Source organism: Pyrus communis, chromosome 2 (genome assembly GCF_963583255.1).
Source record: "Pyrus communis chromosome 2, drPyrComm1.1, whole genome shotgun sequence".
In the NCBI taxonomy this organism is placed as follows: domain Eukaryota; kingdom Viridiplantae; phylum Streptophyta; class Magnoliopsida; order Rosales; family Rosaceae; genus Pyrus; species Pyrus communis.
Window position 1 is genome coordinate 9,269,790 of NC_084804.1, and position 60,948 is coordinate 9,330,737.

General features: G+C 36.6%; 4 protein-coding genes and 1 long non-coding RNA gene across 9 annotated transcripts; 3 read left to right on the forward strand and 2 right to left on the reverse strand.

The window, feature by feature from the left end:
- Positions 1-14,122: 14,122 nt before the first annotated feature.
- Positions 14,123-17,865, forward strand: LOC137725398 (elongation factor 2). Of its 2 annotated transcripts, none has more exons than XM_068464065.1 (4): positions 14,123-14,214; positions 14,816-14,862; positions 14,959-15,046; positions 15,237-17,865. In XM_068464065.1, the coding sequence occupies exons 2-4, from the start codon at positions 14,860-14,862 to the stop codon at positions 17,675-17,677; spliced, it is 2,532 nt and encodes an 843-aa protein (XP_068320166.1). In that variant the 5' UTR covers positions 14,123-14,214; positions 14,816-14,859; the 3' UTR covers positions 17,678-17,865. The 2 variants fall into 2 exon arrangements, with proteins under 2 accessions (XP_068320166.1, XP_068320165.1); XM_068464064.1 differs by having other exon boundaries at positions 14,161-14,214; positions 14,803-14,862.
- A 1,320-nt stretch (positions 17,866-19,185) lies between these two features.
- LOC137725458 (elongation factor 2-like) lies at positions 19,186-23,662 on the forward strand. Its single transcript, XM_068464145.1, has 4 exons — positions 19,186-19,275; positions 20,435-20,503; positions 20,605-20,692; positions 20,977-23,662. Exons 2-4 carry the CDS (start codon positions 20,501-20,503, stop codon positions 23,415-23,417), a joined length of 2,532 nt encoding a protein of 843 aa, XP_068320246.1. The 5' UTR covers positions 19,186-19,275; positions 20,435-20,500; the 3' UTR covers positions 23,418-23,662.
- A 3,306-nt stretch (positions 23,663-26,968) lies between these two features.
- On the forward strand, positions 26,969-28,309 carry LOC137726637 (protein WHAT'S THIS FACTOR 1 homolog, chloroplastic-like). Its single transcript, XM_068465576.1, has one exon. It carries the CDS (start codon positions 27,070-27,072, stop codon positions 28,285-28,287), a length of 1,218 nt encoding a protein of 405 aa, XP_068321677.1. The 5' UTR covers positions 26,969-27,069; the 3' UTR covers positions 28,288-28,309.
- A 14,088-nt stretch (positions 28,310-42,397) lies between these two features.
- Positions 42,398-44,055, reverse strand: LOC137725389 (probable BOI-related E3 ubiquitin-protein ligase 3). Its single transcript, XM_068464053.1, has 3 exons — positions 43,777-44,055; positions 43,282-43,657; positions 42,398-43,158 (listed from the first exon to the last, which is right to left on the reverse strand). The coding sequence occupies exons 1-3, from the start codon at positions 43,830-43,832 to the stop codon at positions 42,526-42,528; spliced, it is 1,065 nt and encodes a 354-aa protein (XP_068320154.1). The 5' UTR covers positions 43,833-44,055; the 3' UTR covers positions 42,398-42,525.
- Positions 44,056-53,059: 9,004 nt separating this feature from the next.
- On the reverse strand, positions 53,060-56,511 carry LOC137727057 (uncharacterized). Of its 4 annotated transcripts, XR_011067720.1 has the most exons (6): positions 56,103-56,511; positions 55,025-55,264; positions 54,292-54,370; positions 53,962-54,068; positions 53,622-53,684; positions 53,060-53,266 (listed from the first exon to the last, which is right to left on the reverse strand). It is a non-coding gene; the product is annotated as an uncharacterized lncRNA (long non-coding RNA). The 4 variants fall into 4 exon arrangements; XR_011067718.1 differs by having other exon boundaries at positions 53,068-53,266; positions 55,025-56,511; XR_011067719.1 differs by having other exon boundaries at positions 53,069-53,266; positions 54,292-54,358; positions 55,025-56,511.
- Between the last annotated feature and the right edge of the window lie 4,437 nt (positions 56,512-60,948).

Here is a 60,948-nt window from a genome sequence, read left to right on the forward strand (position 1 = left end):
ATGAATGGTCCTTCCCAATTCATCGTTGTCCCAAATAAGAGGAACATTGGTTGCCAAAGGAGTAAAGCGAAGAGCCGCACTATCCCCCACAACTCCAAAATACTATTTGGTATACAACTCTAAAAATTTCATTAAGTTTTAAACCACTACATGAAAGTTCAATAATTTCTTTGGAGATCAGCAAATAGAGGAGATTCGGAGACTTCTTCCAACAATGAAAGCCATAGATTATTAGCCACCAATGAGATTTTCTCCTAGACCAGGAGCTAGTTATTCAGTCGTTAGTACAACCGATAGAGCACATGACATTAGCCTGCATATATTTTTGGTAATTAAGCCTTTGTTTGTCATACTATTGTTGGTATTTTCATCAATCGAACATGCATGTATTAATACGCTAACCGGCAATCAGGTTTTTTTATTTTATTATTGTGACAAAAAGTTTAGGGGATACGAGGCTATACCATCCTAGGGTCTGGGTAGTACCACAAGCCGTTTTGAGGACTTATAGAATGGATCTTAGCTTATATTTTTTTTTTCTTTTTACAAATCGTCCATCAAGAGGATTGCCGGCACCGGCAGTAAGGTTTTGAACATTACTTTTAGTATGTTTTTGGACTAGTATTTAGGATATCTTTTTTCATCCCTTTGAAACGGGGGATTTTTACAAATAATGGCCGCTTGATAAGATGTAAGGGCTTCTACTTTTGTCATATGCAAATCACCTTTTACTCTTCTAGAATGCCTTTTCTATGTTTCTATTTGGTTATAATTTCACAAGAAAATGCAATATGCAAATCACCTTTTACTCTTCTAGAATGCCTTTTCTATGTTTCTATTTGGTTATAATTTCACAAGAAAATGCAATCATACTGCATGCGTTTATTTGAAAAGAAAAAAGGTCCATTCAATACCTTATGACAAGGGAAGTAATTATCATAGGTAGGTTTATTTGTTGACTTTAGATTAGCAATATATTATATTAGTAAAATATGACAATCTTTTTGTCCTATTCAAAAGCTGGTGAATTCATCAAACTTGATCAACCTTTAACGAGTAATTCTAATGTGGGTGGATTTGGTCACGGACATTCAGAAATAGTACACTTCGAGATCCATTACATGTTCAAAGGCTTTTGCTCTTCCTTGTTGGCTACTGTTGTTTTACCGTTCTGTCTGCCCCCAATAATTAATTCTTCCTGACCACACCTTATAAGAATCATCAAATCAATAGCAATAAGTTTTGTTTGAAGAGGCCTGTATACGGAACGTCTCAAAATAATACCAGGAGCGGGAGACTCAATTAATCGAGATTCATGAGATGAAATTTCACAATGTAGTGAGAATTTAAATATAATTTATATATTTTTTTCGTAAATATTCCTATTTATTTTGTAGAACATGTGTAAACTATCTTAAAATACAAGTAGGTTCCACTTTTATTAAAAAGATAATTTAGATATAATCTACAAAATGGTCTCCTACATTTTTCATTCCCACTTCCCAATTTAATTAAGGTGGAACAGAGTGCCAAACAAAGTTTCCTGTCGTTGAGTTTGATAAGAGTGATCTATTATTATCCTAAATATCATGCATCTAAAAGGAAATGAGGGTGTTTTATATATATATATATATATATATATATATATATATATATATATATATATATATATATATATATATATCTCTCTCTCTCTCGCCCAAGCAATAATCAGCTAGTAGATTAATAAAGTGTTTTATATTTTATTTTATTTTATTTGGGCATCATTCGAGGATTACCTATGCAAATGGTAAGAGAAATGAAAAATAATTAATATAGAAAATTGCGACGAAAACACCTTTTACGTTAAATGAAGAGAAACTTAGGAGTCCTCGCATACATTTGCCTCTTCCTTAGGCCAAACGTACCACTCTAATTCTGACGAATCTAATCTTGTCAACGGCAACTAGAGATTCCAGAAATCGTGGGCATACCCATATTTAGCGCACATTCAAACCTGTTATATATATTTACCTAAATACAAAGTTTATATAAGATGCTTTAGAGTGAAATTGTAAACTACACAAGTACTAAACATGTTAGGTATCGAACTTGTCATCTAAATAAGTAGACCTTTCATTTTTAAGTAAAAAAGGATACTGCTAGAGTTAAATCTATAGTTACCGTTACTAGTTAGCACCTATAGTTGGTTACGAACGACTACTTAGTTGCCACCCTTTTAGTTGTATTGTTTTATGGATCTCAAGTTCTCAATTGGTGTCCGTCTCAACTTGTTGACTGCTATTTTGTGCCTCCAGAAGTGATAATGCATTCCAAGTTCCAACTAGAATGAATCCAAACATTCCCCTCCAATTATGCACTTTCCCCACCATATATATACACATCTATTATATATTTATATATATCTGACCTGAAAGTGTGGTCGTCGTTTTTGCCCTTATGGACTGGGATCTCTTCCATTCATAATTAGTAGAAGGTTTGACATCATAAATATTGAATCAAAATATATAGTTTATTTCTTAGATAAGGAGAAAAGGAGAAAAAAAGCTGAATGTACTGTTAAGAGTATAATTCCACAATTATAAAAATAAAAAAAAATAAAAGAGATTTTGGATGTGCTTATAAGTAATTAAGTATTTTTCATATTGTCAGTTGATTTTATGATGGAATCTCAACTTTTTCATAGTATCAGAACATGTTGCCCCACATATGAATTTTAACGGTCACACGTGTTGTACAACACTCAATTAGTCTTGTCCACGTGTTATGTTTGAAAATTCGTTACACGTGAGGTGCCTGTTAATAATGAATCTCACATTAATTGAAAGAGGGACATTGCATATACTTCTAAGTAATTGAGTTACTCACCACATTAATAGGAGGAGTCATATTTCTTTATAGTATTAGAGCATGTTGTCCCATGCATGAAGCCCAACGGTCATACATGCTCAACATCACCTAATTTGTATTGTTCACGTGCTAGGCTTAAAAATTCATCACATGTGAAGGGACGGGCTGCGAGTATAAATCCCACCCCGAGAAAAAGAGAGACCTTGCATGCGATAACTACAAGACAATGAACAAGTAGATGCCAATACATTCGCACCTATTAATTAGAAATAGGGGCAAAAATTGAGGATTTTCGCACCTAATAGTTAGGAGGGCGGATATTAGAATTGCACCTAAAAAGAGCGTTGTTATATAAATAGGGGCAATTAAGCACTCATATCCACCCCTAATAGTTTTGCTGCCATGTAGGCAAGTCTGACGTGCAAACGATATTAAGTGCGGATGTTTAAAGTATTAGGGACGATTATTAAGGCCCATACTTTTTTATATATATTTAATGACATTTATATTTATTATTATTGCATTTTGGGAAATGTATTAATTGAAACGGTTTTCATTCTCCCATTAATTATTTGATTGTATTCTCATATTTCAGGGTCAAATAGATTTACGATTAGTTTTATTTTCCACCACCAACCTAGACGAAAAAATAAATTGTTAACAGAAAAATTAATATTAAAATAATTCTTACTTCAATTGATTATATACAAATGGTACAAGTATCATGAAGAAGTTTAAACCGTAGATACAAATGGTAGTCTAAAAAAAAATTTATATGTCTAATCAATCTTCTGCATCCCAAACATCAAAAAGATGCAAAGTTAAAGGCATGTGTCTTCCATGATTCATCCTGTAGATACACCACAGAAGGTAAAAGCAAATTAGGGTAACACTATTTTTAGAAACATAAGAAACAAAACAATCAGACTATGTAGAACTCACATCCATGAAAAGAAACGAACAAATTACGTAAAACAATGAAATTATGTTCAAACCCTTCACAAAACATCGAGAAAACAAAACCTACAAATTAGACAAAAAAACAAACCTAAAATAAGCCAATAGGGGTTTATGATGTAATTCATCATTTTGATAACACTAATATTATGCAAAAATAAAACGAAAAAAAATGTATGAAGAACACACCTAACGAATTTCACTTCAAATTTTTCACACCCCATCATCAAATTTACCTGCAAAACAACAGTTGAGAGAAAGAAAAAAAACTTTAATCAAACTAAATAAAGCTAGTTTTTTTTCTCTACTATGAACCTTTTTAAATCGCTCTTTCACTATCTTAGACTCATCAAAGGGACTATTGAAAGGTAGAAAATTAAGAAAAATAGAGATGAAGAGAAAACAATGTCAGATCCGAAATAAAAAAAAAGTGAAGAAGAAGGATAAAAATGGAGATGAGAAGAAGAACATGAAGGAACAAGAAAAATGGAGATGAGAAGAAGGATGTGAAGAAACAAGAAAAAGGGAGAGCTATGTATCAACTAAGAAAATAGAGATGAGGAGAAGAATAGGAAGGAACAAGAAAAATGGAGACGAGGAGTTTGTGCTGTGAAAGAAGATGAAGAGAGAAATATGGGGAATGTGTGTGTTGGTTATCCTAGAATATGATACTGTCTTATTTATTTGATTAATGATTAAGAAAAAAGTTAAATATAAGACGATAAATGCGAATGTAAACTATTAAATTAAAAAATGGAATAAGTATATATTAGAGGCTCATTTATCCACCCCTAATAACTAAATTTCGTAGATGTGGTTTTTTTCGCCCCTAAAAGTAGTAACATTAATAGGGGTGTTTATTGTTTCGCCTCTATTACAATTAATAGAGACAAATCTATATTTTTGCCATTAATAAAGATTAATAGGGACAAATCCTTGTATCCGCCCTTAATCCACCGCCCCTAATAATCACTATTCTTGTATGAGAGTATATGAATCCCACACATGAAGGGACCTGCTCACACTCCTCGTAAGCCTCATAATCAGATGATGATGATGTTAGAAGATACACCTATGTCAGATCCCAATTCTTACAAAAGTATAGTTGGTTCTTTGTAGTATTTGACCTTCACTAGGTCAAATATTGCTTTTGCAGTAAATTTTGTTTGTCAATTTATGATAACACCAACTGATATTCATTTGGGAGTAGTGAAGAGAAAACTTAGATACCTCCAAGGAACAATTCAGCATGGCATTGTCTATTATGCAGATACAAAATCAAACCTTAATGCTTTTTCAAACTTAGATTGGGCAACAAATCTTAATACTAGAAGATCAATGACAACTAATGAAGTGTTTCTTGCTAATAATCCAATATCCTAGTAGTCTAAGGAGCAAAATTTTGTTTCCAGAAGCTTTGCTAATATTGCTTAGGTGAGATACATATTGAAAGATTTGGATGGTATTTTGCCTAATCCTCATCTCGTTCACTACAATAACATGTCAATTATAGTCTTGAGTGCTAATCCAGTGTTTCACTTTCAGATTAAACACCTAGATACAAACTATCACTTTGTGAGGGAGAGAGTTCAAAGAGGTGATTTGGATGTGAACTATATATCTATTGATGATCAGACAAATGATTTGTTGACAAAAGGTCTTCATAGTCCTTCATTTGTAAAACATTGCTACAATTCCATGCTTGGAAATATCAACTAAGATTGAGGGAGACGTTGACTATTAGTGACTGAGCAGTTGGTTAGTTAACATTGTTATAACTATCTTAGCTAGTTGATAGTTTGTTAAGTTTGTTAAAACAAGTGAATTTGAACTAAATTATTACTAGCCCACTATGAGACTAAGTCAACCCCCTTCACCTTAGTGTAGATGATATCGTTTGTTCAAAAAAAGAAAAAAAAAATTGTTAAAACAGAATTGCTTAGTTTGTAAGAAAGCTCTCTGAGCTATATAAAGCCGTGTACAAACTATTAAGATTGATTTAATGAAATACAAAAGATTAATTTTCTCAACTCTCTCTACATTTTATGCACTTCATCTTTTTAGCTTTTTATCTGCATTTCTGCAACTCTGTTAACAAGTTAAACTACTATGTATATTGTCAATTAATTTTATGGTGAAACTTTAACTTCTTCATATGTACGGTATATATTTTGGAAACTAAGTCATGCAAATTAGAAAATACTGTGATGCATTAACTGGAAGTCTAGAATGACAGCTGCACAAGTAGTTCATGCAATACTAATGATTCAATCCCTCGTCTTATCAAATTATTTAGCAATTGTTTAAGTCTTGGTTTTAAGGTTGCTCTATACTTAGTTGGAGGAAGCCTATATTCCACTCACATAAATAGCTAAGACGATATATATTTGGGAATTGGATCCTCTCATGAGCAGGAGATCAGGATCCTCCTGACCCACTAACACAGACCGTTGGAATTTGATCTAACGGCTACAAACAGGGGACCCCTCTAAAAGTTATAATAATTGTAATTGTTGGATCAAAATCCAATGGCCCATGTTAGTGGATCAGGAAAATCCTGATCTCCTGCTCAAGAGAGGATCCATTTCCATATATTTGCACTTCACTACGGTGTCACAACTTTATTGTGATGTTGTAAATGTATTTTAATTAAAGTCCTTAAAATCTTGTAAAAAATAATATATCTCATCGAAATATCAGGGAATCCCTAATTTATGCGTTAAAAAAGACTGGTAATTAGTGTTTATGGGTCCCAGCCTCTACAACACATAGATCCAATTATTGCACTTCGATTACCTACAAGGAAAGGGATCTTCTCCGGATCCCTTCCTCAAAATCCTAGGGATCCACTAATCCAAGTCATTGAAATTTAATCCAACGACTACAAACATGGACCTACTTTAAAAGTTATAATAACTTTAGCCGTTGGATCAAATTTCAATAGCCTAGATTGGTGGATCCCTATGATTAGGAGGAAGGGATCCGGAAAGGATCCCTTTCCTACCTACAAAATGTTTTATGCCTAACAAAGAAAAAACATTGTAGATCGATGCATGTAGTATTGGCTAATGCTAGGAGACCATCTATATAAATAAAATTTTATAAATTATACGACGTGCTTGTTAGTAATTAAATTATAATTTGTAAGTGTTGATTAACATGATTTTTCTTATTAGTAACACGTCACATAATTTGTAAATTTAGTCTATGTAACGTTATCCATGTAGCAATAATAAGTACTACTGGCTATGATGTTTCAATTTTTCTCTATGCCGGCCTTGTAATGATCATTCCATGATAAAATTTTATATTTCCAAATGAGGGTGAGAGGAGTGGATGCATTCATGAATACCACTGACTATATACATTCCTCATATGAGGATTTAGTTTAAATGATGACCCTAAAACAAAATATTGCAAAACTTTTGGCTAAGCTAGAGTGAAACTTCAAGACTTGACCTAAAGAAAACCGTTTGCGATGACTTTCTTCACCTTATAAATATCAGAAAGCTAGGTCCATGACTCTTCATCATGAACCATCGAAGCTTCTTAAGCACCATACTTTAAACTGTTATATCACCGTTCAATTATGCCACTGGGAAAGAGAGAAAAATACACAGCTTATTAACTACGGATCGATTGAGATTGAGGTAGTGCTAGATCGAACTTGAAGAAAATCGATGTATCCACTTGGATAACACATATTATAGTCCTAGCAGTAAGGATGATCACCAGTATACTGATGATGAAGATGATGTTCGACTACCAGGATTTCGGTTTCACCCAACAGATGAAGAACCTGTAGACTTCTATCTTTGTCGAACGATTCAGAAGAAACCGATCAGCTTAGAGCTCATTAAATCAATTGACATCTACAAACATGATCCTTGGTCTTAACAAAAGTAACCAGAGTTGCAGAGAGAAGAAAAAGAAGGAAGCAGTACAGAGAATATTGAAAGATTAGAGAGAAGATGTGAGATATTACATTGATAGAATGATTTCTTAATACAAACATTAAGCCGCAATCAGCCTTTTATACCTTTCTAGTAGCCTAACAACCTTTCTTACTGTGTAAGCTACTTATAACCATCATAACTAACTTTCAACAGTAATATTGATGACATGGCAGATATGTGGCATTTCCTTGAGTCAATATCAGTCAACATCCCCCCTCAATCTCAACTAGGGTAACCAAGTTTGAGATTGAAACAATGTCGAGTGAACATTGAACTGTGTAGGCCTTTAGTAAGAACATTGATTGTCTATTCATCGGTAGGTAGATACTCAACCAACAGATCACCATTATGCACCTTTTCTCGAACAAAATGATAATCCGTATCAAGGTGTTTAATTCTCGAATGATACACCAGATTAGCACTAAGGGCTATTGCTGACATATTGTCATAGAATATTGTTGGTTGAATAGGTAATGCAACCCCCAAATCTTTCATAAGCAACCAAATCCATGCCACATCTGTTGCAGTATGTGCAAGTGCCTTGTATTCTGCCTCTGTAGAACTTCGAGAGACTGAGGATTGTTTCTTTGATTGCCAAGAGATTGGATTTCCCCCAAGATATACCACATAGCCATTCACAGACCTTCTTGTGTTCAAATCGGTAGCCTAATCAGCATCATAGAATGCTATCAAATGAATATCAGTATCAGCTGAATATGTAATTCCACATTCTGCAGTGCCTTGAAGATATCTTATAATCCTTTTCACAGAAGTGAGATGTACATATGTTGGAGCAGTCATAAATTGACACACTGAATTCACAGCATAAGTTATATCCGGGCGTGTAAAAGTGAGGTATTGCAGTTAACCAACCAAACTTTTGTACAATGTAGAATCATGCAATGGTGTTCCCTCATTCAATATCATTTGATTGTGTGGTTTGCATGGAGTATTTGCAGGTTTGCAAGATTCCATTCCAGCTTTATGAATAAGATCTTTAACATACTTTGATTGATTCACAAATATGTCTCCATTCTTCTTGTAGTGAATCTAGAGTCCCAAGAAGTAGGTAAGTCTTCCCATATCCTTTAAATCAAAAACACCTGCCAAATCTTTAATGACTTGTTGAACTTTACCAGCATCTGAACCTGTCAAAATGATGTCATCCACATATAGTAAAAGAACTACCACATCCTTGTCATCACTTTTCACGAATAGACTTGTGTCAGATGAAGATGCAACAAATCCCAAAGCTGGTAAATAGCTTGTGAACTTTGAATTCCATGCCCGATGTGCCTGTTTCAACCCATACAACGATTTAATCAACTTGCAGACATAATTGGGTTTAGTTTGATCAACAAACCCTTAAGGTTGTTTCATATACACCTCTTCTTGTAAGTCACCATGCAGAAATGCATTTTTGATATCCAACTGCCTCAATTCCCATTTATGTATAGCTGCTAATGACAAAATGAGTCTTGTTCTTGGGAAAAACCTTGAGCCACAAGTCTAGCTTTATACCTGGATACACTTCCATCAGGATTTTTCTTAACTTTATATACCCACTTACTTCCAATAATTGTTCTGTTATGTGGAGAAAGAACCAATTGCCATGTTCCTTGAGCTTTGAGTGCATTAAACTCTTCTTGCATTGCACGTTGCCACTGTGGGAGTGTAGAAGCTTTTCTGAATGTTGATGGTTCCTCCAAATCTTTTATTGCAGCAATGAAAGAAAAAGCCCCAGTAAATGCACACTCATCTTCTATCTGTAGTGTTTGTAATTCTGGAAATGAAGCAATGTACCCTGTGTAAGATCTTCGTGGAACTGCACCTGACTTCAACCTTGTGACCATATTGTGAACTGATTCTTCATTAGTTTCAACCAAAGGAAAGGAGATTGGTAGTATTACCTCTAATTGTGAAGGACTGTGGACAGGCAACAATGATATTGTACTTAATTGATGTTGAGAGAGTAGGAGAGCTATGGGTATGAGCATTGAGATCCTATGAATTTTGATGCAAAAACACAAACACTTGGTGTGCAGAAATAAAGGAGAAAAGTAATCGACTTCATACGCTGTACAACAACACAAGAATCAAAGAAAACCAATCAACAAATTTGTAAGAACTGCAGCGAACCACCAAGAATTTCAACGAACTCGTCAGCAGAAGAGATAGCACCAAGGATCGTCCAGGCGATTGATACCATCTTAACAAAAGTAACCAGAATTGCAAAGAGAAGAAGAAGGAAGTAGTACAAAAAATATTGAAAGATTAGAGAGAAAATTAGAGAGAAGACGAGAGATATTGCATTGATAGAATGATTTCTTAATACAAACATTAAGCCGCAATCAGCCTTTTATACCTCTCTAGTAGCCTAAAAACCTTTCTTACTGTGTAAGCTACTTATAACCATCCTAACTAACTTTCAACAGTAATATTGATGACATGATAGATTGTGTGGCATTTCCTTGAGTCAATATCAGTCAACACTTGGGATCTTCCAAGTATGAACATATATATGCCCATATTTTTAATTGCTTTTGCTAAATTTCTGATTATTTTTTGCTATTTTCTCTTTAAGTCTCTCGTACTTTGAAAAGAAAGCAGAAGAAAAGAAGTTGGCTTAAATTGCTCCAAAAACTCAAAAGATGCTGTGATAAAAGTGGCCTATAATATATTGGTTGCACTATTTCCCAGTACTAGTTCTTTAATTCAACTACTACAGTTATACTATCAAGAAAAATTATTCTATAGTTTATGATCAGCAAAAATATTCTGCAGTACTTCAGTTTTTCATGTAAGGGTGATGTAGAAAAACCATATTTGTAGACCATAATTTGTGATTAACGTGAATATTTATGTTTACAGAAACCGCAGGAGATAAGGAATGGTAATTCTTCTGTAAAAGAGGGAGAAAGTACAAGAACAGCATCAGACCTAACAGAGTAACAGGTTCTGGATTTTGGAAGGCAACTGGAATCGACAAGCCGATACATTCCCACGGAGGAGATGGCCATGCCTGCATTGGTCTAAAGAAAACATTGGTTTACTACCGTGGAAGTGCAGGCAAAGGCAGCAAAACCGATTGGATGATGCAAGAGTTTCGCCTTCCTAATTCGTCTAGCTCGTATGAACACAATAACCGAAGCTCTAACACTAAGAATATGAATACTGATCTTCAGCAACAAGCTGTAAGTGAAAAATTTGCATAGTTGTAATCTTTTTCATTTACTAAGTACTTAAAATTTTGTTCATGTAGGGCAACACTTTCTTTCAAGACTTGTGTTGTCCGGCTGCAAATATGAACAATAGAATTTAGGGAAGAATCAACTTGATCAGTAATTCAGATTCACAGTTTAATTATGATAGTTTGTTACCTAACTACATATTTACAAGTCAGTTCAAGACAATTTCTGAAATTAACCTTAATCATAAACCAGTAATTAAGTCCATATGCACATGACAAACCCTGAATCTAAAATAAAATTTTCCTTTTTTCCTTTCCATTTGACCATATATAAAGGCTTATGTTTTGATGAATTCATGGTTTCACTTGTAATATGGACATTGTGTCGGATATTCAAAAGAAATGTTTCATACAAAAAGTACACCCCAGATTGAAGAGATCTATCTGCAGCTAAACGTCATCCAACGGACACCATAAACTCCAAGAAATTTGCTACTGATCGACAAGACCATCTCGAACAATCTAACACTTATATCAGTTTCGGTGCTTCCGACATTTACTACAAGGAGAAGAAGCCTGTTGTGAATCATACCAACAATATAAACAGTATTATTAATGGAAATCACCAATTGCATGTGCATGCAGCAGGCCAGTTGAGCTCCAACATGCAGCAGCCTAATTTAACACATCCGTACATGGAAACGTTCTCAAATTTTTCGTTTCAAGATCATGATCTTCTGAATGAAAATTGGGATGAGCTTAGATTAGTCGTACAACAGCTTGCTTTTGATCCGACGGCGTTTCTTGTGTAAATGAATTCATACATAATGCAGTGTGTAAGTGTGAGTTCATGTTTGGTTAATTAGTGTTAATTACTTTTGTTTTCCTTTGACCTTTTTCACCCCTAAACAGTTTAAGACAATTCAGTTCATGTTATATGCTGGTTTACACACACACACACATATATGTGTTCTAATTAATTTTCTTCTTTCTTTGTCTACAAAATTTGGATGTTCAAAATATTTCATGTAAATATTTAAAATCTAGTGCCCATGCCATCGAGGGCTCATGATGAAAAAAAAAAATGTTAACGTCCCTCAGGGGTGCTGCGGCAAATAAAATGAGCCTGGTTGTTTGCATGTCGCTTGAAAATTCGACATTGAAAAACCTTTTATATTTGTTTACTCCATATAGCATATATAAACAAGCAAGAGCTTAATTTAAGGCTCAAGGACTTAGAAACTTAAATTGTGAGGTATTCAATTTATTATAGCTTATACATTGCGTGCCCCCGTCTCTAAATTGCTCTGTCACTAAGTTAAAAGTCTTATTTTAAGTTCAGCATCGAACAAAATCAAACCTTACCAATTTAACCTCATGAGTCATGAATGAACTGTACAAATTTACAAATAATACACATAAATTGTTAGAGTTTCACATTAATTTCTTTTGTGATGATTCATTTAACTAAGGCATAGTTGTGCTACCATATGAAATATTCAAAATAAAAAAAGTGTTGTGTACTTATATGTGCGATAGTACATTGCCATATGAAAATATTCATCCAAATTATAACATATATTATGTCTATGGTTCACCATTTATTGATTAAGGTTTACATACACGTAAATGTACATGTATTATGATTTGAATAAACTCATATCACTACGTCAGATTACAATCTAATGACATCGTTATATCAATCCGTGATTGTATTTGAATTCCTTTTTAGAGTTTTGAATATCTTCTGAAAGTAGATGAATTCAATAATTCAATCACACAATTAGAGTTTCTTTATACTAATTTTGTGTAAATTTCAAGTTGTGTTGTCATATTGTGTCAATAGTTTGATGGTACCCATTTGGTAGAAAGGAGAAATGCAAAGAAATTAAGAAATAAACCAGCAATATTCTTCAGTCATGCGCTATTCACTCTGGTAAGTCTAATGAGTTTAATGTTTGGTGGATCCTAACCATCCCGCCGCCTTAAAATAAGGTAAGTCTTAATGTCGTATACAAGCAACACCAAAATAAACAACTTGATCCACACAGAAATTTAGCATGTCATACTTTTGAGAGAAAGGCTTATCTTCGAACAGGTGCCTTGTGCTCCCGAGTGCAACCTTCTTGATATTTGACAATAATGTAGCACCAACGTATGCCAGATGAATATGTTTTTTGGTCAAGTACGTATGCTAGATGAATGACCATATAGTAAGTTGCAGCCATGCTCATTATATAAGGATGACCAACTTGTGCATGATTAACAAATGTGGAAGCCATCAAATTTGCTCCAACAGCTTCCTTTTCATGATCAGATAGAATAGTCTTGAACCCATTTCAAAGAAAGGAGAAAGATAGGGAAATGCAAAGAAATTGAGTTAAATCCCCTCAATTCTTTAGTCGACATGTGGTAACAAAGATTAACTGGTTCACCCTTTAAAATTGAGTTACATCCCCTCGATTCTTTAGTCGACATGTAGCAACAAAGAGATGTTCGTCTAGATTTACTTGCATGTTTTCTTAGGCCAACGCGTGCCGAGCTCCTTGCTCCGCCTTGGGGTTTGAGGAAAATCATGTCCAAGCTCTTGGTTTGACAATCTTTATGTCCCTTCATAGGCTTCTGCTCTTGCTGATGGCCAACATATGGCCTGAGGTTGGTGTCCGAGTAGGCTTACTCTTGAGACTTCGTGCTATAAAATTATCAGTATGCCAACTTACCTCTAGCGGTCGGAAAATACTTTATGAGGAGGTGCTCGGCTTCCTTGTTGGCATGCAAATCAGACTGATGAGCGGTTCTATGCGGTGCTCAATGTTCCCATTTCTAATTTCCTTGGACCTTGGTCATCCTTTCTTCCTTTGGGCCTAGGCCTTCCTTCCCTTATTTGGGCTCTGGTCTTTGAGCTTTTTTTGGGCCTCTCTCAAGTCTGTACTATTTTAGGAATAGGAAAAGACCCTGCGTTAACAGTGGCACAAAAGATGTTACTTCGGGGCAGAAAACTCTTTTCAAAACTTGATTCTCAATCTCAAGAATTCATGGAAGTTGGTCTTCCATCATCAAAAACAAAACCACAGGCCCATTTACAAAACCAAAGCCCAGCCCAGTTCATTGCAAAACCCTAGACTTCACAACCGCATATACCCTTCAGTCACACTTTATTCTCTCTCTCAAACCCTCCCTTCCTTTTGTATATAAAGGAGCGGTCTGAGGTTCGAGCTCCATTTTCTTTCGCCTGCCGTCTCTCTCGCACCCTGTCACCTGGTTCGTTCTCTCTCTCTCTACAATATTTAGATCTGAAATTTCCCAGTGTTTACTTGCTTTGAAGAAATGACCATGCTCGTTCACTTCAATTGATTGAGTTTCTGTTCATTTTTTCGTTTTTTCTTGCTCAAGATCTGTAACTATATAGCGAAATTAGTATAATATTCGATTGTTATGTCTTGGAATCGATTGGATTGAGTTTTTTTTTCCCCTGCTTATTTGCTGTTTATAGCTTGTTTCGGTGAAAAAAGCGCTTTTGAGCTTTGTTTGGATGAAAAAGTGCTTTTGGGTTTTTGTTGTTATATAACTCGTTTGATATATATAGATGAATATCGTATGGATTTACTTGCTTAATCACATAGTAGATTTAAACGGGTAACTTATATGTTTTCTTGCATAAACTTGTATGTATTGTATTTATCGAAATTCTTGCATAGAAAATCATTTTACAAGCATCAAGAATCTGAGAAATTACTTTCATAATATTCTTTGGATTTCAATTAGATGATGTGTAATTTTGTGAGTATCTGATTAATGGGATCTTGTTATTTGTTCTTGTTTATTTATCTAATTACCTTGTTTTAACAGTTCTTGTTGGCAGGTATTAATAGTATTTTTGGAGGTGACATTTGAAGAAGAGACAAGATGGTACGATGCTCGTTTTGCTATTTTGGTTCAGTGGGTTGCTAAAATTCTTCATTGTTTGCATATTCTTAACTGAGAGACAATTTTTTGTATGTGCAGGTGAAGTTCACAGCTGAGGAGCTCCGTAGGATTATGGACTACAAACACAACATTCGTAATATGTCTGTTATTGCGCACGTCGACCATGGTATGTATTATATTGCACTTATTTTACACACTTAATGTCAATTAGATTTAGAACTGATATTCTACGCAATTTAATTTTTTCTTCATGATGTCCATTGTAATTTGCAGGATGTTTGATTTTCTTGCTTCTTGTTGTGTTGTATCTGTGGCTACGTGACAAAACAATGATGCTAAATTTTTAATGCTCGCAGGGAAGTCAACTCTTACCGACTCCCTTGTCGCTGCTGCTGGCATCATTGCACAGGAAGTTGCTGGTGATGTCCGTATGACGGATACCCGTGCAGATGAAGCCGAGCGTGGTATCACAATCAAATCTACCGGTATCTCTTTGTACTATGAGATGACTGATGAGTCTTTGCAGAGGTTCAAGGGAGAGAGAAATGGAAATGAGTACCTCATCAATCTCATCGATTCCCCCGGGCACGTTGACTTTTCATCTGAGGTCACAGCTGCTCTTCGTATTACTGATGGTGCACTTGTGGTGGTGGATTGTATTGAGGGTGTGTGTGTCCAGACTGAGACTGTGCTCCGTCAAGCCTTGGGAGAGAGGATCAGGCCTGTTTTGACTGTTAACAAGATGGACAGGTGTTTCCTTGAGCTCCAGGTCGATGGAGAAGAGGCTTACCAGACATTCCAAAGAGTTATTGAAAATGCCAATGTCATTATGGCTACATATGAAGATCCACTTCTTGGTGATGTCCAGGTGTACCCAGAGAAAGGAACCGTTGCCTTTTCAGCTGGTTTGCACGGTTGGGCTTTCACTCTGACCAACTTCGCTAAGATGTATGCTTCCAAGTTTGGAGTTGATGAGTCAAAGATGATGGAAAGGCTCTGGGGTGAGAACTTCTTTGACCCAGCTACCAAGAAATGGACCAGCAAGAACACTGGAACTGCTACTTGCAAGCGCGGTTTTGTTCAGTTCTGTTATGAGCCCATCAAGCAGATCATCAAAACCTGCATGAATGATCAGAAGGATAAGTTGTGGCCCATGTTGACAAAGCTTGGTGTCACCATGAAGAGTGATGAGAAGGACCTGATGGGGAAGGCGTTGATGAAGCGTGTTATGCAGACCTGGCTACCAGCTAGCACTGCTCTATTGGAAATGATGATCTTTCACCTTCCATCTCCCTCCACGGCTCAAAGGTACCGTGTTGAGAACTTGTACGAGGGTCCCCTTGATGATCAATATGCCAATGCCATCAGGAATTGTGACCCTGAAGGACCTCTTATGCTTTATGTGTCTAAGATGATTCCTGCTTCTGATAAGGGTAGATTCTTTGCCTTTGGCCGTGTCTTTGCTGGTAAAGTTCAGACAGGTTTGAAGGTTAGAATCATGGGTCCAAATTTTGTTCCTGGAGAAAAGAAGGATTTGTATGTCAAGAACGTACAGAGGACGGTTATTTGGATGGGAAAGAGACAAGAAACTGTTGAGGATGTTCCTTGTGGTAACACTGTTGCTTTGGTGGGTTTGGATCAGTTTATCACCAAGAATGCTACTTTAACAAATGAGAAGGAAGTGGATGCTCACCCTATTCGTGCTATGAAGTTCTCTGTTTCACCTGTCGTGCGTGTTGCTGTCCAGTGCAAGGTCGCATCTGACCTTCCCAAACTTGTTGAAGGTCTCAAACGTTTGGCCAAGTCTGATCCTATGGTTGTCTGCTCCATTGAGGAGTCTGGAGAGCACATTATTGCTGGTGCTGGTGAACTGCATCTTGAGATCTGTTTGAAGGATCTGCAAGATGATTTTATGGGTGGTGCTGAGATTATAAAGTCTGACCCCGTAGTGTCCTTCCGTGAGACTGTCCTTGATAAGTCCTGCCGTACAGTGATGAGCAAGTCCCCAAACAAGCATAATCGTCTGTACATGGAAGCAAGACCCCTTGAGGAAGGTCTTCCCGAGGCTATTGATGATGGTCGCATTGGCCCAAGAGATGATCCCAAGATTCGTTCCAAGATCTTGGCTGAGGAGTTTGGTTGGGACAAGGATCTTGCTAAGAAAATCTGGTGTTTTGGTCCAGAGACGACTGGTCCTAACATGGTGGTCGACATGTGTAAGGGAGTTCAGTACCTTAATGAAATCAAGGATTCTGTTGTTGCTGGGTTCCAGTGGGCCTCAAAGGAAGGTGCATTGGCGGAAGAAAACATGAGAGGTATTTGCTTTGAAGTCTGTGATGTGGTTCTTCACGCTGATGCTATCCACAGAGGGGGTGGCCAGGTCATTCCAACTGCTCGGAGGGTCATCTATGCCTCTCAGCTTACAGCCAAGCCAAGACTTCTCGAACCAGTGTATCTAGTTGAAATTCAAGCTCCAGAGGGGGCTCTTGGCGGCATCTACAGTGTTCTGAATCAGAAACGTGGGCACGTATTTGAGGAGATGCAAAGGCCTGGAACTCCACTCTACAACATCAAGGCATACCTCCCTGTCGTTGAGTCCTTTGGATTCTCTGGTCAACTGAGGGCTGCAACTTCTGGGCAGGCTTTCCCACAATGTGTGTTTGATCATTGGGAGATGATGTCGTCTGATCCATTGGAAGCTGGATCCCAGGCTGCAGCACTTGTTACCGATATCCGTAAGAGGAAGGGATTGAAGGAGCAGATGACCCCGCTATCCGAGTTTGAGGACAAGCTTTGAGTAATAATATGTCGTTGATGCACTGCGTTAATTTTTGGTTTCCATTTTAATCGTTTCTGTTTAATGCTGTTACACTGTTGTAGTCAGCGTCTGTGCTACTAGTTAAATGTTTTGTGCCTGCTCAGAACAGAGACCTGCATATCCTGTTTTTACTTTGTCTTGTGGACCAATTTCTGCCATTTTTGCTACCTGCTATTTTTTAACTTAACCATACTTTTTCTTTACTAGTTTGCTTTGTCCCTGATACGTGATGTTGGGCGTAATCCGCGACCGGTTCGAACCTGGAGGAACAGCAACAGCTTCTTCTGCTACCGTTTCAATTTTGAAAAGCCTTGAAGGTGGTGGTGGTTGCAACCCTCGGCTTGCACACCGAACGTATGAACCTTGCAGAAACAATGCACCCGACCAAGCTTTTACGAAAACCAGTCTTGCTAGTGTTTTGCTTCATTTGCTTTGTGTTTCAGAATCCTGATTGCAGTGGCCTTTCGTTCAGGTTTTGGCACTCTGCTGGTCCTATTGAGCTTGGTTTTTTGAGGTCTATTGGAATTGACCAATCTTGTACCTTGCCTGGGTTTTGCATCAAGAAAGGGTATTGTTACCCGTTCTTATAACAACAAAAGTTATATGACCACTAATCTTAAGGACTATCAACTTTATTTTCCTGTATTATTTCGTAATCTCATGGGTTGCACATCATATGAAGTTAGTAAATGGTTGGCCGATCGGACATGATTTCGTAATTTTATGGGTCACATATCAAGTGAGAGGGTCGTTGTAAAAATTAGAATAAGACAATGTATGTAATAATACCTTTTGTAACAAACAGAATCTTTCCAAAGAGTTCTACAAAATGCTGCTCAAGTATTGATGAGTGGCTAACGTGGTTCTTTGGTACGATGATGAACGATGTTTCTGGTCATGTATTATTTGGGTGATTATGCAACTGTGGATTAGGTTGGTTGGCGTAGGTTGTGTCGCTGTCTCTTTGCATCCAAATTAATTAAAAATTTTAAGGATTTTTATTACAAATGGTTCATGAAATTGACCAACCTCATCAAACTAGTCCTTAAAATTGAAAATCGATTAATGTAATCCTTGAAAATTGATTTCGTAAATCAATAGGATCATTCCGTTACAATTCCATCAAAAAATTTGTTATGTGTGTATATGTCACATAAGTAAGTCCCACAAGTTTAATTAAATATTATTATGAAATTAAAAAAAAATTAAATAATGAAAAATAATTTTTTAGGTCAAAATTAAAAAAAAAAAAAAAATTTCTCCGTCGTCATGATCGAAGGCGGAGGCAAGCTGAGCTTTGCTCAAGCTCAACTCAAGCTCAATACAAACAATAACTGCAATTATGAGAAGTGACTAAAGCGGCCGGTGTAGATTTTGTTGGGCCTACAAAATACTACAAAGTAAAAAAAGCGAAGCCCAACCCAAGAAACGAAAACCCTATCCTTATATAGCACTCACACCCTCCTACGGAACCTACACATTTCTCTCTCAGTCCCATACGCACCTTTAGGCTGCTGAGGCCTGAGAGTCACTCCTCTCTCTCTCTCTATCTCTCTCTCCAGCTCTCGATTCTTCAGGTTCGTTCGTATATCTTATACTATTCGAATCAATCGATTCCTTTGATTTAATCTCTCCGATTATTCTCTTGATTTCTTGATTATCGTCGCGTTAATCATGCATATTTGTCTGAAAAATCAGTGATCTGCATGGATTTTATTTTATTGAAATTATACTATTGTTCTGCATGCTTTTAATTCGATACTATTTCCATCAGATTTGCTAGTTTACTGTTTCGATCATCGCTCAGATTTTCTTGTTAGTACTAGATCCTTGTTTTCTGTACGATCACTCTCTCAGGCTCTGTTTGGTTCATCGGAAAATTTTTACGTGAAATTTTTTTGCTGTGGAAAAATTTTCTGACGTTTTCTTTAAACTGTTGAATTTTCTTACGTGATGTATGAGAATTTTACTATATTTTGTGAGTGGATGTTTTGTATTAGCTAGATCTTCGTTTTATAATTTGTTCACACTAATACAGTACACACTCTGTTTTCCCGGAAAATAGTTTCGTTGTGGAAAGATTACTTTGAATTTAAGAGTAAATTTTTTCTTCATGAAAGTATGAAATTTCCAATTGAGACTTGTTCTGTCTAATTTTTTGTTTCCTGTGTACGTCAAAGAATTAATTAAAAACATATTTTCCAGATCAATTGTTTGTTTTCTAAAATCTACTAATTTCTAGGGGAGAATAATTATGTGTACTTGTTTTCTATTTTGTGTTACTCGTGACCCTAAATTTATAGGTCACCCTAATTTTTTAGGACTGGTTTGTGATCACCTTTTCTTTTGTGAAGACAATTTACAGAACATCTTTTGTCTTGATTATTAACATTGCTTGATGCAATAAAAATTAAGGAAAACTAACGAAAAGTAAAAAAAAACTTCCCTTTTAATGAAAGGACTTTTAAAGGTATAGTGAATAGTACCAGGAAAATGTATAAATGTAGTTTTTCGTTAAAAGTGAACAGTACCATGAGTGTTTTGTTAAAACTCCCTAAAAATTATCTATGATTTTTACCTGAATTCAATTATCCTTTGGGGAATTTCTTGCTATCGTTTTTTCTAATCGTTTTAAAAACCTCCGAAATGTATTGGGTCTAATAGTTTGAATGCTTTAAATGTTTCTATTCATAGCTGAATTCTAAATTCATTCTTTCTGTTGTTTTAATTTTGCAGGTGGTTCCTTGTCAGTTAATCACCTCCTTATAGACACTAATTGCCGGTTATTAAAGGCTAGTCAAGATGGTAAGTAACGTCTTTCAATCTGAACATGGTTACATGGTTATTGTTGAGCTGATCCATTGATTATTTAATTCTTAATGGTGCGATATTCTTGATACGTGCAGGTGAAGTTTACTGCAGAGGAACTCCGTAGAATTATGGACTACAAGCACAACATTCGCAATATGTCTGTTATTGCTCATGTCGATCATGGTATATATCTTTCTTTTTTTTCACTTTACAATTCTTATCTTCGTAACAAGGTGTTTTTATTAACCTGGTGAAAAAAGATTTTTAATGTTGGAATATTTTAGTTAGGTGGATTTTTTTTTCTTTCTGTATCTTGAACTTTGCTCTATTGGTTATAATTTAAAATGTTTCACCAGTTTGTCAAAAAAATATTGCAGCAGTTAATATGTATGATTGCGGTTTGTCATTTGTTACGATGTCCTGCGTGTTTGTTCAAACATATAATCATATTGAATTTTAATATGCAGGGAAGTCGACCCTTACCGACTCGCTTGTTGCTGCTGCGGGTATCATTGCACAAGAAGTTGCTGGTGATGTCCGGATGACTGATACCCGTGCAGATGAGGCAGAGCGTGGTATCACAATTAAATCTACCGGTATCTCTCTCTACTATGAGATGAGTGATGCAGCCTTGAAGAGCTACAAGGGAGAGAGGGACGGAAATGAGTACCTCATCAATCTCATTGACTCTCCCGGGCACGTTGACTTTTCGTCTGAAGTCACAGCTGCTCTTCGTATTACTGATGGTGCACTTGTGGTGGTGGATTGTATTGAGGGTGTGTGCGTCCAGACTGAGACTGTGCTCCGTCAAGCCTTGGGAGAGAGGATCAGGCCTGTTTTGACTGTTAACAAGATGGACAGGTGTTTCCTTGAGCTCCAGGTCGATGGAGAAGAGGCTTACCAGACATTCCAAAGGGTTATTGAGAATGCCAATGTCATTACGGCTACATACGAAGATCCACTTCTTGGTGATGTCCAAGTCTACCCAGAGAAAGGAACTGTCGCCTTCTCAGCTGGTTTGCACGGTTGGGCTTTCACACTGACCAACTTCGCTAAGATGTACGCTTCCAAGTTTGGAGTAGATGAGTCAAAGATGATGGAAAGGCTCTGGGGTGAGAACTTCTTTGACCCAGCTACCAAGAAATGGACGAGCAAGCACACTGGAACTGCTACCTGCAAACGCGGTTTTGTTCAGTTCTGTTATGAACCCATCAAGCAGATCATCAACACCTGCATGAACGACCAGAAGGATAAGTTGTGGCCCATGTTGTCAAAGCTTAATGTCACCATGAAGAGTGATGAGAAGGAATTGATGGGGAAGGCGTTGATGAAGCGTGTCCTGCAGAACTGGCTTCCAGCAAGTAGTGCCCTGTTGGAAATGATGATCTTTCACCTTCCCTCACCTGCAACGGCTCAGAAGTATCGTGTTGAGAACTTGTACGAGGGTCCACTTGATGACAAATATGCCAACGCTATCCGTAACTGCGACCCTGAAGGACCTCTTATGCTTTATGTATCTAAGATGATTCCTGCATCTGACAAGGGCAGATTCTTTGCCTTTGGTCGTGTCTTCTCTGGCAGAGTGTCTACTGGTTTGAAGGTCAGAATCATGGGTCCAAATTTTGTTCCTGGAGAGAAGAAGGATTTGTATGTGAAGAACGTACAGAGGACCGTCATTTGGATGGGCAAGAAGCAAGAAACGGTCGAGGATGTGCCTTGTGGCAACACTGTTGCACTGGTTGGTCTGGATCAATTTATCACCAAGAATGCTACCTTGACGAATGAGAAGGAAGTGGATGCTCACCCTATTCGTGCTATGAAGTTCTCTGTTTCGCCCGTTGTGCGTGTTGCTGTTCAGTGCAAAGTCGCGTCTGACCTGCCAAAACTTGTTGAAGGTCTCAAGCGTCTGTCCAAGTCCGATCCTATGGTTGTCTGTACCATTGAGGAATCGGGGGAGCACATAATTGCCGGTGCTGGTGAACTTCACCTCGAAATCTGTTTGAAGGATCTGCAAGAAGACTTCATGGGCGGAGCTGAGATTATAAAGTCTGATCCTGTCGTCTCTTTCCGTGAGACTGTCCTTGAGAAGTCCAGCCGTACAGTTATGAGCAAGTCTCCCAACAAGCACAACCGTCTCTACATGGAAGCACGCCCTTTGGAGGAAGGTCTTCCCGAGGCCATTGATGATGGCCGTATTGGGCCAAGAGATGATCCCAAGATTCGTTCCAAGATCTTGGCGGAGGAGTTCGGTTGGGACAAGGATCTTGCAAAGAAAATCTGGTGTTTTGGTCCCGAGACCACTGGTCCTAACATGGTGGTCGACATGTGTAAGGGAGTTCAGTACCTTAATGAAATCAAGGATTCCGTTGTCGCTGGGTTCCAGTGGGCCTCAAAGGAAGGTGCATTGGCAGAAGAAAACATGAGAGGTATTTGCTTTGAAGTATGCGATGTGGTTCTCCATGCTGATGCCATCCACAGGGGTGGTGGCCAGGTCATTCCAACTGCTCGAAGGGTCATCTACGCGTCCCAGCTCACAGCCAAGCCAAGGCTCCTTGAACCAGTCTATCTTGTCGAAATCCAAACTCCGGAGCAAGCTCTTGGCGGCATCTACAGCGTTCTTAATCAGAAGCGAGGGCACGTCTTTGAGGAAATTCAGAGGCCTGGCACTCCGCTCTACAACATCAAGGCTTACCTCCCCGTCATTGAATCTTTTGGATTCTCTAGTCAGTTAAGAGCTTCTACTTCTGGTCAGGCTTTCCCACAATGCGTGTTTGATCACTGGGAGATGATGTCGTCTGATCCACTGGAACCAGGAACGCAGGCTTCAACACTCGTTGCCGACATCCGCAAAAGGAAGGGTTTGAAGGAGCAGATGACCCCGCTCTCCGAGTACGAGGATAAGCTCTAAACAACTTCCTAAAGTTTCGACTTGCTCGATGAGGGATGGATGATATATACATATACATATACATATACATATAGCATAATATATATACATATATATACATTTATTTATATATTTATATAGGAAAATCTGAGTAGATTGCGGCATAATTATTTTGGTCTTTAGCTATCGGTGTGTGGTATTGTTGTTTAGGAACTAGTTATATGGTGTTATTGTGTCATCTGGGAGTTAGATGTTACTTTGGATGTATAAATAAATAAACTAGTGAAAAAATAATAATAATAATGTTGAACAATTTATTAGTCTTGTATTAATTGCTACTCATGGATTTAGAAATACATCCTAGTTTGTTTTTTTATTTATTGGTCATCTGTTTGTGTTTTCTTTGGGATGGATGGACCAGATTCTTCTTGTATCCCATCCCCCTCCAACCCCGTGAGCCAAATGCGGCGATATCAGGGTCGTGGACCATACCAAATTGTCCTCGAACTAATATTTCGATCCATAAATTCCTACCTCTATGGATTTTTCAAAACTCCATGGACAGGTAAAAGTTATCCCTACTCGGACCAAGACATAACTTTACCCGTTCAAACAATTAAGGTCCATTCAGACAAGGCTTAACTTTCACCTGTTTAAATAACAATTAAAGTGAAGCACGGAGGACAATTTGGTTATACTTTTCATGTACCTTTGCGATTTTTCCTAGCTTCTAACTAAAGAGTAAATGGCCGTACAACCCTTGCGGTGTCTTCCTCTATTTAACAGCAATTTGAATGCCACTTAGTACTATGATCTGGTGGTATTCATCTTCACTTGTAAGTGAGAGGCATTAGGTTCGAATTTCGTAGATGGTGAATTCGATATCAAATTAGATTGCTCATTGTGTGGCTTAGCCGAACTTCCCCTTCTCTTAGTATAAAATATATCGTTGTACGAAAAAAAAACCAGCCATTTGGATGGAAGGTAGAGATTGACTCTGTAATTGTCTTAAAATAAAGATGGACATCGGAAGTGAAGCACGAGTTCAATTATTTTATCAAAAAATAAATAAAATAAAAGTGAAAGGGTTCTGTCAAGCAAGCAAGTACCAGTAATTGCACACACTCGTAAAATAAGGGAAATCATACAAAAGTTGAAAACTCCTAACCAAAAATTCATACTCTGAGCTTATCATCTATGTTTAGAAATGATTTGTAAACGAAATTGGGTGAAAAATTTGAAGATCGTGTTTCTAATTGAACCAGAGTTTGCGACTTTGCTTGTAGCAAATGTACAAATTAGCCTCGTAATGGATTGAGATTAGTTATTTGTAAGAATTTCTGCTAGATTATGTAATGCCAGTATTCATTGGTCCAGTTTGAGAAAGATTACCAACCAACTTGATGAAATGCGTTGGGCAGACTCTTTGTTTGAAATGAGTTGTTTGTTGCTAACCGACTTGAGGGACGATTGCTCCATTTCGGTTAAAGTTGAGGGATCGTTGCTACAATTTTCTCTTTTCTTTAACAGCGACAACATCCCTGCGGAAAGATTTATGTTTAAGCACAATGTGAATCAATCGTACGGCTCAAGGGTGGAAGAGGCTGACCTGGAGTTCTCACTAAAGTCCTTCTCTGTCAAGCTTCCTGTCGCAGAACCCCTTACCATGGCTCTTCCGCAGAGTAAGTACTAAATTTCTGTCAAACGCTTCAGTTTAATTGGTTGGATACTGAACAGATGCTTACGTTGTTTCTGAGTTCGTTAACTATATATGGTTTGGATTGATATCTTGTTTCGTTTAGTGATCGATCAGGGGTTGGCATGTAAGCTTTTCTTTCACAACAGATTGCAGGTGGGAGATAACTGCGCACTTTCGATGCCTTCCTGAGGCAAGTACAAGTAAGGATTCGGAGTCATGGATTCCAACAGACACAAAGCAGTGGCAACAACCTCCATTGTCCAATTAGGATGAGATAACTGAGTACCGACGATGTAGAAAGTTTGCGGAAGATGAAAGGTAGAAGAGAAGCACAACACTTTAGAGCAAGCTGGAGGTGATTAGCTGAGGGGATTGTTGTTTGTGTTCTTCCACCTCCTGCACTAATGTGCAGCCGTGTAAAGACCGAGCATTGGATTTTTTTTTATGAACGGGGGAGAGGGGATTTGAACTCGGGATCTCATCCGACTATGGGAGGAGAAGTACCACTGAATTGAAGAGCTAGTCGATAGCTACTCAACATTAGTTTATGGACAAACAGTTTAACAAGTTTCTTTTACAAACGCTTGTAATCTTGCTTCAGTCATGAAATGATTACATTCAGTTTTTCTGCTCTCATTCTCTTGCACTTTCATTCTCGTATCCATCTTCTACTTCGGACTTTGATCCTCTAACAATATAATTACAAGCCAACTGATAAAACTGTATGTTGAAGACCTCCATCAGTGGCACGCATACTCTCTTTTTCACTCAAGCCATCCCTTTTAAAATTTTGGCTCACAGGTGTGCTGGGCTGTTGAAGGAAAATTGTGTCCAGTGCATGAAAAAAACAATACTTTTTTTTATTTATTAGGGAAAAGTCTTGAAAATCATAATTTCATTTTATTCCATTAATAAATAATGAGTATTTTAGCCGTTCTGTTTTAGGGGAGCAATTTACATGTTATATGTGCGCTCTCATTAAGCGAACATTTACATGTTCTTGTATTATTGGGATGATATCTCAAAATAACAAGGACCTTTTTTTTTTTTTTTTTTTTTGCTAAATAACAAGACTCTTGCCATGTAATAGTAACAAGATTCATGCATGTAAATCTTTCTTATTTTTCAAAGGATTGTATCTTGCCCACTTCATAACTTTTATTAACAATTCAAACCGTCTATATCATTTCATTATTCATAAAACACCCTTGCAAAAAGTTTGACAAATCGAAAATCATTAAGAAATCCAATTGGATGGGTGAAGATATACAAATGCAATGCTTCAAAGAAACACTAAATGACCACCGATCTAAGAGCAAGTCTATTGGAAAGGGATAGGGGCTAGAGGCTTTATCCGGCCTCTCAAAATGTCATTATTCATGAAATCTAAGCCCAATCAAAAAAATTTTGTTCTAATAGCAGGAGGCTAGAGGTTAAAAAGTGTCAAGTGGCTAGTTTTCATTGGCTATCAGTTTCTTCCTAAGTTAACCTTTCAAGAGTTTTGGGTAAGAGTCGATGCTAAATCGGTCTTTTGAAAAGTCCTAGGCAGGCTATTTTAGCCTAGGCTAGATCTGTCCCGTTAGAAATTGATTTTTGTCATTGAGGCTACATACACTTTTGCCTAGACTAGTTTGCAGGCATTAGATGCTCTAACAGTCATTTGTTTTCCGATTTTAAGTGATTTATTTGTATGGAGTTAGAGAAGGCTAAAAACCAGATTGTTCGAATCGTGGAAATACAATTTGGGCTAGAACGCTACCATTTTGATGCGGGCCGAATGGGCTGACCTTTCATGGTCCAGTTCCTTTTGTCTGAATATCTCAAGGGCCATTCTTTGCAATGCCTGATACGAACCACGTTACTCTTCCCACCTCCTACTAATTCAGAGCACTTAATATAAAGTGAACGTTGGGTAGATCTTGCACGCCAACTGTTCGATGTTTTGCGCCAGAGACACTCACCCGTTCCCGCGAAATGCATTGGAGAACCACGGTACCGCGCTTTCATCAGCTTCTCAAAACCTCTCATCTGTGCAACACAGAAGCATACGCACTGTCTTCTCCAATCCCATGTCAGAGATTAGCGTCTATGTGGGTCCCAGTGAAGCACAAATCCAGCGGAGGGAGTAGACCCAAGAAGAAAGTATACCACAGAGTCCACGAGCTCGACAAAGTCATGGACTTGCAGAAAAAGCCCGCCTTGATTTTACAGCTGAAATCCATTATCCTGTCACAGAAACACCAATCTCTCCTTCTCAGGGACCTCGAGAAAGAAGTTGGGTTTGTTCAGAAGTGGAACTTCATGGCTATCATAGAAAAATACCCTTCAATATTTTACGTTTGCGGTGGCAACAGAACGCCCCCTTTTGTTACACTCACTGAAAAAGCTGAGAAAGTTGCTGCTGAAGAAGCTTCAGCTAAGGATTTGATGGAACCCAATTTGGTTAAAAACTTGAGGAAGCTGTTGATGTTGTCAGTTGATTGCCGGGTTCCTCTCGAAAACATTGAATTCATCGAATCCGAATTGGGTTTGCCAAATGATTTCAAGAAATCATTGATTCCGAAGTATCCTGAATTCTTTTCGGTTAAAGATGTCAGTGGCAGAGATTATCTGCATTTGGAGAATTGGGATTCTTCACTAGCTGTGACAGCTCGTGAGGAACATTTGTTTGGTGAAGGAATTTCCGCTGCTTGTGGATTCGGGAAGAAGGTTAGGATATCGAAGGATGGTAATTTTCAAGGTCCACATGCATTTCGAGTGAATTTTCCTGCTGGTTTTAGGCCAAACACTAGTTATCTTGAGCAACTTGAAAGGTGGCAGAAAACGGAATTCCCTTCTCCATATTTGAGTGCCAGGAGATTTGACATTGCTGATCCCAAAGTCAGGAAGCGAGTGGTGGCGGTGCTTCATGAGATCCTCAGCTTGACAATGCAGAAGAGGATGACATCTGCTCAACTGGAAGCATTTCATTCAGAGTATTTCTTACCCTCTAAATTGCTCCTTTGCCTGATAAAACATCCTGGTATCTTTTACATAACTAATAAAGGTGCAAGGAGCACTGTTTTTCTTAAAGAAGCTTATGATGGGTTGAATTTGATGAGCAAATGTCCCCTGTTATCATTTCACGATAAATTTGTAGCGCTTAGCGGTAGAAGAGAGACCAATCCATGTAATGTGATGCATTCTTCATAGATTTTATTCTTGAAATTGTAAATTTGGATTCTTTTGTGATATTTGTCATTGAAACTATTATGCACGGTATCTCTACCATTTAAAAGAACAACGAAATGAAATTTATTGCAAAAGTATATAGTTCACAGCATGGTTCTTTAATGTCTGAAGACTCTGAATTCATTAAACGCCTACTTGATGTTGCTTAACAAAACTGTTTGGAGTTTGTCCTCGTCAAGCTACAAAATTTTGTTTATTGAGAATCATTTCAATCATATCATCTCTTGATTCACACAATGTCCTTTCCAGTTTAAGTTGTTACAAATTAGAGTGCTTTGAAATATAGAAATTTCCTTCCTTGTTTGTTGCATCGAATGACTGACATAACAAGTACTGATCAGATAATTGCATCTCAAATGAGTGTTCTTGAATGCAAATATTTGAAACTTCTGGAACTAAGGCCCTCGGAGTACAAAACTTTGCATAATTTAACTTCCTAAGGCAAATTAACATGCATTGAAGATTGAACTATAGAAGTAAACTTAGAAAAAAGAAGTAGCTTCATCTCCTGTCATGTTCTGAATTTTTCAGCCTGTGGACTATTTGTAATTAGGTAATATTAGTTGCGCTCTATTAGATTTCAGTAATATCTTCTGCAGATGCTATGTCTAGGTTTAGAATCGCTATGGTCCCATCAACTTGCAAGGATACAGGTTTCCGCTGATTTTTTTTCGAAGATATATCAATTGAATCAGATGACAACATTTTATCATTTGTTCTGTGATCATTCGATTCAATATTTGTCCTGACAAAATGAGAGCATTTCCAAATTTTTTTCTCTTTCGGAACAATGAATACTCGAAGATGGATCTTTGCTAATTCCGTTTCAACACGAGAAATAAGCAGTTTGCATATTGTTATAGTCTATTAATGGTGTTGGTGCTATTTAGATGTCTGTAGAGATGTCATAGATGTTCAAGGTAAGTTCATTTTTCATGCATCATGAGTGGATTTGTACAAGTACCTGTTTTTATATATATATCAATAATTCATTTTCTAGAAAGCGGATATAGATAATAATGCCATAATCGAGTTCATAGTTAGAGGAGTCGGATTTCTCATGGGTATGCATTCAACGAGGGTCGCGTTTTTATTAAAAGAAACTCTCCAAGACTCCTAAAATTTGCCCAGAAAATTGAGTAGCCTGTTCAAACGGTCACTTGGTCTAGGATCGGTGGACAGGGGTCGATGCCATAGCCAATTTCTCTATCTAAAGAATTTTAGCCCATGACCTAGAATGAGGATCCTCTCCGGATCCTCTTTGTGAGGATCCTGGGGATCCTCCAATCACGTATATTCATCGTACAATGATTTTTTACCGCACGATGTACGATGAACAGACTTAATTGGAGGATTCCCGGGATCCTCACAAAAAGGATCCGGAGAGGATCCTCATTCCATGACCCATCCTGGGGATCCTCCAATCACGTATGTTCATCGTATAATGATATCTGACTGCATGATGTACAATGACTAGACTTGATTGGAGGATTCCTGGGATCCTCACAAAGAGGATTCCCGGGATCCTCACAAAGAGGATTCCCGGGATCCTCACAAAGAGGATCCAGAGAGGATCCTCATTCCATGACCTAACCCTTGCAATGTATGGATCCTCTGCTTAACCAAAGCTTGCAGTTGAATAACACCTTGAAACCCTAGTTGGACTTGAAATTAACTAATTATGATAAGAACAAACTTAGCGTTATAATTCGAGTTAATTAGTCATTATGAATGTTAATCACGTTCCTAATCTTGAGGGCTTACAAGCTGAAATGAAGAGTCAAGGATAACCCCTAACCATTAAGCTTCTTTCAATTCACATTTAAGTTTCCTCCAAAATCTCATTTCGCCTCAAAGCAAAGAGTATATGATTCGTCAAAGTTTCAAATTTCAAATTTCAAAAGAGTAATGCTAGATAGACTAAATTTATAGGTTAAATTTTGTAAATTAAATGACATGGAAGTTGATGATTTGATTATTACTTAACTGTTGATTAATATGTTTATTTCTTATTAGTTGACACATCATTTAATTTACAAATTTAGACTACCTAGCATTACTTATTTTAAAATTAAATTTTGGAGTGCGACAATAACAATTCTCATAAAAAACGCAAAAACAAAAAAAAAAAAGAAATTTATTTAACATTATACTCTCTAAATCTCATATAAATTGCATGTAAAGATATGTAACTTCACGCTCTAGGACCGACGTATCCATTGGTCCAAAAGTTACAAGAAAATCTAAATATTTGAATTATCTTATGTTTCGAAGCACTGCAGAGAATTCCGTATCTAAAATTCGATAAAACGGAAAGTGTAGCGACACATTGGAAAGCTTGCTTTAAATTCTCTTTTGTTTTTGTGTTGACATTTGTATCAGTAGACTGTTCATCATCATCAATTGGAAGAAGAAAAATGAAGCAAAAAGTAATTTGAATATTTTGGTGTCAATAATATATGATGGTGTTGGTGTACTGGAACATCTGCGTCGACTAGAGTGTCAAATGCATTATGCAGACATCATTCATGTTTCGTTTGGTATATGATGACGTGGTGGGACATGTCTTCCCTGTCAAGTCACTTTCCAATTATTTTTCGTCTTCTTCCCATTTTTTATTCCATTCAGTAGGGTTCATTGTGGAGCCCAATAGCAGGCCCAAAATCTTAACTCAGAGTCTCGATCTGTTGTTTCTTATGGGTCCATTTTTACTTTGTACAATAAGGCAAAGCTTCCAACCCACCAAAAAGGTTTGGTAGCTGACAATAAATTGGTACTTTTGGTTCCACTGGTAGTGCGTGTAACTTGAAATGTGGCGAAATAATGGTTTTGGTCACTGTAGGTTTTTTTTTTTTTTTGCCAAATTTGGTCACTGTAGTTTGTCTTAAAGCGAAATGTAGAGGGGACTCACTCAAAAGTGAGATTATTCACAGACTCTTTATTATCTCATAGTTTAACGTCAATTATCGTGCTAATATTATAAAACAGAGTCCACTTTTAAGAGAGTCCGCTTAGCTTTTCTCTGGCTCAAATTTCACCTATGTCTATATAATTTTGATTCTCACTATCCTTATGATTTGCTACTTGTATCAATTTAAAGACAAAGGTTTATTTGCTCCATTTCTTTCGAAAAAGAGAATAAATAAATAAATAAATAGTCCCCAAAGTTATCGTATTATCCATGAAATGCAATACTTAGTAAAAACACGAGTTAAGTCACAAAAAATGAAAGTAAAAGATTGAAATAAAACCTCACCCAAACTATTTGGTGCAAAATAAGATTTGATCCTTAAATTAAAAGACCCATACCTCACTATTGTTAAATTCTGCAACTTTCATAAAGTAGGAGAGGGGTTGTATATCTATCTCTATATAAATATACGTACGAGTCTTGTTGTCTTAGATTTCATGATTTAAAAAAATTGTATCCATTTCTATTCAATCTTAATCTAATAGTGGAGGACAATATACAACAATAAAATTTAAATGACCATCTTCTATTGGATTAAAATTGAACATTGGATAACGACAGTTTTCTAGAATCATAAAGTATAAAAGAGCGAGAATGATATTTGTGTATAGTAAAAAGTGGGAAGGAAAGAGAAAGATGGTGCTTATGTAGAATCACTTTCTTTAGGTTCATGAAAGAGATCATGCTTGCGTAGAATCACTTTATATATTTTAAGCCAAGAGACTTAACTAGTCGTCCAAAGACTCCAAAACCCCATCTATCTATCTATTTCATCTGCCTGCATTATGTCCTTTCACATAGAAAATTCATCTCTCTCTCTCTCTCTCTCTCTCTCTCTCTCTCTCTCTCTCATCCGTTCCATTAGTGGGTACTTTGTCTAAAGTAGCATGTAATCCTTGTTGCCTAAACTAGAGCACCACCGCAAAAGTTCTCACCAGTAAAATGATTCATGATGTTTGCTTGATGTGAGTGCTGAGTGGGCACACACCAACACCAACACAGAGAGAGAGAGAGAGAGAGAGAGAGAGAGGACATAATGATTTTAGCCAAGCTTGGGTAGCTAGGGTTTGGTTTGCAACCATAATCTCCAATGACCTAGCTTGCTATGTATAATCATCAATGGGTGATGAGAAAATAAGACTCGGTCTTCAGTCTTGGCACATGGATTTTATGCTAGTGGAAGAGGCTGATGTTTGCACTTGCAGGCATACACCAATCTGTCAAATCAAAATACAACTATTTTACTCCTGTTGCTCTTTTTTCTTGCTTTTTAACTTGTGTTTTCTCCTAGTGGGGGCTTCCTGGATTCAAATATGCCATAAATAATGTCTCAATCTTTAGATTTACTCCATCCATTCCATGATTTCCATCCATCACACCCAAAAACCCTAAATCCAACCAGAATTTTCCCCACGTAAAGAGATAAACAAAATTTACAACCCTAAAGTATCGTGAGTCTAAGTTTCATTAGGGTTTGGTTCCCTTTTAGACTTGTGTTCCATGCTTATTAAGTAAAGCTAAACAGGGACCATGCACCTCAAATTCTAATTTGACAAGGCTCTCCAAGGTCCTATCAATTTTCTTAAGCGAGTGTAGGACCCTGTGGGGGGTCCCTAATCGTCCAAAGTTTGAAAAAATATACATGTTGGGATGAAAGAACAAAAGAAGGAAATAGCCAAGCAACATAATTCTGAGATGATGAAGTGGAGTGGGTGCAATTTACATACATGATGAGTGCACCTTTTCACAGGGGAAGAGTTAAAGTTTTGGGTTGCCATCATGGCCTCCATGCCCGCCCTCCTAACTGGATCCATATCCCATGCTTTGTACCGTCCATTACTAAGCAGCCCCACCCTCCTCAATCCTCATCAACTTAAACTTGGAATATGGTTTGTATCACCAAAGTGGACAACTAAATGTGACACACACACACATCTCCATCCCTTTACACTAAGTCTCACTCCTAACGACGTAAAAGATTAAAAAAAGCACAAGCATGGACTAGTAGATACTTGTTAGGCCCTTGCAAGTGTCTCTGCCGAAACTATTCATCTAGGAATTACATTTGCTCGTAAACATAAAAATTTACTCTACTTTTGTCGAAATTACTTCTCCTCTTAAATATAATAACTACTCTACTAGTCAGAATTACTTCTGCTCGTAACCATGCGAACTTCTACTTATTTTTGTCTAATCTTTCTTGGGATGAAACCTGGTTCAACTTCAGCAGCCTACCTTCGTCGGCTTAGAGCGATTGTGATTTTTCAAAATTTGAAGTCCCCACAAAAGAATTCCATTCCCATTGGGCCAAGTGTCATTGTCCTCATAGTCGACATATGAGTCTTGGTTGAGCATGCCCTTCATTATTTGATTATTCAATTCCTACATACAAAATACAAATATGCAACCATCTGGTATGCATTTACATCAATGAACAAAGGGGAGAGGAACAAGGTAAGGTCGGGATGGATGGATCATGACCCCCATACGAAATTGATGTGTGATTCTATAGGAATTGGGGGACCAAGACCAGCCCAATGTTGATATCTTATTAGGTTTATTTTAATCACACATCTTTTTCATTGGAAGGAGAAATACGTGTTTGTCGCCCTCTCTTTGACATTTATAAAATGTGTGCCCCATTATTCACCTAGTTGATCATTTGGGTAAAGGCGGTTAAAAATAATATACATTATTTGTATTATATTTTGGACCACTTTTCTGTAATAGGTAGCACTTTTCCATAATTGGTAGCACCCATTATTCTAATCTAATTAGTATATCACAATAAAAAAATTTAATTAAAATAAATATTGGTTTAAAAAATGGATTTAACTTCACTGCTGCTTACATCCAATCTCGACTGAGCACGTGCTCAATCAAGATTGGATGTAAGCAGCTGCTGCTGAATTTGCAGCAGCAAATTCTAGTTCTTAAAAAATTAGAGGTTTGGTAGCTTGGAAGAAGTCCAATGTGCATTCTCAGCACTCAACCAAAAGCAAAACACTTTATGAATCGTGACCGTGAGATGTGCCCTTTTGACAAAAATTAATTAGTACTTAATTTATCTTTGACAATCCCAATTATCTCCTAAGATAATATCATTTTATAATTAGGTACTTAATCCTCTTGATTAAAACTTGTATCAAGGGTTTAACATGGTCGTTAGTCACTATCGAATAAATCTAAATGATGGTACAATACAGCAAGGTGGTCCCATTACAGCATGATGAGTACGCACTAAGCTCCGGGATGCTTCATCCGTGTAATCCATATTTAAACCAATCTTAATCAATACATAATTATCCCGTGATATAATTGTAATTATCATTCCTCAATGTGATCATGTGTTACGTTTTGTTTTATTTTTAATGTTCTAATCAATGAATTTGATCAAGATGAATATGGTCATGTTTTGCTCAAAGCATATAGAAATTTCAACAAGGGTCACAATTCACAAAAACAAGATTTTGAATTATGAAATTTATGGTATATATGTATCCAAAAACAATGGAATTTATAGTAAAGCCAACTCTCTATCTTTTGTTTTCAACCCTATGGTTTGAAAATGTGTCCATTTTCTTCTTCTATGTAAGCTTAATTGGAATTAACTTGGCGGATCTAGAAATCATGCCTAATGAGGTTCTGGTGTACATAAATTTTTTTCTAGTTCGTAAGATTAATGCTGATTTATAGCGTTGAGGCATTTTATCAAGCATTTTGATTGACATCTTAACTTTTGTCGAGCCATCGACATCTAGTGAGCCATGCTGCCTTTGTTGACATTTGTCGAGCAGTGTTGTCGAGGCATGTTGACATCTATCAAGTAATGTTGTTGAAGTCTGCCAAGCATCACTTACTGAGATACGTCGAGCATGCATTTCATCGGACTATTAATGTGCACTAATGAATCTCATACCATATTGCCATATGATCCGCATAGGGATCTTCCAATCCATTCTCCTATCTTTTGGAGGATCTCGGGACGCAGATGGTCCCTTTAATGGATCTGCTTGACTAAGTCCCAATATTATTGTAACTTTAACGGTAAAAAATTATACTTTCGTATCCAGAACCAGAGTTTAAATATCTTATCTCATTGTCATCTCATTCGCAATGAAAAAAAAACTAATAGGATAATTATTATTAAACAAAAACAAAAAAGAAACTAGCTTCCCACAATTAGCCTGCCAGTTGAAGCAATATGACTGAATTACTTGAGCTTGAATTAACCCAACATTAAGCTAAAGAGAGTTAACCTGCACTTTCAATACACTTCTCAACACCCATACCAATATATATTTGTTCAACCCATTAATTAAATTTCTTTGTTTAACTGTTAATTCTCCTCCACTTTCAGCTGGTTACCAACAGTCCAAGAAAATCAGCCGAAAACTTCTTGTGCTTGCCAATATGTTAGTTGCCCTCTTCCCATCTTCCATATCTTCCCATGATTCAAGCAAGGGCAACCTTCCCTCTCTCCTTTTTCTTTAATAAAGTTTTCATTGACATTTTTCATTTGTCTTCCCAACTGCAACGAAAGATGGCCGTCTGACTTATCATTGAGAGTGACCTAATTATTTTCCTTGATCAAAATTGAAAACCCAACCGGCATTGTCATTGAAATTTCACCAAATGAGACCTATTTAGCTAATATTCTTTGTAACGTTGCTCTCGATTCTTTTGGACAAATTACAAATGCATACGATACGTCAATTACTTCCAATCAGGATTTTATATAAAAGCATTGTGTTTGCCTATGTATTAGGTTATAGGAAGACATTTCAATCATAAACTTAAAAATAATTGGTTCAAATTACTAGCTAATTAATGTGTTAATGACCGCTTCTCTATATATTTTAAATATGGGACCAGAGAAGTCGTCGTAACCAACAAATGGGTCAATTTCTTGCCCTATGAATAAATGAATCCATTGAATGAAATTGTCTTTGATGTTGTATCATTTGCATGTGGATGGCATGAAAAGTATACAAACACGCAAATAATTATATACAAGTACAGCCAAATGTTTATTTATGAACATATATGCAAGTACAATCTCTATGTTCGATTTGAGTACAAGACAAACTTTGCCTAACAAGAAAATAAAAATACAATGGCGGAAGGGACAAGAAAAACTCATATGATGACCAAATTAAGATAGGGTTTTGATTAGTTTTTGGATTAATAAGGTCAACAAAAATTAGGGCACATGTCACGTGTAGTTGCCCACGTCTAGATACCTTTTGGAATACAAGTTGAGCATACCTACAAAACTGCAACAAGAAACATAAACTTGTTTTAAATGTTAAATTAGGTTTATTTGGAAAGAAAAATACACTTGTGAGAAGTGTAGAATGAGATTTTTGAAGTGCCAATAACACTTCCCTTCAGCTAATTTTTCATTATTAGTGACATTGGAAACAGTTGTCCAAATGTTTAAGGGTGCATTGTATAGTTAGTGACATATACTAATGTTTTTTCGTGATAATATGTTATGTTATCAAACAGTTAAATTGAATTACTTGGGCTTTTAGAATTGAAATGTTATATTTCTCTCTAATGTAAGTATGTCTTTATCGTATAGTGGTTCATGAAATCTCTCTTTCAAGTGGACAGTGGGATTCGACTTCCCCTGGTAGGGTACTGTGAAAGGAAGTTAATCGTAGATTATCAAAAGCATGAAATTGATTGTTATTTTGATTCAAATCGAGAGGTATTTAGACGTCAATATAACATTTGAGTCTAATGCAAAGATCAGGTCGTCAAAGAAATGTGTTATTCCAACAAAAAAAAAAAAGTAAAATTAACTATCTTCATCATACATACACAACTCGGTAAACTCATCGTCACTTTATACATGTATAAACATCATATAGTAAGGATACAACTTTACTTTGAAGATAACCTCTAAGTAATTAAACAACAATATAACACAAATTCATATCCAAAATTGTGTCCATGGCCAAACTAATGGGTGCGTTTTGTCACCACAAGTCACAAGGAGATAAATCTTTTAGAATACACACGAAAAAGGGAATAATTCCTTTTTTTAGGTACAACGTTCCCTTACTTTTGATTAGATTCCTAGGCAGAAACACCTTTTTAAATTTGGATTAAGTCCAATTTGCACAATTAAACAATCAATTATAAAGGTCTTTCATCATTACTAAATTAATGCATCATTATCTGTCACATCCACACTAACACTAGTCAGTCAGTAGAAAAATGCCATGGAAATAAATAATTATTATCTCATGCTGATACGGAACCCAACTAAATCATCATCATCATCAACACCTAATCAAATTAATTAATTAAGATAGACAAGGTATTACAAGGATAATGATAAAATAAATTATTAAATTAAAGAAAAATGGGAAAGGGAAAGGGAAAGGGAAAGGGAAACCGAACTGGGTGGGAATCCGATTCGCGTGTTGTAGAGGGCATGCTGCTGGTCATAAAGGGACAGATGGTCCTGATATCTGCCAGATCCCCCACTGTGGGCCCCAACATCCAAATCCCACAAAACAAAATCTCCCATTATTTTTGTGATGTCTTTTGTTTTACCCTCTCTCCAATTAAATGCTAATTTTGGTTGTTTGCACCTGTTTTCGTGGGGCCTAACGCCTTTTTTTTCTCTTTTTTATTTTTTATTTTATAATTTGTGTCTTGCAATTAGGACATGTGGTTCCTAATTGGACCATTAGTAGGACAAATTTGAAGTTGATTTGATTGCTTGAATTGGACCGAACAAAAACCTCTAAACAATATGGGGCACCTTTTAATAACAGCCCTTAATTTCGGTCTCACCAGTTATCATTTTTGGAGCTATCACGTTTTAATGTGCAGTTTGAATGTCACTCGGTATTAACATTTGATGGTATTCATTTTCATTTATGAGTGGGATAATTTAGGTTCGTATTTCGTAGATGATGAATTCGATATCAAATTAGCTTGCCTGTTGTATGGCTTAGCCGAATCCCCTCACCCCTTTATTGTAAAATATATCGTTGTACTAAAAAACATGCGGTTTAAATACTACATGATTTTTACGTGCACTAAAATATTAATAGATTCGATAAAAATGATAAAATGATGCGATTTGTTTTTTTAATTCTCATCCGTTAATTTTATGGTGGATTAAAAAACAAAATTATATATTGATTTTTTCCGAAAGTTAATTTTTTTATTAGTATATAGTATAAGATGGCCAATTCAACTAAATTGTCGTGTCCTTGTGCATCAAGATTGGTATTATAAAATTCTTCGTATTTATTGGGATTTTTTTTTTTTTTTGTTGCTGATCATTTAGTTTGTTTGGGTTTGTCATGCAATTTGAGTCCAGTCTTTTTTTTGAATAAGCTCCTCATTCTTATAACTGGTTGCTAATTGCAGATTTAGCTGGGATCTAGTGGCCTTGTGATATTCTTATGTAATCTTTCCTTTCTTTTCCGGCTTATAAAAAAGTGAAGGGTGATTACCGGTATTAATTAAGTAATAGCAATGGAACAAACAGGCTGCGTAGAATAAAAGTGAAGGGTGGCCAGCACTATTGGAGAAGATATTCCCAACTGATTGATACATACTAGCCGCCTGCCCTTGGCATTTTGAATTTTCATCCTAAACTTACGGAAAATATTTTATGGATCACATACCCAATGTATGAAATACTACACTTGATCTTAACCAAAAAGCGGAGAAAGGTATTGAAAATTAAAGTTTGTTTGTGACTTAACCAAGATTATTATGTGTGACATGGTAATTATGTACGTGGGTGTGGATAATGTTATGAGTTTAATAAGATATTAATACGTATAGAGCGTGTGATGTGCATGTGTTGCAATATGGATAAACTTCTAAGTAACTCGACTCAAGAACTCGAATCTCGGTATTATACAAGGGTGTAGCTAGGTTGGAACCTTCAATATCCTAAAATTCTCATATACCCCACATCCATAACAAGAAAGAAAAAAAAACTCGATACATTAATTATTGGTTCATTATTTTGATCACTTTTTTCGCATTGCGTGACTTATCATGTGAAGAGAGAAACAATGATACCGAAGCTGAAAAGTTTCTGTGCACGACTACTTCAGATAGAAGGTCACTTTAATATTATTGGTCGTATCACAAATAAGTGGATTTAACCTAAAGTCTATCTTGTGAAAACTCAACTACCAACATTGTTAACTTAACCATTTTTAATTCGATTATAGCCTGTTCTAGCATTTTTAATGAAGCTTTGCCTCTTGTCGACATCTCTTAGTGACGAACGTTGTTGAAATCCTTAGGCCTGTTTTATGGTAAATTTTGGTTGTTGGACATTTAAGCTCCGTTGTCAACCAAAACAAAAATGTAAAAAAAAAAAAAAAAAAAAAAAAAAAAAAGGTCAAAATATAAAAAACGAAGAAATAAAAGCAAAGGTTAGAGGATGCCTATTTCAAACTTGTCTTTTCCCATGGACAAAAATAATGGAGAGAATTATTATTCGAAGGCCAGAGGGGCGGTATTAGCAATAATTGTTTATGGGGCTCAAACAAAAATTCCAAATCAATTTGCTGTACTAGAAAATTAAAACACAATTAATTTTTTATTTTCTTTAGTATAATTATATGTTGACCTTTTCTTTTGGTTGTCGTTTTGGACCTTTAATTTAGCCAACGTTTCCAGATGATTGAAACCTTTATGTTGTTATTGACTCCCACGTTTTCGTAATTCCACTTGATGGATTACGTTTCTAGAATTACATAACAATTTCTTGATAAAATTTATTTTTAATCTTTTCGTGTGAAAATTAATGGTGAGACCATTAATTCATTTCCTCATACAAAGCTCAACCACATGCCGACGGAAGCAAATAGGTCGGACACAGATTAGCAAGGGTGGGTTACGATTGGATGATAGAAGAATTTGGTTTAAAGAATATCCTGATGTAATAAGTGATTTTTTTTTTCGATGACAGAACTAATTTATAAATATATTGGTGCACGTGCACGAGACTCTTTTTCTCTTCGATTGGGTTGAAATGTTTTTATCGAGTTTCATGTAATTTGTACGTATTTCAAAATTTTCAATAAAATGAATATCGTATTTGATTTATAAAAAATAAAAAAAGAAGTTAATGGCAATCCGAGTTTGGTTGGTGGAGCTTGTGATTGATCAAATCTTAATTAGGTTAATTAGCCACTAATTTCGCTTTTGCATAAAAATATGCAAACATGCTAAACACAGCAAAGCATAATGTCATCGACCCACCCAATTATATAACTTGCATATAAAAAATAAAATTATATATCGGCATGTAAAATCAGATACGTAATTCCTTGCTTGAATTTTGATTTTTTATGTGGTGGGACCCCAAAAATAATATTTAAAATATTTGGGCAGCATAATTTTAATTTCCAAGAGTCCCACAAAAGGTGATCACTGGCGTGGGTTATGAGGGGGGGGGATGAATAATTCACAATTCTTTCCCACACTGCGTATCTTATCATTCAATTTATTTTCCCCACATCTTGAAAAGGAAAACACCACCCACGCATCACGTGCCCCTCACGTTCATCATAACCCCATGTCCAAGCAAGTACAACCTCATCTCTTAATTATTATAATTTTCTAATTTTGGCAAAACCCAATTTTAGGGTAATGTTCCAATTCTTGATTAAATTATATCAACCTAACATATAAGACGTTTCAACGAAGAGAAAAATTGAACCCTTATGACTTACAGAACTATTCGAAGTATCGAATCAATAGAATTTTGCTGATATGACGATTCACATAATGTTATAGTTGATAATCACTATGATCGGATCGGATCGGTTCGGATGAAATCGAATCCTTGACCTAATTCATCACCGTATGAGCTAGCCCTACAGACTGAACATCTAGACGGAGGATCGTACCAACCTACACAAAGGTGGACCACTTATGGTTACCAATTTACCCAAAACCCAATGGCTTTGCATCGCCAAATCCAGCACAAACGACATTTATTTCTCTTCCACTGACTCTCACCTTCCAATCCAGGGCAGGCCGCCCCTCACTAGGACACCCCCCACTTCTTTTCCTTCTGTACCCTAATATTCGTAGGTGTAATTCCAAATTTACCGTAAAAAAACCAAGTAATTAGCAATAAATAATTAAAAGGAAATAGGAAAACAATAGGGGCACAGGCAGGTGCAGAGGGCAATGTGATTATCTTCTTGTCGCAATATGAAAGGGACCAAAGAGAGAGGCACAGAGTAACGTTCGTAGGACACGCCTCGTTCAACCACCACCAGGCTTCGGGAATCCCAACAGTTTTTATTGTGTCCTCGATATTTGTGCTTATACGTCGTCGTCTCGGTTACGCTTACGCAACAAGTATATGCTAATAGTAATTGGATTGTGCCCATGATGTTGCCCACTCCTGGACTTTATCCAACTTTTCCCAAGATTTTTTACCCTTTTTCTATATCTCCCATTTTTTATTATTTATTTACACTAATCCTTTTATTAATTTTTTTATTAACTTTTCAGAAATAGTGGCCCTTTGCAGGCAGTGATGAGTGCTTTTGCCACAGCAACATTTGCGCGCGCACGTCCGACGTGTCAGCTTTTGCCTCACACCTGTCGCCTTCCTTGTTGACCCCACACTTTGGAAGTCGCGCGTCCCCGCGACGCACCTCCGTTTCGTGTTACCTAGTTGGTCTAGGAAAGACTAGCCGCAGCCTGCAGGGGTTGATGCGCGGCGGGACCCGCCGATAAAAAAAAAAAAAGAAAGACGAAATACGTACAAACACACACGTCCGGCCTTTGTGCCATAAACTCTGAACTACCGTCGCTAACATGCGCATCTGCATTGCTAACGTGCACCGCTTTAGGCTAAAATGCGCCCATTATCCGTTTTTCTATCCAAAACTAATTGTTCGATTAAAAAACCAAAAGAAAATGCAAACAAAGATCGAATGGGTTGAAATTTGCACCCTCAAATCTATTTTTCACCGACGATTTGTTTTGGGTGGGGTGAAATTTATACCTAAAAAAATGAATAACGAATTAATGCAAGCATTTGATACCAACCTATGAACCGCAAAGATTAATAACAAAATAATATTAAAATTATAAATTACTCACAATAAAAATAATAAAAGAAGTTAAGACAAAATTGGAGGGAAAAAAACAAATTTATAGTGAATAAAATTTGTATTCTTTTTTCTTTTTGGAGGTGAAACTAATTTGATCTAAGACATGTTAACATGCACACTAGCGTTCTTGGTGGATTTACAGATGGGGCAAGTATGCAGCGATGATCCGCACACCGTGCACAAGCAAAGGTGCCGGCACGGCAAAAGCAACACGCAGGCCTCCTCCTTCCCGCAACTCCTGCACCACCTACTTGTACTCGACCTGCATGCCCCGCTTGTACCTTCATCCCCGACATGCCCCTCCGCAGCTTTAGCATTAATAGTACCCTTGACAGTGCGCCACCCGTCTAACCCCACGACTCCGTCGTTTCGACCCTCGTCCCCGCCGCTGCTTCCGCAGCATGACTGGGCGTCGTCCATGAGCGCGGCGGCGTTGGCGTCGTTTTGCCGGTTGTCGTCGTCCTTAGCATGGTGAGCCAGGACCTGCTCGAGGTTGGTGCGGAGGGCATTGGCGGTGGCTTCGTTGGTCTGAGCCAGGTCGCGCCATATTTGATTCTCTACGCACAACGACTTGACCCGCTCTTCCAGCGCCCAATTCAGTTTCCCCATTTTTGCAATCTCTTCCTCTTTGGCCCTCAGACGCTTCGCCATCCCGACCTCAATCGCCTCCATTATCCGCCGCGCCTGCCGCTTCCTCTTCTCCTCGACCTCCAATCTCACCTTCTCCATCTGTGAAATCAAATAAACGCCATCCAGATCAATAAAACCGAATACAAAAATACCCATCAAATAATCAAACGCCAAATCGGTCCAAATCCGTCAAATTTCTTTGCTCTGTATTTGGGTACGTACGTGTTGGGAAATGAGACGGTCGACGTCGAACTGCTGCTGCTGCACGTGCAGAGAAATGTCCTCGCCGAGAAAAGAGAAGGGGTCGCAGTTTTTGTAGTTGGTTAACGGCGGAGCCGGGTACGAAAACGAAGGGCTGATGCCGTTGGTAACAGAGTCTCTGGACCGCTTTCTTGGGAGAGGAATCGGGACGTTGTAGGTGAGGCCACTGTCGGATTTCATGGCGCAGGTCTTCGGTGGCATTATGGAATCGGCGATCACGGAGTTGTACGTCGGCAGCAGAGCCTCCGCCGCCACTCCTCCGGTGGAAAACGGCACTCCGTACCCAATCTGGGTATTGTACAGATTTCCGTTCCCCTGAATCGGATTCATCATGTCCCTGTGAAAAAAAATAAAAAAATGGCACTAAACCCATCAGGCTTTTTCCCGAAAACATCAATATTTAGAGACCCAGATGATTAAACACAGAGAAAAAAGATGAGAGATTGTGAAAAGTACCTGTTGGGTATGAGTTGGGAAGGGAAGAGATTGAGATGCCGGGCTTCAACAGCCATGATTTTAATGGTGAAAAAGGAGGCAGAAGAAAGCAGAGGAAAAAGAGGAAACGTTTTCTTTCGGTTTGCAAATTGGTGTGTCGAGATATGTAGAGAGAGAGAGAGAGAGAGAGAGAGAGAGAGAGCGCGGGCGAAGCGTTATGGAGTTTGGTATGGTTCTTGTTTGGATTTTTATTTTAAAGGGCTTTTGGTACCTTTTAAGGCGAGAGAGAGAACAAGAGAGTGAGAGGAGGAAATGAACAAAAGGGCATGCAATAGAGGTGGCAACTGGCAAGGCTGGACGGTGGGGTTTATTTAGGGTTTGGATTGGTTTAGAAAAAATACAAAATTAAATTATAAAATATTAAAAAGATAAAAAAGTGGAGAGAGAGAAATCATGGTGGTTTGACCGTTTTGTCTATATTGGATGCCCGTTACCACAAAGACCCTTCCGTATTCTGCTTGTTTTATTTTTACAATTTTACTTGACTCCTAATTTGCAATCGACACAGTAACAGTGATCCGGTCAGTCCGCAATTTCAGCGATAACTGAGGGGCATATACGGAACGCCAGCGCCGCGTCTTTCTGTTTTTCGTCCTCCGCACATAAATAATTAATTACTATTTATTTCTTTTTTGTTAAATAATTAATTACTATTTATTTCCCGTGATTAATCAAGTGAAATAAAGAGGAGAGAGAAAGTAGAGAGAGTGATGACAACTAACACTGTGGACATCTGCCACGCGGCAGTTTGCCCGCTGAGGCTGCAGGGGCGCCACGTACGCACAGCTACTCTCCAAAGCGCCAAGTCACCATGCCGAGCCTGTCTCCTTGTACTTATATATTCGAGACTAGCACATGGACACACACAAAGTATGTGAGAAAAAATTTTATTTTTGTTTTTGAAATAGGAGAGAGGAAGGGAGTGATAGAAAATGTGAGAGTGAAATTTTTTTTAATTTTTTAATTTTTAATTTTTTAATTAGAGATATGTTAGAATTACATGTAGGTGAGACTTTGAAAAAAAAAACAAATTTTGGTTATGTGAAATTACATTTCTGTCCTATATTTCTTATTCACGTTCTGTTTTAATTACAGGGTTAAATTGGTAATTTCATAAAATTTTGGTTGAAAATGAGTGTTTTATTAATTAGTAGAGATTAGAATTCTTATCCCTTCTCTTTTCATCTCTTTCTCTCACATTCTCTATTTTGTCTTTCTTTTTTTATAAAAAAAATTAATATAAGATATTAAAGTGTCTTAACGCTAACCGTTCAAATAAAAGAAAATTAAGAAAAAAAAGAAAAAAGAGAAAAAAAAAAATCCTACTCTATATATTTAGTGAATTCACAACCGTAACTGCAGACGTGTGGGGTTGGTTAGGCAGGGAACACGACAATTGCTCATCCCTCCGAACACGTGCGAGGAGCCAACGTGGACTCGTGGGGACCACCGAACTGACATTTGTCAAGCAATAAAGTTTAAAGAAATAAAAAATAATTTTGATTTGATTTAGGAGATTAAATTAATTTAATTAAGGCGCTGGGGGAGTACGGGTGGTACGCCTGCGAGGGTGGGCCCATTTGGCAGTTTTCTTCTTTTTTTTTTTTTTACTTTAGGGGAGAGCTACGGCCTACACAGTAGGCTCAGGCGCATCGCATGGATACGCTTGGTTTTGTTTGGTTCGGCTTTGGACTGTTTCTGCCACCTGGACACTATCCTCATTTTATTACAGTCTATTTTACAAAAAGAGGATTCTTGACGAATACTTTTTATGCAAATATTATTTATATTTAATTTTAAATAAAAAAATTTACAATAATTTATGACCACACAATGTACGATGAACGTGTATGATTAAAAAATAAGACAAGGATCCTCTTGGCATTTTCCAAACCCATAAAAGGGCACAAGAGGGTTTTGCTAGCTGCTTGCTCCTACACACTCACTCTCCTGCAACCTCCCTAATCGACTCATCACACCCGTCCAATTCATTTTAGTCTTGATGAGGGCATGTCTGTGACTCTGTGTTGTCAATGCGTATGCGGGTAATTGTGAAGTGTTGTGAATCAACTTCATCTGAATTTGTTAAGTGACTCTTAATTTTCATTCGAAAACGTTTATGGTGTCAACGCATATGCGGTAATTGTCATACTAACAGTAATTGTACTCGTGTGTCAAGGTTTTCATGAAGTATAAGCAATGTTGACAATATTTTACTTCTGTTCGTCTTTGTATTGCATATGTATACAAAATGTTAATTGACGTTCGCTTTACTTATGAATGAAAATTATGTTTATAATTAGATGCATTTATCTTTGTTAACATACATTACGAAAAAAATTATTCAGATTCTTAAAATCAAAGTGACCATACTTGCATAATATAATATGATAGGACTCCGCATAAGTCCTTACATTAAAGCATTGGGATTCGAATATCTTAAAATGTATAACAAATTTGACAAACGAACAAGACTTCGTTTGATAAATCATGTAATGTTGACGTCTCTATAGGTATAGGGTACATTTTAAGCTTTAGGGGCCTCCTCTAATTTATCAGTTTGGTATATACAAACCAGTTATACCTAACAATACGTAATACTCCTGAACATTAATTTTTAAAATTTGACAACGACCAATAAACTTACTATATATATATATATATATATATATATTGTAAAAAAACGAGACCAAATTAACTCTTTGTCAACAATTATGTACGAGACACTAACTCTCGCTAAAGAAAAGGAGCCGTTGCACCCAAAAAACTCTGTCCCGTCCCCCTGGACTTTATATATATACATCAACTTGATAGATGATAACTTGATAGATGAGGATATGATTTCATGGTTTTTGTTTTCGGAGACTTTTTGCCTTTTGAGGATAAACTGGATAAGTATTATTGATGTTCAAATGTTCATTTTCTACAAATGTTAGTGCATGCATCAAATTATTGGTTCCGTAACCAACAAAAACAACCGAATTATTTGTCGCTTAGTACGTCTCGCATTCTTTATGTGAAACATGTGACATTATTTTTTAGATTATCTAATAGCCATGGATTAATGGTATCACTCCCGTCCTCTGGAATCTTATGATCCAAGGAAATCGTGGTTAATAACCTTTTAATCTTAATTTAACTATCGATGAGAATTAATACTCATTTAAATTTTGTTATTTTGCTTTCTTCTCCACTGTTGGATCTTCAATCAAAATGAATATTTATTTAACGTTTGTAATTTTATTTTCTACTCTGTCGTCGGATTAATATTTGATCGTTTGGTCACCATAATAATCTTAAATCTAAAGGAACAAAACTGCTACGGACTTGGACGAACAACCTAATTTGGTATCGAATTCGTCATCCACGAGATTTGAACCTAAGACCTCTCACTTACAAGTGAAGAATAATACTACTAGACCGTAGTACTGAGTGTCAAACAAGAATTAACAAACCAATTAGAAATAATTTTGCGTTTCTAATCATTAAGATGTATTTAGTAAATACCTTTCTTATTTCCCGTCCATTTTAAGCATGGATCTTGACCAAAGCTAAATTTGACAGCGTGACAATCATTCCCAACTAATTCTTCAGATTTTTCAAAGTTGATGCTCCATCTGATAAAATTAGTATAAGATTGGTAGAAACTAGTGGATAAAATTTGTTCCGTTTTAGACTTATCCAGGTTACACTTTAATTGCTTGGGTGTTATTTCCCGCATAATCGGTAGTCAAGTTTTGTTAATTTAGAAAAGGGTGACAATAACTTGGCTGCTAAGATTCATCGCACGTCATAAGATATGTGGTTAAAACATACCATATCTTGCAAAAATTAGTTTATTTTCTTTATTGAGTTTATGAGTATCTAGTATTTACTTATGTTTCAGTCTTTCAGATTATGTAACGCATTGTATGTTTAAATTCTAATTGGTCTTTCGAATTAGTCACCCTGCCACGTGAAATGACAATTCCTACTTCATTTTTATTCAAGCTACAACCATAAAATAAGTACCTGAGAAAAGAAAATGCTATCTTGTGGCATATTTAATTATGTGACTAGTTGACACAACTGAAAATATAAAATAGTTGCAAGAGAGAATCTCTCGTCAGATTGTTTATAATAAAAAGATAAACTCTCATTCAAAGTTGATGGGTTTTGCTTACCAATTTATCTCACGCCCTACTCTTCCTCCACATCACCTAGGTCATGCCATTGCCACCTTTCTTCTAAATTAGGCAAAAAAAATTAAATGTGTAAATGTTACAAAATCCTAGCATGCTAATATATACGAAGAGATAGCTACTAGCTTCTAGTTTAGATATAGGAAATCAACACGTAGCTAGGAAACATGCATGTAATATATAAATATTTATAATTAATATTCTATAAACTCGGTGGTCCTTGAACTAATCCTCAATTAGTATCCAAAACACACAATAATTTGTCTCCACATGCATCTATCCCTTCTTGAGTTATCTTAGCCCATGCGGGCATGCCCTACTCCTCTCTCTTGTTAATAATTTTTTTTTTTTTTTACAAACGATAGTATTAGTCAATTAAATTGTTAGTTATTAAGGAGAAGAGATATCGGTGAAAACTGAGTCTGCACAAAATTTATAAATACAATTATTTTCTGTTATTGCATTAAAGCGTTATTTGCTCACTTGTTAAGAATTTGATGCCGTAGCAAGATATTAAAGATGTACCTTTCAAATAAAAAATTAAATAAATGTTTTTTTATTCTACTTTTTAAGAAGACAACGGGTGACAATTGTATTCATTATAGCCAACCATGGTTATAAATTATAGAACGACATATTCAATGTAAAATGTGTCACAACTAAGCGACTATATGTTCTTTTTTTCTTTTCTTAATCATGAACTGAATAAAAAATGTTCTTCAAGTCACCAAGAAATTAGATATAAATAGTCATTCACTTATGAATTCAATATTAACAGTGGACGTCTTTTTAGTGTTTTAATCTTCATTCTTGATGCCAAATTGAATGGTGAACGACTATAATTTATGAACCACCAAATCACCAAAAGAAGATAATTCTAATTAGATAGTTTGTAACATTTTCTAAGTAAGTACTTAAGCAAATGGATGGAAAGGTAGTTTCAATCAAGGAGACAAAATGACAAACATATCTGTCATTTAATTAGTGACCAAAAACTTTGCCGGAAAGTTAATTAACTAAAGTGGGCAACTAGCTAGGGTTCCACACCTTGATCCTGCACATAATCTTCATCTGCGGAGGATTTGAGGAGGCATAATCTGACATTATTGATAAACTTTTCTCTAATCTAATCTGTTGGTTTTTTTTTTAAATAAGTACAGTAGTATTAACAATTAATTAACCTTGTTTAGTACGATTATAAAACGAGTTAATCAGTCTTAATTAAATAGTTTCACACACACCCACATGGGTAATAATATTATTTAGTAATAGTAATCTCTTTCGTAGCAGGGCAGGCCGTACAGACAGAGTCACAAGGCACTAATAGTAATGATATATACAGCATGGCATGGCATCCTAATCTTCTTCGATCTCTCCAAGTTCTCTGCCATAATTCAGGCTGCTTAACCACTAGAGTTTAATTTTAATTAAATATGTTGGACCACAAATAGCTAATGAAAAGAATACAAGAGATATGTGTGTAGAAGGAGACTCAAAACTAGTTATTTCTGCATTATATTAGGAAAGTATTTTCCTTCCTGTTGATTGAAGACTGTTTTTCAGGATAATCGTCACCTTGGTAGATCCTTCCATCAAATTTTGGTTGATCGCATAACTTGGGAGACAAAGTTTGTAGTTGATTCGATCATAAATATGGGTCATCATATGGATGTTGTACTTATTGTGATGGAGGTTTCTCTCTGTAACTTATAACTTTTTTACTTAACAAACCAAACGTTCAAATAGAAACAAGGTGTCACTTAATACTACGATTTAGTGATTTTTTTTTTCACTTGTAAGTAAGAGGTCTTAAGTTCAATTCTTGTCAAAGGCGAATTTGAACCACGTTATTGCTAGCCCATTATGAGACTTAGTCTACTCCCGCACCTCTTAACAAAGAAAATATCGTTTGTTAAAAAAATAAAAATAGAAACAAGGTAAATGATACAGATTCAGATTCAGATTCACAGTTATGATTCCAAATTCTCTTACAACATAATATTGTTTTTGTTTGAACATCTATCTCCATTTTGCTCTTACTAATTAATTTGGAAAACCTAGCTTGATCTAGGACTCATTATATTTATTTCGTTATTATCTAATATTCAAAAATAAAAATGCTAAAGTTAGGAAAAAGTTCTATTCTATTCGCCTAGAATTCGATCATACAATTAAACAATCGCTCCGAAACTTGATGAAATAGAAAGAGAAAGATGCCATCTCATGAACAAGGACATAGTCATTAGATGGAAAACAACAGAAAAAGAAGCATATAGAGAGAGTGATTCCCTGCCCACCTTCCCTCATCTTTCTCTTTCATTGTAGCTCTATTATTGCCAACCCAACTGCATCGATCGACCATACTTTGGCTTAACCACTACCCAAATCCAAAAAGCATGCATCAAAAGCAAAAAAAATACAACCAATATTATTACATTTTGATTGCTTTCTTGAAACAAAAGATACACTAAGTCCAAGGGCCAAAAGTAGCCTCTCAGATTAGGTTAGCGGTCAAGGTGAGTAGGGTGACGAGTAAGAGTAGATTACATTCAGAATTCGAACCTTCAATCTAAGAAAAAATTAATTTTGAGAGTAAGATTACTTTAGGCGTGATATTATGATAAGGATTCTATACAAATTAGTTTAAAAGGGAGGGAGAAAAATAAAGATAAGTACATGGGAATCATGTGTGTTTGTGCTTCATCACCTTTTGTGGATCAAATTGTTTTTGCAACCTTGACTTGTGGAGATGGAAGTTTTCTTTATCTTTGTTTTCCCCTTTTTCTTTTCTTTCTTCCATTCAACTTGTTTATATTCTACATGTGATCTCGACCCTTTTGAACTCTCACATTATGAAGAATCTCTCGCTCTCTTTCTCTATCTTTACAGCTTTGTTTTCCATTTTTTTTGGGAATCTCATTCATCACCCTAACAAACATATAAAACCAACCCTTTGAATTTGTCTCCCTTCCATCCGTCTCTTTCACCAATATATAAAACCAAAACTCATGTTTTGCTAATGCATGCATGAGACGTAGAAGAACGATTTTCATGATACGAATACATCGTTATTGTAATATTCTATATCAATAATACAAAGACAATATGTAAGGCATTGTTTACATATATAATAACATTGTATCATTCTATCATTGATACGAAATATTAGTAAAAACATTTTCTCGTGTTATATAAGTTTATCTCTGTTAACGTCGATGATGACCATGGTGACTTCTCTCGCACAGCAAAAGCTATAATAATGGCAGGAGACTTTTCCATTTGGCTTTGGGTTTGAATTAATATTGTGCCAGAATTGTCTTGACAACCAAATGTGATGCTTACTCGGCTGCTGCTTCCTGATGGGGTCTGGCACCGGGTCTGATGGGGATATCATTATTTCTTGTATTGGAAACATACCTTACTTGTGCTCAGGATGCTTGGAAATATATGCCAGCTTTATATATATGCAATCTTCCTCTCTCCTTCCCTTTGCCAAAGTAAAATTTGACCGTTTGGTTGGGGAAAGTGACGGAGAAGTGGCATTCATTCATGGGGCCTGCATGGCGGGGTCGGGTCATTTGCAGAGCAGCCCTGGACCCACTCTATAGCTACATGATGATTCTGTAGTCGTCTATCAATATCCAGTAACCCTCGGATAAAAACTCGACTCGGTTAGTGGTGAGATATTCTCTTGTCACCGAAGCATCAAGTGATGAGTGTTTCTATTGAATATACGGTTTATTTTTTAAATACATGACAAATACTAATTGTTTGGGTGTTCGTCATTGAGCTTTTGAATTGGGTATAGGAAAAATCTCTTTAACACAAAGCACCTCTCACAAATTATGAAAATTCTTCTTTATTTTATTCTTAACTGTCTTACTTGGTGCTAAAGCTATCATAATTAGATAACCACAACAACATCAAGAGATTTTTAAGTGTTTAATATATACGTGACGAGAGAGATAAGCACAATTTTACGTAACTTCCAAAATTTATTTTCTTTCTACTTATTGTTGAACAAAATGTGATTTTTACCATGAATTGAAGTTACTCCCGCAAAGTAAGAAGGTTGCAAAATTGAATGATAGACATGCAAAGAAAGAAGGGAAGTGGGGGAATCGGACATGGGGTTTGGGAACTTTAATCCGGATATGGAAAGTGATGAAGAAAAAGAAAATAAATAAAAGTAATGCTCTGATATAAATCTGGTCGATCGATCGATCAGAGATGAGCATTTCCCAATGCATGCATGCATGCATATCTCTCTCTCTCTCTCTCCCTCCCTGTGGGTTGGTCTGTGTGTTTCGGTGATGGGTGGGTGTTTGCCTGCAGGCGTAACATGTGCATTTCAATACTACTCATACTTTAGGACAGGTCCATTTCACATTTAATTTGTTAATGTGTAATAATAATATGATCGATTCAGAATTCAATCGAGAGGCTCGAGAGAGATACTTGTCCCGATGGAGACTACCTCACCACCAACAGTCAGCCACAATATATTATGATGTAGGCCTCTACCATAACAAACGACACTGCATTTGTCGGTTCACAGAAGGAAAAAAAAAATCTTTTTCCTTATTTTTTTCTTTACTTTTTGCATGCAGTCTAGATTTTGGAATACTTGAAGAATAATGGTAAAAAACAATACAAATCTGGGACCATAATTTCCCCACCTTCAACTATTGGTAAGGAAGCTGTAATTACGAATTAAGAAAGTTGAGTTTAAATTATAAAATTGAATGACAATATAGAGAGTAATTCAATTAATTACTTATAATTCACTACAAGAAAAATGAGCACTGCACACAATAAATTATCTGTGCCCTTTGAGGCCAAAAAGCACCAACAATTGTGCTCATAGACCAATAGCAACAATGCAGCTACTATCTTTGCGTCTGTGCCCTCTATGGGCGTCACCATTTGTCAAAGGGCACAATATGTTCTTTGCTGCCCAAAAGGCTCAGCACAAATAAGGGTTTTCTGTGCCTCTTTTCTGACACCATGTCAGATGACTTTTCGTTAGCCAAGTTTGTTATTGTGCCCAATAGGATAAATATATATAAAAAATATATATATTCAAATAGTAATACCATCAATAAGAAATTATTCATACATATAATGAAAATAATTCGTAATACATTTTTTATTCCATGAAAAACTATTAACTAAATCTAAGAACCTAACAAATACCATTACTCTCGAGTTCCTCGCATGCCAGACAACCCTCAACCACCGCAAACAACCTTCAGCCCCTGCTCCAGCCTCTGAAAATGAACATGAGTGAGAAATCTATCGAGCAGTAAAGGCAACGATGCTGATGCATTGCTACTTTCTTTTGAAAGACTATGTAGCAAAGTTTCGACAGAAACGCCAACCAAAATACATAAATATTTTTCAATCATTGCCTAAATACACATACCATAAACTTTAACGATTTCTTATGTAAGAGAGTAGCTAAATAGCAAGTTGTCACACTAGTCCTAATTATAATAGTAGAAAGATATACTCTTGGCAGCATAATGCAACAACCAGCCAAATTGAAGAAAAGAGCAAAGAATAAGTAAAAAAACAAATAACCAGGCAACCACAAGCTAATAAATAAGTTTTTTGAAATCTAACCTGCTTATAATCAAGTAGCTTTCCGCTTTGATAATGTCTTTCGTGCTTCCACTCGGTAGGGAACTATACAACAATATGAAAAATCATTATAATTTATCAATTTATTATAAGTCCGAAGAGAGGAAAGGTAACTTATCAATTCTAATACACAAAAAAAAAAAAAAAAAAACATGTAGTTACTCTCCAATGGAATAACCAGACAAAAGGAATCACCAACGGGAAATAATAATGCACTTAGTGTAGCATATACAGAAAGAACAAACTTTTATAATCCAATACAACAGAGGAGAAAACATATACCCTTAAAAGAATAAAATTTACTGGAAGGCGAAAACCTAACCTGTTCTGGGATGGAAAAATCTGAATCTCAGCATAGTCCCAAGGTGCACTGGCATCAATTTCCCCTCCATTTTCAATGCGCTTAAAATTGAACCCAAGCAGAGCAACCTGTATGGGAAAAGAGGGAAACAAAGTTTAGGTAAAAAAAATTCAAATGCAGATTTACAAAAATTCAGCACTTAAACAAACTAAAAGCCTGCGAATTCAGTGTAGTAGATACACATACATACATACATCCGTACGTACATATACATATAAATTCAAAGATAAAGAAAAACCAAATAGTTTACAAGAGCAAAGAAAATGAAGGGATAAAGAATGAAAGATATACCTCTATCATCTGTGGGAGGACTCATATTTGCTTTAGGGGCCTTTCCACCACCTGCTTAAAGATGATTCTTATTTCACAACTCCACCATCCAAAACAACCAACAATGGAAGCAGAAGATTAATAGGGGAAACTACAAGTACTCCTCATAAAAAATACATTTACAAGCAAGATAAAAAACAAACAAAACTTCTAAGATTTTCTATAAAGCAGTTCACACAACCAACAAGAGGGGAAACTACCACATATTTCCAGTGATGTTCAAGGACCAAAAAACTTTCAAACATTAAAAACTTAAAAATGCATTACTAGGTTGTTCAGTCCCATAAGACTTTGCACAAGGTTACATGGCTAGTTGCTCAATGATCAGATTCGTTATAGATAAATATTATCATCTTCATTTTGATTCCAATATTCAAGCAGAGACTAGAGAAGTTTCCTATCCTTTTAAGTTATGTAACATACCAAAGAAATTGACCAACTGGAATTACCGCTATTGAGAGTGACCATGGCAAAACCTGTTGAAACCGACTGACATAACCCTTTGCTTGATGTTAGTGAATAAAAGACCCACTCGGCTAACAGACTACAATATTCATTACATACACATTCATTATGTAGTCAAATAGATACACATTCATTATATAGTCATCAAAACGAATATAGTCGAATTCAAAACCATTCCCACAATCAGTTGAAAATGACACCAAAAAATAGAGTTAATTAAAATCAATACCTAGAAGTTCCAGATCTGCCATGGAGTAAGGCTATCTCAGCATCTTTCAGAACTTGCAAATTCAAAATGTCTTAATCAAGTATATAAAAAGAAAAATCAGGTAAGCAACTACAATAGCTCTGAAGGTTAACATCATAATCCCCTGTTTGTTGTAGAAGCCCTTTGCAAGGTTTGTGCTTTCTTGTGCTTCTTTGGATTAGGACGTATGGAAGTTCTTGTCGGGGAAATTTTAGATGGAAGCTAGTTGGAAATTAACAGCATCATATTAAGCAAATTGATTAGAGCATACAAAAGCTAGTTGGAAATAAAATTAACTATAAAGGGAAGATTAGGAGAAAAATTCGAAGAGACTTGAACAAATAAACCATTTGCCACTTCCAATACCATAGCAATTTGACAACATATCAAAGTACAACCAGTGCCAGTTCATTTGCTTTCTAAGAAACCCCTTCTCTTTCTAGATTGTAAGTTCATCAATACATTATACATACTACTACTAGTAACAATTCATGCTTTATTTCCTAAACTAAATTACTCTACCAGTTCAACTTCCTTAAAGAATCATTGCCTACTGTTCAAATACGAAAACCCACTTGTTGTACAATCAACCTGAATTGTACAAATGCGTTCATAGTGACAAGTCACAAATATGAACAATCAACCTGAATTGTACAATCAAAGAGAAATATGAACAAATTTGAGCAAAATGGAATAACAGCCTTCCAATTAATTATTGTGCCATGAAAAAGCTGAATAACAGCTTTCCAAAGCCAAATATACCATTGGCTAATACATTAATTAGTACATATACAACTCAATATTTGTTAATTCATAAAAACAGCCAATCACCTTCCAGTATAAACCTATTCGAAGTGACAACAGGTCACTTCCCATTCGAAGCAAAAATGGATATGTTTGAATCTGAACCAGATCAAATCCCCTTTTGATTACCCAAAAGAGAAAAACGCTCAGTTCCCTTGTGTTTCAAACGAACCCTAACCCTAACCCTAATCCTAAAATTAATCACAAATTATTAACTAAATTAACCAATACAAGTTCTAAACTGTTACCATTTTACCTGGAACGAAGTGGAAAGGAAAGAATCCCATTATACAGGCATTGAACTGAAGGGGAACTCGGGATGAGATGAGAGTTGAGGCCAACTGATTTGTAGATTCTGTGTGAAGGCGATGGATTTGCAGAGTCTGAGAATTTGTGAACTCGACTGAAGACTTGAGTTGAGACCCACCGATTTGCAATGTGTGTGAAATTTGAAGGGGAAGGATTTGCAAATTCTGTTTCTGCGTGAGATATGAACTCTGACTTGAGAATTGAGATGAGAGGCAAGAGAGACACAGAGAGGGAAATAGAAAATTTTGGCGAAAATAGATAGAGAGAGAGAGAGAGCCTAGGGTTGAAGAGAGGCTCGGAAGGGGAGAGCCAGAGAGAGAGGAGAGGCGGAGGAATTGAGGAGAGGCTGGGTTGAAAAGGGAAACACAGAGGCGGAATGAAGGAATGAGGACAGAGAGGCGTGAAGATTGAGGAAAATGGCTTCTTATTTTGTTTAAAACATTATTTTAAACAAAGGGCACAAAAAATCTACTTTTACTTTAAATATATTAAATTATAGGACACAATTATATTTATGGTGTCATTGCAAATTAATAAAAAATTTCCATTGCTGACATTAACGGCACAAAAGTCATGGTTCTGTGCCCGATAATGTGTTTGTGTCCACTTTTCTTAACATTGCGCACAAGTCATGGTGGCCATTACCAAATGAGCACTGTTCCACCTTATTGGTGTTTAAACAAACACAAACACCTCGTTCGTGTCCTTAATTTTGTGCCCAAAGGCCATTTTTCTTGTAGTGATTTCATGTAAAGTTCTTCCGCTTATTAAATTGATGTATAACATTAAAATGTTTAAAATATGCAGTACAAGATTGTTCCGCAACCTAAAGTTGAGGATTGAAATGTAATTTATTCTATTTTTTAGTACAACAATAATACTAGTGGATAGTTGGTGAAGAGGTGTTAAGGGGAAGTAGAGTTGGTGACTCCACAACGTAATAAGCATTTCAACTGTTCGAAACTCTATATATCTAGAACTATTCAAAACCCTAAAAGTTAACCATGATATCTTAGGAACACCTAATGGCTAACTTCAAATTAACTTATGAGGTTATGTATAATTTAGTTGGAGGGAGAGTTCCACCTCTGATGTTTCACCAACAAAATTAATTACATATACAAGAAGTGATACTTTTATCTAAGTCTTGATTGTTTTCAGGGCCGGTCCTGAGGGTAGCCCAAGTAGGCGTCCGCCTAAGTAGGGGTGGGTTGGAAAAACCGAAAACCGAAAAAAACCGGACCGAAAACCGAACCGAGGCCGAAAAAACTGAAAAAAAAAAAACCGAACCGAATCGGTTGAACCGAACCGAACCAAATAATGTCTGGTTCGGTTTCGGTTTCTGGGGTTCGGAAACCGAACCGAACCGAAGTATTCAAAACGACGTCGTTTTATGCTATTTTATTAATTAACAATCCTAATTCTAAAACGCCACCGTTTACCTCGAGTGTAACCTAAAACCTAGGGTCTTCTTCATCCGCTCTCGGTCTCGCCCGCCTCGCCTGTTTTCCCAAGGCTCTCACTCTCAGTCTCTCCGCTCTCGGTCTTCTTCATCCTGTCTCAGCCTCATCTCTCTCTCAGACTCTGTCAATCTCATTCTCTCTCAAGGCTCAAGCTCACTGTGACCATTCTCATTCCCAATTCATCCTCTCTCAAGCTCTCGCTGAGTCACTGTGACCATTCTCATTCCCAGCTAGCGCCAGCGGTGGTGACCATTCTCACTCATAGCAAAAGGTTAGTGACTCAGGTGCTTCAAAAATTCTCTATTATTTCTTGTTTGAAAACTTCGATTGAAACCCATCTGTTTCCCCCAATTCATGTCTTCATTCAATTTGTTTAAAATTAGGGTTTTTCTTCCATTTTTTTAAAATACATGATTGTATTGAATTTTGGTGAAATTTTAATCCAAAGAACAAAGAGGGAAAAGATCCAATTGCTTGAAATTATGAAAACAGACCCTAATTTTGCTTGAAAAGATCCAATCATTTTAACGCAATTACGATGGACCTTGTTGGTTTCATTTTACATTTTTGGGAATGGCAGTCCTCATTTACCTAACTTCATTGTTTTGTAGGATTTGTCATCAGTACGAAGAAAATCTAAAAAGTCAGCGAGGCTGGAACACAGAGAAGGCAGTTCGTCAAGTAGATGTTCTTCTTCTCGTAGTGTACAGGATAGCTCATCTAATAGTGTAGTTGGTGGCAAAAAGGCTGACGACTGAACAAGGCAGTTTGTTATTATTTTATGGTATCAATTGCATCAAGTCGGTTATAAAATGTACCTCTCTAATATGCATATCCCGTGGAAAATAGGAAGGATTTACATCATTAAGTTCATGTATTGGCATATTAGCATGTCTATGTATCAAAAAGCAAGAAAAAGATCAAGTAATGAGATACACCTGGCTAATTGAATGAAAAGCACTTTGATTTGATTTTCAATTGAACACCCTTGGATTGTTTGTTTGAGTTCGAATTTAGGAGGATTCAATTTCATAATACTATCGCTTTTATTGTCCAATTATGCATGAGCTAGGATTTAACACTGCCTAATTAGTAGGCTTGGCTAAAAATAAGCCTTATTTTAACGTGGACTACCGCTAGAATAACAGGAAAAAAAAGGCCAATTGATCCCAATAACTTGAGATTATTTTAACGTGGACTATCCTCTTATTGTTTTGTGTGAATTAGATGAACGCAAAGGCGTCAAAGGTCTCAAGGGCCTCAAGCTCAAGTTCAAACTCAATGAGATCAAAATCAAATAGCCCTTATGATCAAACAAACTCATCTTCGAGTATACCATCGGAAGTAAGTAGTCATATCTTTCTATTACTTTTGCCCTTGTGTTTAATAATTAATTCATTAATTGTAATGAATCTCTTATTTGAAAAATTAATTGTATGATTCTCTTATTTTAGATGGACATTGGTGAATCAACTCCGTCTCAAAACACCATGGTGGCACCTCGACAAACTCCTAGTTCTCTTGGTGGATCCGGAAATCCCGCCGATGCAACTCCAAAAGAAGGTGACCAGAGTGACCAAGTAAGTAAAGAAGAAGCTCTTTTGGAATCATTAAAATGTCATGAAAGGTCTAAAGTTTGGGAGCACTTTGAAAGAAAAATTGAGGGTGGTAGAGTTAAGGGGTTGTGCAAGTATTGCGCTCAATCATATATGGCCGACCCAGATAAAAATGGTACAACTAATTTAAGAAACCATATAGCAAGATGTAGAAGCTACGGTCCTAATAAGGAAATATTTGCCGCAAATAGGCAAAATATCTTAACCTTTGCCGGCACGAAAGATAAGTTGGAAGCTATAGGTTTTTCTCAACAAGAAATAACTAAGGCTTGTGTTGAGATGATAATTATAGATGAGTTGCCTTTTACTTTTGTTGAAGGAGAAGGTTTTCGCCGTTTTTGCATGCAAGCCTGTCCTATGTGGAGAGTGCCTAGTCGTAAGACAATTGCTAAGGATGTACTTAGCTTGTTTTATTCCGAAAAGGATAAATTGAAGAGTCAATTGAAGACATTTAGGGTGTGTCTAACAACGGACACATGGACTTCTATTCAACAAACCAATTATATGGTTCTCACCGCCCATTTTATTGATGATGATTGGATGTTACATAAAAGAATTTTGAATTTTTGTGTTATTCCAAATCATAAAGGAGAATCCATCGCTCAACTTTTGGAGGAGTGTTTAGTGGAGTGGGGTATAGAGAAGGTGTTAACCATTACGGTTGACAATGCTTCTGCAAATGATTCCGGTTTAAGGGACTTGATGCACCGAATAAGTGGGTGGGGGATTCCTAATGCACTCTTGCATGATGGAAAATATTTGCATATGAGGTGTGTTGCTCATATCCTCAATTTGGTTGTGAATGATGGGATAAAATTGTTGAATACGGCTATACAAAGCATTCGTAATGCGGTTAGGTACGTAAGATCTTCCCCTCAAAGGTTGGAAAGCTTTAAAAGGTGTGTTGAGAAAGTGAGAATAGAGAGCAAAGGGCTTGTGATTTTGGATGTCCCTACTAGGTGGAATTCCACATTTTTAATGTTGGAATCGGCTTTAAAGTTCAAGATGGCTTTTGATAGATTAAAAGTAGATGATGGTCATTACCTTCCGTACTTTGTTAAAGACAATCATGATAATATGAGGGAGGGGCCACCTTCGATGGATGATTGGAGTGAGGCAGGGATATTTGCAATCTTTTTGAGACCTTTTTATGAAGTCACTTTAAAAGTATGTTGTTCTAATACTCCAACCGTTCATACTACTTTTGGTGATTTGTTTAAGATCAAAAGTCTCTTGCATGAAAACAAAGATGATGAACTTTTGTCTATGATCTCCAAGTTGATGCAAGAAAAATATGACAAGTATTGGGGTTCATTTAAGGACATGAATCAATATCTTTTTATAGCACTTGTGCTTGATCCTCGCCACAAATTAGATAAAGTTGTTGATTATTTTGAGATACAATTTGGTGAGGATGAAGAAAAGGTTGAAAGTGCCACAAATGGGGTGAAGGACTTATTGATTGATCTTTACAAGATTCATGAAAATATGTCTTTGAGTACACAACAAAGTATAAGTGGTGGTGGTAGTTCTCAAACGACAAGTGGAGACTCTTCATCAAGCATGACCGAAATAGAAAGAAAGTTGAAAGAAAAAAGTGAAATGAGAAAAGCAAAGAGAGCCCGGGTTGTGCATAATGATGTTGACAAGTATCTTTCTGATCCTAATGAAGGAGAAGAAGAGGAGAACTTTGATGTATTGAATTGGTGGAGAG

Bases quoted from the DNA above. Each gene is read 5' to 3' on its own strand.
- LOC137725398 (XM_068464065.1), top strand. The intron at 15,047-15,236 runs GTATGTATTATA...TAATGCTCGCAG, and splicing joins TATTGCGCACGTCGACCATG to GGAAGTCAACTCTTACCGAC.
- LOC137725458 (XM_068464145.1), top strand. The intron at 20,693-20,976 runs GTATATATCTTT...TTTAATATGCAG, and splicing joins TATTGCTCATGTCGATCATG to GGAAGTCGACCCTTACCGAC.
- LOC137726637 (XM_068465576.1), top strand. From the start codon at position 27,070: ATGCATTGGAGAACCACGGTACCGCGCTTTCATCAGCTTCTCAAAACC.
- LOC137725389 (XM_068464053.1), bottom strand. From the start codon at position 43,832: ATGGCTGTTGAAGCCCGGCATCTCAATCTCTTCCCTTCCCAACTCATA. The intron at 43,658-43,776 runs GTACTTTTCACA...TTTTTTTCACAG, and splicing joins TCCCAACTCATACCCAACAG to GGACATGATGAATCCGATTC. The intron at 43,159-43,281 runs GTACGTACCCAA...TTGATTTCACAG, and splicing joins ACCGTCTCATTTCCCAACAC to ATGGAGAAGGTGAGATTGGA.